The sequence below is a fragment of the Impatiens glandulifera genome, chromosome 9, assembly GCF_907164915.1.
Source record: "Impatiens glandulifera chromosome 9, dImpGla2.1, whole genome shotgun sequence".
Lineage (NCBI taxonomy): Eukaryota > Viridiplantae > Streptophyta > Magnoliopsida > Ericales > Balsaminaceae > Impatiens > Impatiens glandulifera.
Window position 1 is genome coordinate 6,910,771 of NC_061870.1, and position 72,089 is coordinate 6,982,859.

At 32.0% G+C, this 72,089-nt stretch overlaps 2 protein-coding genes, 1 long non-coding RNA gene and 1 pseudogene across 4 annotated transcripts; 2 read left to right on the plus strand and 2 right to left on the minus strand.

The window, feature by feature from the left end:
- Window positions 1-24,891: 24,891 nt before the first annotated feature.
- LOC124915783 lies at window positions 24,892-27,834 on the plus strand (annotated as a pseudogene).
- Window positions 27,835-37,575: 9,741 nt separating this feature from the next.
- LOC124916764 (pentatricopeptide repeat-containing protein At3g04760, chloroplastic-like) lies at window positions 37,576-42,613 on the minus strand. 2 transcript variants are annotated; one of them, XM_047457527.1, is made up of 4 exons: window positions 42,433-42,613; window positions 38,503-40,139; window positions 38,309-38,419; window positions 37,576-37,895 (listed from the first exon to the last, which is right to left on the minus strand). In XM_047457527.1, exon 2 carries the CDS (start codon window positions 39,995-39,997, stop codon window positions 38,513-38,515), a length of 1,485 nt encoding a protein of 494 aa, XP_047313483.1. In that variant the 5' UTR covers window positions 39,998-40,139; window positions 42,433-42,613; the 3' UTR covers window positions 37,576-37,895; window positions 38,309-38,419; window positions 38,503-38,512. The 2 variants fall into 2 exon arrangements, with proteins under 2 accessions (XP_047313483.1, XP_047313484.1); XM_047457528.1 differs by lacking the exon at window positions 42,433-42,613 and having other exon boundaries at window positions 38,503-40,242.
- A 21,158-nt stretch (window positions 42,614-63,771) lies between these two features.
- On the plus strand, window positions 63,772-64,799 carry LOC124913670. Its single transcript, XR_007096762.1, has 3 exons — window positions 63,772-63,827; window positions 64,181-64,262; window positions 64,617-64,799. It is a non-coding gene; the product is annotated as an uncharacterized LOC124913670 (long non-coding RNA).
- A 6,039-nt stretch (window positions 64,800-70,838) lies between these two features.
- LOC124916593 (transmembrane protein 230-like) lies at window positions 70,839-71,635 on the minus strand. Its single transcript, XM_047457327.1, has 2 exons — window positions 71,221-71,635; window positions 70,839-71,146 (listed from the first exon to the last, which is right to left on the minus strand). Exons 1-2 carry the CDS (start codon window positions 71,408-71,410, stop codon window positions 71,025-71,027), a joined length of 312 nt encoding a protein of 103 aa, XP_047313283.1. The 5' UTR covers window positions 71,411-71,635; the 3' UTR covers window positions 70,839-71,024.
- Between the last annotated feature and the right edge of the window lie 454 nt (window positions 71,636-72,089).

Sequence of the window (72,089 nt, forward strand, 5' to 3'; positions counted from 1 at the left end):
GAGCTCGATCAAATTTTTAATATTAAGCTCGAATTTGGCTCAATCATATAACAATAGGCTCGAGTTCGGCTCGAAATGCTCGAATCAATCACCATTCATCATTCACCAGTTCACCACACAAATATTTTCAAATCCTTAGTTTCATATTAATAAAAACAAACAAACATAAATCAAAACATAGCTCATGGTCAAAAATGTGAAAAACGTGTTAAATATGTCAAAACATGTTAAACATGTCAAAAACGTGTTAAACGTGCCAAAAACATGAAAAATGTGTTAAACGTGTTAAACATATCAATAATGTGTTAAACGTGCCAAAAACGTGAAAACATGTTAAAAACGTGTCAAATGTTTTTAAAGCGTGAGAAACATATTAAACGTGTTAAAAACGTGTTAAACATGTCAAAAACGTGAAAAACGTGTTAAACATGCCAAAATGTGTCAAACATGTTAAAACGTGTTAAACGTACAAAAATCGCGTTAAACATGCAAACGTGTTAAATGTGCCAAAATTTTGTTAAACGTGTTAAAATTTGTCAAAACGTGTTAAACGTGCAAAAAAGGTGTTAAAAATATAAATGTTAAATGTGCAAAAAAACGTGTTAAATGTGTTAATTGTGGAAAACGTGTTAAACATGCCAAAAACGTGAAAAACATGAAAAACATGTTAAGCATAACAAAATGTGTTAAATGTGCTAAAAATGTGTAAATGTGCCAAAAACGTGTTAAACGTGTAAAAAACGTGTAAAATGTGTAAAAAAACATGTTGAACACGTCAAAAACGTGTTAAACATGCCAAAAACGTGAAAAACGTATTAAATGTGTGAAAAATATGTAAAACGTGTGAAAAACATGTTGAACATAGTGTTTAACATGTCAAATACATGAAAACATGTTAACCGTATGATAAATGTGTTAAACGAGTGAAAAACATGTTAAATATTTCAAAAACGTGTTAAATGTGTCAAAAATATGAAAAATGTGTTAAACTTGTCAAAAACGTGTTAAGCGTTTGAAAAACGTGCTAAACGTGCCAAAAACGTGTTAAACGTATGAAAAACGTGTTATAAGTGTGAAAACATGTTATAAGTGTGAAAACGTGTTAAATATGTCAAAAATGTGTTAAACGTGAAAAACGTATTTAATGTGTGAAAAACGTGTTAAATGTGTAAAACCTGTGAAAAACGTGTTAAACGTGTGAAAAACGTGTTAAACGTGTTCGACTATAATGAAGATGAACGTAGTAAAAATCAAGAGAATATATTAACGTTGAGAGATTGTTAGTTTATATTTGATTAATAAGAGAGAATTAAATTAAATTTATATAATTTGAGTAATTTGGATAACCCTAATCCAACCCAAATTAAACCTAACCCAACCCAAATTAACTTATCCAAATTAATATTTTGGGTTTGGGTTAAGGTTAAAGTTGAGGTTTGGGTCATCTCTAGTTATGCTCATCCCTATTTTCTAGCATTTCTTTCAAAATTATGTATAAATAGCCTAATATACAACAAGATAACAATAATTCTTAAGTTCCATAATACATAATTAAGGAATACAAAATACTAAAATTACACTAACTTTTTCAAGTCTCATAGTACATAATTAATGAACTCAAAAAAGTTATCAAAACACTAATTTCAAAAAGACTAAAACAACAATTCTTTCATTCTTCATTGTAATCATACAAAATTAAGGATCTAAAAATTAATCAAATTACTAATTTAAAAAACTAATACATTAGTTAGGGGAAGTTCACGACAAGAGACATTCATCTTCTTTGGTTGAAGAAGATGAATGGACTGTAGTTTTGATTTTAAGAAATAACATAAAAGTAGGATAAAGAAGTCCGGTTAATGTTTTTGTTTATGAAGATTACAAGATTAATTTATATAAATAAAGTATAAAAAATTATATATAAAATAATGTAAATCATATAATAATATTATTTATTTTAAAATTATATTTATATAATAATTATACATTATTTTTTATTTATTTCAATATAATTAATAATTCAAATTACTTATAGGGGGTAAAATATAAAAATTAAAATAATAATAGTATTTTATATTTCTTAATTTTAAACTATTTCAAAATTTTATAAGAAAATATAAATTAATATTAATAAACAAGTTAAAATAGTTATATGGTTCTGCATTTAAATAAAGAATTTAATATATTATTTTTATATGTATTAATATTTAATCTCGAGTGTCTATTCACTTAATAATATGTGTTTATCACGTTTTTGTATTTTTGTTCTTATTTATATTTTTTTATTTTTTTATATTCTCATAAAACTAAGCTGAAATTTATTAAATTAGATTTTCATATTTTTTTTATATAGTTAGTTTTTTATGAAGTTGTTTTTGTGTTGCATTTGATGAAAAATTTATTGGGAATTACAAGTGAGTTGTCACTTTGCCTACAAAAAGGAGATAAAAATATAGTTCAAGCCATGTCATTGATTGCGAGTTCGAAAAATAAATTACAAAAATTTAGAGAAGATGGATGACATGATATTTTGGACCAAGTTAACAGCTTTTGTCAATTACACTCGATCTCAATACTTGAGCTTATGATAATTGATAACAATGGTAGGCAGAGAGGAAAAGGGGAACTCATCACTAATCTTCATCATTATCGTGTGGAAATCTTTTGTCAAGTATAATAAAAATTATTTCTTATCTATTAATAGTTATTATTTATTATTTAATGCTAGGTTGTTGACTTGATTATGCAAGAAATGAATAATCGTTTTTCAGAAGTTAATACAGAATTACTTGGTTGCATATCATGTCTTCATCCCATAAATTTATTCTCCCAATTTGATAGTCGTAAACTCATTCGTCTTGCCAAACTTTATCCCGAAGATTTCACAGGTAGTGATTATTTATTTTTGGAATAACAACTTCAGGCTTACTTATTTAATTTGCGGGATGATCCTCAATTTTCTTCGATTGAAGACTTGGGAATTCTTGCTCAGAAATTGGTTGCAACAGAAAAACATATAGTCTTTCCATTGGTTTATCGATTGATAGAGTTGACTTTAGTTTTACCAGTTGCAACTACATCCGTTGAAAGAGTTTTTTCTGCAATGAAGACCGTGAAGACTGATTTGCGTAATCGAAGGGGAGATGAATGGATGAATGATAGTTTAGTTGTATATGTTGAGAAAAATATTTTCTCAACAATTGAAAATGAGCCAATATTGCAATATTTTCAACAAATGGAATCTCGTAGAATAAATTTATTTTCTTTTGTACCGACTCATGGACAAGAATAATTTAGTAATTGTGCTTATTAGTATTTTATAATTGTGTTTGTTAGTATTTTTATGTAATTACCAAGTACAATTTTAATTAAAAAATATATTAATTTGATCGCTAAAAAAATGTTACGTTATTATGTATTTGGCCCCCCGAGAAAACATTTCTGAGTCCGCCACTGATGTAGAGAGAGAAAGGAGGAAGATGGAAAAAATGAATGTATATGTTTTAACATAAAAGAAATTTTTTAATAAAAAAATGTTGTAACTAAAAAATAATTATAATGATAAAGGAGTAAAATTAAATAAAAAAAAATGTATAGTTTTTTATTCAGGAAACAAATTACTTACTACCCAAATGATAAATAAGTTAAAATGGAATGGAAGAACGTTCAAAAACACCAAAAGAAAGTGTTGCATTACTCTACTAAGCAAAAAGAGGTGCATGTTGAACCTGTCTTATTAGAGGTGCATCATATAAATTACATGTCTAGAGTTGCTTCCTTTGATGTAATATTTTATTTGTGGTAGATAAAGAGGTTATTTGTATTAGGAAGTTGATGATAATTTGAGTTGAAATCGATCAGTCCCCCAATCTCATTTGCATATGCCTCACACACATCTTGAAAAATGGTTTGTACGTTGTATTTTTGTTTTTGCAAAAATAATACCTCCTATTAGAGGGTGTTCGGTTATGAATTTTTTAAAAAACCAAGAGAGATGGGTAATGATTTTGAGGAAGTAATGATTATTTTTTATAAAAATTTTAAAGGGTATTGATATATATAAATAAAATAAAAAATAATAATTTAAAATAAAAAGTATTTTAATATTTTGGTTAATGATTTGAGTGATATGATTGATAAAAAAAGAGTGAAATGATGCTTGATTTTGTATAATTTTTTTTAAAAACACATACCGATCAAGGCTTTAAATTGAAAAAAAATAATTGCATATATTGAATTGTATTAGAGAACGTTCCATCTGTAATGAAAACGAAATAAAACATTCTGCGAGATTAAAGTTGAACACTGGATTGAAAAGACCCAACTTTCAATGCCCCAATTTGTAAACATATAAGTATTAGTTATATATTATCAATCTTGTCTATTCATTTTCTTTCTATATATACTTTTTTTCATATAATAATAATATTAATGCTTAATTATGAAATTGCTCTAAACGTTAGGTCGAGTGTTGTGGTTAAGGATGACAGTTTGAAACTACTCCGAGGTAACCAAACCCAAGTAAATCTAGAATAGTCGTTTATTATGACAAAAGTATATTTTATCCCACTTAGACCAGTTACTAGAATTGGACCAAAAAAATCCATGTGCAATAATTCCAGGCACTTGTCGCATTAAATATTACTTTTATTTTTAAATGTCGATCTGACCCGTTTGCCCATCTGGCAAGTATGGCAGATCTTATCTTTGGAAAACTTTAACTTGGTATACCATTTACCAATTCTTTTGAATACATATTATTTATGGTTTTGAAATTTAGATGGTTTAGTCTCTTATGACATACCTAGTTTTGATTATTCTTTGCAATCATGCATATTGGTTCAGAAATTTTGTTTTTCCAATTCATCCTATAGGGTCGGATCAAAAAACTATATTTAGGGTGGACTTAAAATTTATTTTTAAAATTAAATCGTAAAAAATGAAGAGAAAAACAATACATAAGATGATGTGTACAAAAATTATCATACTAACCAGTAAAAAATATTATTATTATTATAATTTTTTAAATGTTGGAACGGTGATATCATGATGTTAATTATTTTAAACAAATAGTTATTTATTATAAAATATTATTTAGAGATAAAATAAATAAATAAATACAATTTGAGAAATAAAAATACCAATAAATTAAAAAAATATTCAAATATTCGTATCAAACACATCCTAAAAAATAACTATCATCTAAATAATCATAAAAAACAAACTTTAACAAAAAGAAAAAATAATAATAATGTAATATCCTAGAGCTTGTTTGATAATAGTTTTTTAGAAACTTTTACTTAAATTTAATATTTTCTCATATTTTACTTCATATATTTCATTATTCCTTTGTTCAGAAAATAATAAACTACATTTTATTTAATATATATTCTCTCGTAAAATATATTTAAATGGTAGAATGATTAAGCAATTTTAAAAGGATATTTTTTTTACAATTAAATCATATAATTATTTTATCAAACCCAATTAAAAATAAATAAATAAATCAAACAAGCCCTCTCTTTCTAATCCCATCTCACTCAAATATGGATTATTTCTCTCTCTCCCTCATACATTACTCTATGCCGAAATTGATTATTGATAAGCTCAGATGATTTCTCTTTTTGAGATATTGGTTAGAATCTGGGGGTGGGATTAAGCCCACCTCAGCCCATAAGTCCATCCGTCCCTGATCCTAGTAGAATTTCTGCCTGTCAACAAGATATTCCCTTACTGATTCTTAACTAGACATGCATGCTTTTGGAAATCAACCGTGTAACCATTGTCACACATTTGAATAATACTTATTAAATTATAACAAAGATTTTCTAATTAAAGTACATTATTAATAGTTAAGTTACCGTGGATAATCTTACCCTTACCCACGGTTTTACCTTTGCTGTTGTTGCCAAAGGTTATCTTTGGCCCTGTGCATTTGACTATATCAGTTAATAGTTGTCTGTTGCCGGTCATATGTCTGGAGCATCCACTGTCCAGGTACCAGACCGATTCCTCCAAGAAGCTTTCCTGTTCAACCTGCAAATAATATTTTACGTCTTTGGTACCCAAAATTAATTGTGTCTGTGGTTCATCAGTCCCTTGGGAATCTAGATTTGTGTTATCTTTATGGATTTCCCATTGTGGGTTGTTAATAAGGCATAGTTGTTGGAAGATGCCTTTTTGACTGCTAATGACTTCTTAGCTTTATGAGATGGTTTTTGGTAAAATTTCCTTGACTTTCTGTCAATTTTTTCTTTGCCAGACCGGATGGTTGTTAACCTCTTATGTTTCAGCCAGCTATCAGTTGGCTTTACATATGTTATCACATCTCTTGAAGCTAATACATCACAGCTGTGATTAGTTCCTGTATCAGCTAAATTTCACTTGATAAAGCTTATAGTCTTAATCTTTCATTTTACTGGGTTCAGCTTTTGATTGAACTTGTCTGGACAGCCATAGTCAAATCCCAAACCATATTTGCGCCCGGCAGGTCTTTGTTGAGCAATTAGTGGTTTGACGGATTCCCCAAACTTTATCCATGAACTAACCACATAAGTAAGTCTTTGGTTTTCTAAAGATATATTTTTGATAATTTCTTTGAGTTTCCCATTCTCAGATGAGAGCTCACTCATGTTGTTTACTAAATATTCTAGTTGAATGATATTATCAGACGTCTATTTCACCTTTTTTTTCATCAAAGACGTCTGATAGCTTATTGTATTCAATGAACATATCATTGAGTGAATTTATCAACTAATCTCTCGAAAACTCTTCAAAAGAGAAATCAAATACCACATCAGTGTCAGCCATGAGGCACTAAACTCCTTCATCATCTTCATTTTCGGACGAGGAGTTTCCTCTGAGCTGTCAGCCCACTGGCTCTTTCTTTCCTTAGCTACTAGAGACTTCTTCTCCTTCTTCTTTTTATCGAAGGACCTTTTGTTGTCTCTCATTGGCTTCCTGTAGACTACTTTGAAGTGTCCTGGTTTATCTCAATTAAAACACTTCAAATTAGATTTAGATTCGTTTCTATAGTTATAATTTTTTGAAGTTAAGCTTGAGTTAGGAGAATATTGACTTTTCTTCATAAATTTGTCAATTTTTTTCACGAAAAAGTGACATGACGTCTTTGTTGATCTGCTCAGCCATCTTTGTGATAGCGGCAACATGTGACTCTTCAGTGATCACTAACGCTTTAGTGATGGATGGAATTGACTACTCAATACCTTAAAAGCTAGCTGATAAGGTGGGAGAGCCCAAAAGCTATTAAACCACATTTAGAATCGTTACAATCCTCCACGTTTAGCCGCCTGACGTCCACACAGGAAAGGTCCTGGAAATCTCCCAAATATCCCACTCTAACCTCCCCGCGCTTAGATGCCTGACATTCACATGCTGAGTCCCCGGAAACCAACAAGGTTCCAGGCAACTCCCCGCACAACCCGACACAAATGGTTCAACGCAGAGGCCTAGTCTGATACCAATGTAACAACTCCTATGAGAACCACACATTAAAAGATAACTGATAAGGTGTCGTTACAATCATCCGCGTTTAACCGCCCGACGATCACATGGGCAAGGTCCCGACAATCTCCCAGAGATGCCATGTTAACCTCCCCGCGCTTAGCCGCCTAGGGTTCACATGCTGAGTCCTTGAAAACCAACAAGGTTCTAGGCAACTCCCCGCACAACCCGACACAAACGGTCTAACGCAAAGGCCTGTATTGATACCAATGCAACAACTCCTAAGAGAACGACACCTTGCTTAACTAAATGTCCTGACTATAAGTCGGCAGGCTGCTGATAGTCCGGATGTTGCAGGACCAGCTTATCAGACATCTAACCTTCTTGGACCTAACTTCAGATGGAACAAGAACCACCCGCTGAATCTATTATTAGTAACCCGCCTGCTCCTATTAAAACAAGACACCAACTAATGGATGAGATGGTTAATTCAGCGTTTATTTCAAAATTAGAATCTAAGAAAACAGACGAAGCATTGCTTGATCCCGATTGGATCAATGCAATGCAAGAAGAACTAAACCAGTTTGAATGGAATAGAGTATGACATTTAATTCCAAGACCTAAAAATCCATCGGTCATTGGAACTAGATGGGTATTTCGTAACAAATTAAGCGAAGATGGCCTAATTGTGAGGAACAAGGCCAGACTAGTAGCTCAAGGATATATACAGGAGAAGGGAATTGATTTTGAGGAGTCTTTCGCCCCTGTAGCAACACTTGAAACTATAAGGATATTCCTAGCCTACGCCGCTTTCAACAATTTCAAAGTTTATCAAATGGACGTCAATAGTGCTTTTCTAAATGGATTTATTAATACAGATGTGTATGTCGAACAACCTCTATGTTTTAAAGATCATTCGTTTCCTAAGCATGTGTTTAAGTTAGAAAAAGAACTTTAAGGTCTCAAGAAAGCTCTTAGAGCTTGGTATGACACCATAACAAAGTTTTTATTTGATCACGATTTCAAAATAGGTACAATGGATAAAACTCTGTTTATATTTGTTAAAGATTCACATATTTTACTTGTTTAGATATATGTTGATGACATTATTTTTAGGTCAACTAACCCCAAACTCTAGTGCAGAGGAACTAGAATTATTTGATGGTTATGAGGTGCGGGGACCTTGTACTAAGGAGCAATATTGTATTCCAAGACAAAACTGAGAGCGTATTCATGCATTGTTGGAAATCACCTCTGCTGACAAGATATCATCAAATATCTTCTCCCCAAAGTCTGAAGGTAATGAGAAAGAGGATGAACAAGATAAAGCTCATTCGAACTCATCATCCGAAGTCAACAAGGGTCCTAAACTTCCTCCTCCAGAACAGGCAGCTAAACAAAATGAGGCTGAAGTTCATAGATATAAGCAGCCGACTCCCACTCACTCCACTTTGGGTACGTCCAATAAAACTAAAGAAGCATTGGACTGTACTTGTAGAACCAGGGATGATAATCTTGAAGAACCGGTCGGTCGAAATGATCAAACAGGGTCGGAAATGTCTCTCCAGGTTAGTTCCCATCATGTTAGACCTCTACGATGTGCTCCGATTGGCTCTCATATTTCTACTCCTTATCACTCTAAGGAAGAGCCTCTCCAAACTGAGACTATCCGACGCATAGTCAAGGAGGCCATGGCTCCATGGTGTGAAACTTTTCAAACTATCAGTTCAAGGTTGGATCAGATAGAAAGTTCGTCTGCAACATCAGACAACAACCTGAAAAAATCAAGAAATGTATCGGATGAGACAAGTGTTAAACAAGGTGGAACCCTTCTTCAGAAAAACCCTCAGTCGCCAGAATGAAACCAAGTTTTCAATTGAGGTTTTCACGTCTCAAATAATAGAAATGGCTAAGTCCTACAATGTTGTCGATGCTGAAAGACTGAAGGAAGTCGAGGCAATTACTCAACGTTTTCAAGATGAGGAAAATGCAGCTACTAAGGCAGCTAAATAAAATGAGGCTGATGAAGACAATATGACCATAGCTCAAATGACGATTCAACAAGAAAACTAAAGCTCCCGATCAAGACGAAGATTATGTCGAAGTGATGGTTCTGCTCTTGATGATGTCCCTGTTTCTTCAAGAGGAAAGGGTCATGGACGTAACACTGGCGGTCGAACCATAGCAGTTTTATGACTGGGTTAAGAGAGGATATCAAAAAGAGAACTTCAAGGGAGGACGCTAATTTTTTTTTAATTTATGTCTTTCTCTGTTTTTTCAACTATGAACTCATTAAAATGTTTTTGACTAACTGCATTCCTTGTTTTGCTTATCAAACAAGGAAGTCAAATGATGCATGTTAACAATGTTTTGATCAAGTTGTTGGGTTTTGATAGTTTTAAGTTAAAACAATCAAAAAGGGAGAAATTGTTAGACTAAAATATCTAATTAACTTAGGATAATTATCCAACGATTATAAAAATACCAGGTTTTGAATATTTAATTTAAATAATCAAAAAGAGAGAAATTGTTATATTAAATAATTAATCAATTCTTAGTATAAATAAGAACTGAATTGTGTTAAATTAATCTTGTACAGATTGAAGAAAAATGAAAAGAAAAGATGTTCGGTAGTTGATCAAATCTGGAATTTGATCAAACTTCGGTTTTATAAAAGAGGCGCTTCCAGCTTTATCTCCAAATCGGTATTTTATACTTCCGTATATTATCTTTGATATTATTGGAAGTGTTAAGATCTAGGTCGCGGCTAGGGAACCGGGGTCCGGTCGGTTAGCGCTTTCACTCAACGGTTGGTGTTTAATCCGGTTAAAGATTAATACCGGAGTTTCAATATTACACAAACTGTCACAAACCCTTGAACCGAGTTCAAGGGACGAAGTGGTTTGTTTCAGGTTGAAGCAGCACATACACAGGATAGACAGAACCAAATTTGGATAAGGTCGGTTTGGAGTTTGCTGGATCGGTTTTTGGATTTAGTAAGCCGGTTTAGGCAGGGTCGGTTAGTATGTAAAGCCGACAGAAAGTAAATAACAAGACAGATTTTTATGGATGTTCGGAGATGAAAGTCTTACGTCACTCTTTCCTCTCGAAACTGCGAGAAGGATATTCACTAAGGAATACACAAACACAATCCGATCGAGACTTATTTTCTGCTCGATAAACACTCGTACAATTCTCACCAAAATTGTAACTTTACTTCAAATGAACACTTGAGCTCTAAATCTTGTAGAGAGATGAACTTGTAATTGGTAATTCTTAGAGCTTGTGGTTGGTAAAACTGGTATTCCTTTTTGTAACTGCATTTACTCCTCTTCAGCTCCTTCTTTTATAGGTGAAATGTGCCAACGATCACATTTCATCTCCTTGAATCTAATTGGTTGAGCACAGGTTCAGTGTTTCAGACCTGGCGGTCTAGACTTCCAGTGTATAGGTCAAACCGACTAGGTTTGTCTTTTACTCAATATGGCAACTATCGGTTGGACAGTTGCCTGCACCTGGAGAATTGCGCCTCTGATTTATCCCGGAGTGGAAAGATCTTGTCGGACGGTCTTCTGCAGCCTGCAGATTGTCCTCAGACTTGTATGAATATGGCAATACTAAGGTCTGTCCTTTTGGTATCATATTCAACAGATACTCAAAGTATCTATTTGCACCGGTCGGTTGTTTAGGTTAGCCGGATGACTTCCGGTTTTTCATAGTTTCAGGTTAACCGAATGTCCAACGATTTTGGCCTTCTTATCTGACCAGTCTTGTCTTCTTGATCGGTTAGGTTCTTGGCCGGTTGTATTGCTTGACCGGTTGAATTACTTGACCGAACCTAATTCTTTAACCGTTCTCCTGCACAGGAAGTTTGTTTTGTTAGGTTCTTATTTTTATCCGGTCTAATTTATCTAACAATTTCTCCCTTTTTGATTATTTTATTTAAAATATTCAAAACCATATAAGAATGAAAATGTAGGCCGGTTTCTTTAAAAGTTCATTTGGCCGGATTTTTGGAAAATAACTTTAGAAGAATTTTTCGAAAAGTTTGAGAAAAATATTGTCTTAAAAAAAATTTTATCTTATCAATTTCTCCATTTTTGATTATTTTATTTAAAATATTCAAAACCATGTAAGAATGAAAATGTAGGCCGGTTTCCAAAAATACTTGATATATATATGAAATTATACTAAGGTAAACATAGGTAATTAAATAAAGCCTCTATTTCTTCTTCTTGGGCAGGTATTTGTCCAGCATTTCTGCAGTCATCTTTCCCTTGTCCGGATTGTAAGGATCGGTGCGAGGTCTGGAGGAGGATCCTTGACCGCCTGAAGTACCGGTGAAAGGTGAAACCGGTGGAGCAAACGATCTAAGTGGAATCGCTTCAAAGCCTCGAGGTCTTTTGGTCAGCGGTACAGTTTCTTCCTCGAGATCGTCATCTTCTTGCGAAACCGGGTTGATTGGAGGATCGACAACCGCTTCAGAAACGTTGTCCAATAGCGTTGAAATTGCCGCCCTCTTGGAAGAAGCCTTTCTTTTTCTGGTAGTTGGTCCGGATGGAGAGGCAATCGCTTTCGATTTCTTATGGGCCTCGGCAAACTCATCGTATGCTGACTGTTGGCCGATTAGTCGAGCCGCATCTTCATTTTGATGAATTGCCACGGTCGGTGCAATGTTTTCTAATGTTTACATATGTCCGGCCAGGTTCGCATCCGCTAGTGCCGTTTCTTTTTGAAGCCGGACTTGCTCGTCTAGGGCATCCTGAATCTTCTGAGCCGCGAGCTCATTTGCTTCCTCAAGTGCTTTGTCGGCTGCCAATTTTGCCGCTACCATCTTTGCTAGTTGTTCGGTGATCGCCTTTAAATCGGCTTCGGTCTTGGCTTGCTTCTCTTTAAGCGTCGTTATTTCTTCAAGTGTGGATCCGGCCTGGATACCGGATTGAGACAGGTCCCCTTCAATTTTGTTCAACCTTTGATCGGTTGTTATTTGGTTTAGTTCTGCCAAACCGACCTTTTGGCTGGTAAGAGCGAGATCGGTCTCCAACTTCTTAGTTGCGGTCTCCAATACCTTGGTTATGTCAGTTGTGTCGCTGAACAAAAGATCGGTAAGACCGTATTTGTCTTCAACAACCGTAATTTGTCCAACCGCGGTTTCCAGCTGTTTATTGGTGGACTCAATCATCTCGATGGATTTTGTCGCGGTTTCTTTTATCTTCTTTTGCCAAGGTAGTATGGCGGAATTGACAAATTCCTCGATTAGATCCTTTACCCTTTCTTCTGTTACAGCCGATACCGATTCATTATCGGTTTGAAGAGATACGTGCTGATCAGTGGGAGGTGTACCCGTCCCGAGTTCGGTGTCATTGATTACGGGTTCCTGTTCAGGGGAGATATGCTCGGTTTCAGCCGGATTCGGATCGCCATCATCCTCAAGTGGAGATTTAGAGAAGTGCGACGCCTCCTAGTGCTCGGATTCCGCTTCCAACCGTGCCATCTCATCGGTCAGTTCCCGTTCTTTGACCGCTAGCATATCCAGCACTAGGATTTCGAACTGGGATTCCTCCGTCCCAAGAATGTGCTTTTCTCGAAGAAGTTGGATATGTTCGGTGAGCCCCAGTAACCGGGCGTGCGGTTCGACCATCCTACTTCTTCGAAGAGCGGTCAAGACGCTCTGAGCCTTTGTGAGGTTGATGACCTCCGCTTCCATCTCAACCAGTTTTGCGTATCTTCGGTTAGCGGGATGTTCCGGTAGCATGTTGGTGTAAAAGATTTCCTGCCGGTTCAGAGCCCATTGAAAGTAGACGTCGCTTGCAGCGTGAGCCTGATCGTGGATTTAGTTCATGATTTGTTTGACAAGGTCCTCGCCCATTTTCCGAATGCTTTCATCCGCGGTTTCATTTTCTTCCTGTTGTCTGTCCGATCCGGCATCAACGTTATCAGTTCGACCATCGGTTCTTTCCCTTTGCCAGTCCGATCCTGTCCTGTGTGGTGTGAAACGGTTCGGCCAGAGCTGGATGCCGAATTTTCTGTATTGAGGGTGTCGGACCGAGGGTTAGCCGACCCGGTTGGTTGCTGATCTGCCTTGATTCCGGATTTTTCTTTTGCCGGAGCCTTTCGCTTTTTAGCTGGTGTCTTTCTTCGGCCGCTTGTATTGCCGGAGACCTTTGTTTTTCCTTGTTTCTCCTCCGGTCTAATAAAGTTATGGGCTTTTACGAATTTTGTTGGGGGAGAGGAAAACACTAGGGCCAGTGTCAGCGTTGAAATGACGCATCAGCTTGCTGAGTGGAACGACGTATCCCCATGACCGTTTAGATGAAGGATCCACCATCTCACATAGGTTGGTGAAGACTACCTTCGCCCAGTTAATTTTAGTGTCGTTGACTAAACCGGAAATCATATCGATCTTCATTCGGGTGAGGCTATCATAGTTGCCTCCCCGTGCTTGAACCATTTAGACAGGATCTCGCATAGCGGTCTAAGTTCCGGTTTGAGTGAGGTTTTCTTACCGGACACTGCTATTAGTACCACAGTATCCGAGACATCCCGGCAAACTGCTTGGAATGTATCCTCGTCTGTAAACACCGAGAAGTCGCTCCCCTCGGTTAGCAGATGGAGGACCTCAGCAACCGACTTCATGGTGAGGTTGAACGGTTTTCCGCATATTGTTGTGGTTATCGTCCATTCGCTGAGAGCGGCGGTTTGAAAGAACTCGGTAACCGCTTCATGATACAAGATGAACGGTCCGTTCAAGAAGTGTTCAAGACCGGACTCAGATTTGGGTTAACACTCGTTTTGCTTCCGCCGATCCATTTGCTCAAATTTCATCGAAATCGACCTGGACAATGTGGGTGAAAAGCACAGAATCGCGACCCATTGTGAGTTGAAGAGACCGGGAGATCGAGAGCGTGAGAGATTTTAGAGATTTGAAAGCTAGAGAGAGAAAGCCGTTTCGCGTAAGAATGAAATAAAATGGCTAGGGACCATATTTATAGTCGCGGGTTGGAATTTCAACCGCCGCGAACTGTCACGTCAAGTTTGGGCGGAAATTTTCTCTCCAAAAAGACTTTGGGCGGCAAGCGATGGGCGAGAAGTTTGAGCGGACTTTTAATGTGGTTATTTAACCGGTGATTGACTCGGTTTACGATTAACCACTTGAGCTTTTAGACCGACTTTTAATTTTGCGAATCTGAACCGAATTTTGATTTTACCGAATTTTTAACTCATTAATTTAAATGATCATTTGATTAAGAAGGAAGGACATAATAGACACCGACAAATTATGATAGACACCGATACAAGGGTTGGTTTAAAGTACACAAGATAACATAATTATAAATTATGTAACGATTAATTTAGAGAGTCTGTCCTCCACCATTTCCTCGTGGAGTACACTTGAGAAGCACACTAGGGTACCCAGTCCAAGATTTGGATGGTGTGTAAGAAGTAACTGCCTAATATGAGGGGCATAGCCGAAACCTTTCTTTGTCTCGACCATGGTCTTCAAATTGTTGAAGATGACCGATGACCAGTTGATGGGGGTGTTGCTGATGATGTAGGTCATCATGTCGAAGATTTCTTAGAATAGTGTTGGTTCGGAGATTGGCAGATAATAGATCGGTTGACGATCTCATGAAGGAGTTGAATGTGACGTGCGAGGCGGGTTTTCAGACCGTAGTTCTCCACCGGCACTTGGGTTCCGGAGAACAGTTCTGCATAGTCGACCGCTGCACTCCCCACCCGGGATGGGAAATCGGAGAACCCTTTAGTGGGCAGGAAGAACATTCAGGAGAATTCGCTTTCGCGAAGAACAAAGATGTGGTTCTTCACGATAGAAGTAATGGCGTCGCCAGATATGGCTGCATTATTGAAGAATTCCATTACTTCTGGAATGAAGACGGGTCCGGATTCTTCGAGAAAGACACGAAGGCCGGTGTCGATGAGGGATTCAAAGAGAAGTTCCTTTACTTCAATATCCTCAATCTAGAGGACGGAGTTGAAATCGATGCATAGATAATTTCTTAGAGTACGGTTAGACATTCTTTCAAATTTTTGCTAAGAGAGTTTTATAATTTGTTTGGAGATATGCTGAATTGATAAAGAGGGTTCTTTATATAGATTTGAGATTGGAGGGAAAATAGGAGCATTTAATGCTGATATTCCGTTTTGTCTTATTAGTGTTGGGAATATTTATGTTTCCAAAACTCCTTGGGAAGGAGTTACTTTTGACCGGTTGCGGAGCTCGAGGTGGAGAATCTAGTTAGGAAGTAACTAAGTTTGTGTGATTTCCCATGTAGTTGGAATTTGAAAGTTACTTTTCATTAAAGGAAGTGGAGTTACAGCAAGCCGAAAGAAAAACACATAGATTAGCCGAAAAGATCATAATGGAGTAGGATGACAGTGCAACCGGTTCGTACAGCAAAATGACCGGTTGTAGAAAGGAGTGATTTAATTGCCGGAGGAGTTGAGATGACGGTTCTTCCTTTTCCAGGCCTTCTCGAACCGCTCATAGAACGAGTCGGCAATTTCCTTAGTGATGACCTGGGCCTGGTTCAGCCCTTCGCCCGGACAGAGCGGAACCCCGAGTTCCATGAGTAGGCAGCTGATCTGGGGAATGAGGCCGATATGGCGAGTGGTGATCATCCAGATCAAGACATCGAACAGCACCCTGGACCAGTTGACCGGCGTATCTGTTGTGATAGCGGCCATCATGTTGAAAACTGTAGCACAGTAGGTGTTGGTCACATCCTTACCTAGGATACCCCAACCGATGATATCATTGAGAAGCTGGTATTCAGCTCTCAATGATGACCTAGCACCGTGGTCACTGACCGGACAGTTCGACCTAGAGAAGTTCAAGGAAATTTCGGCCTTTAGTTCGGACAGAATGTTTAGATCGGTAAGCCCTTGCTTCGGAAGGTCGAGGCATCGGGCAAAGTCACTCTTCGAAAAGTCAAGCACGGTTCCCCCAACCCTTGATTGAATAAGGGTGTCGAAATGATGGGTACCTCGGAAAACCCTGGCGTTATAGAAGAACTCCAGGACGGTTTCGGGGAAGATGACATGTTTGTCATCTAGAAAGGATTTTAGACCAGTGTCTTCAAGAGACTTGATCATTTTGAATATTTCATAATGCTCTGTACTTTGAGCTGAGTCGAAATCAACTTGGAGAATGTTTGGAAACTGAGACATTTTTGTCTTAGTGAGAGGATGAATTGATGCTTGTGAATATTTTGTCTGATGTTTGCCTAACTTATATATTAGTGGAGGGATGATAGTATTATCCAGTATATAGCAGGTGATTTAATCTATTAACCATGGGGTAAAACAAATTGCATGAAATAGGTATGTCTACAACCTAGGATGTGAGTCATAGGCCTGGACGGTGAAAGATATCATATCTTCACGTCTTTTAAGGTATGACCATTTTGCTTTGAAAAGGTATCTTTTCAGAGCAGATACATTCAAACACGGCTAATTGTTCAAATTCTGTTCGGAGGCCAAATAATCCAGAGTACATTATTTCCAAACCGGTCGGTTTTCAGTCATTAGTCTCGATGCGGTTAGTTATTGTCAGCACTAAGTAACCGGTCGGTTTACTGTGACTGATAGACAAGGCGGTTTTTCAATAAGTATCTTGGTGAATTCGATTTCCGACAATTTAGGAAGAATTGCCGGTTTTGTCTGTCCGAACCGATTTTCCTTTTAGAGAATGAGAGTTTAAGAAATGAGCTGATTAATATCGGTTAAGCCGAGTATGTTTCTAAAGTGAGAAAACTTAGCTTCTTTTAGGGGTTTTGTGAATATATCGGCTACTTGTTGTTCTGTTGATACGTATTCCAGCCGGATATGCTTCAACATATAATGTTCCCGGATAAAGTGATGCCTTATGTCGATGTGCTTGGTTCTAGAGTATAAGACCGGATTGTATGTGATTGCTATGGCACTTGTGTTATCACAGAATATCGGAGACTCTTCAGCGGTGATACCGAAGTCCTTCAGTTGTTGTTGGATCCATAATAGTTGTGAACAGCAACTTCCGGCTGCCAGATATTCAGCTTCTGCGGTTGATGTGGCAACCGATGTTTACTTATTGTTGTGCCATGAAACAAGTCGATCACCTAGGAATTGGCATTTTCCACTAGTACTTTTTCTATCAACTTTACAACCTGCATAGTCTGCATCTGAATAACTTGTGAGGTTGAAAGATGAGTCATTTGGATACCATAGACCGACTTCAGGGGTTCCCTTTAAGTATTTCAAGATTCGTTTTGCGGCTGTGTAGTGAGACTGTTTTGGATTAGCCTGGAATCTTCCACACACTCCGACCGCAAATAGTATATCCGATATACTTGCTGTCAGGTATAGGAGTGAACCAATGATTCCGCGATAGGCCGTTAGGTCTACTGCCTGACCGTCATCATCCTTGTCCAATTTGATTGATGAACTCATTGGAGTAGCCGCGGAGGAGCATGTGTCCATTCCAAATTTCTTTAGAAGTTCCTTTGTGTATTTGGGTTGACTTATGAAAGTTCCCCCCTCGAGCTGTTTAACCTGAAGGCCTAGGAAGAAGCTTAATTCTCCTATCATACTCATCTCAAATTTGTTAGTCATCAAGGTTGAGAATTTATCACATATCTTAGGATCGGTTGATCCAAAAATGATGTCATCCACATATATTTGAACAAGTAGGATATGCTCCTTTTTCTCAAATATAAATAGAGTTTTATCCACCGAACCTATGGTGAAGTCATGTTTTAACAGAAACGCGGTTAGTGTATCATACCAAGCTCTAGGAGCTTGCTTTAGACCGTACAATGCTTTGTTTAAGCGGTATATATGATTAGGTAAGTCAGCATTTTTAAAACCGGGTGGTTGCTCAACATATACTTCCTCACGTAGGTCACCGTTCAAAAATGCACTTTTAACATCCATTTGAAAAGCCTTAAAATTTTTGAAAGCAACAAAGGCCAGAAAAATCCTGATGGCTTCAATTCTAGCTACAGGGGCAAATGATTCTTCAAAATCAAAGCCTTCTTCCTGTTTGTATCCTTGTGCCACTAATCTGGCTTTGTTCCTCGTGACCAAACCGTCTTCATTGAGTTTATTTCTGAATACTCATCTTGTTCCTATGACCGGTTGATCTTTTGGTCTAGGGACTAGGTACCAGACTTTGTTACTCTCAAACTAGTTTAACTCTTCTCGCATTCCCAAGATCCAATCCGGATCTGACAATGCTTCATCCACCCTTTTCGGCTCAATCTGGGATATGAAAGCGGAATTAAAGTATTCCTCCAGGATTTGTTGCCTAGTTTGGACAGGTTTTGAAGGATCACCTATAATAAGCTCAGGAGGATAATTTGTGTTCCTTTTGAGATTCGGTTCAGGAGTGTCTACCAAATCACCGTTTATTTGATCAAGGCTAGACATATCGGTAGGCTGAACAAAATTGTCAGACCGACTGATTTCCTCAGTTTGAACCGAGGTGTCAGCTTCCTACTATTTGACAGCTTGATCCGGCTGGGTTTCATCATCACCCATTTGGTCATGAACAAACCGTCTGAAAACCGGAAACTCATCTTCAATATCAGAATGGATATTGTTATTTTCCAATCTGTTGTGTAGGTCAAAGGATGATGTAGTGTTACTTTCAACCGATTCATCGAAAACGGCATGAAGAGATTCCTTCACGGTTAAAGTTCTAGTGTTGTATACTCTATATGCTTTACTAACTGCTGAGTAACCTAGCATGATCCTAATATCGGATTTTGCATCAAAAGCAGATAGGTAATTTTTTCCATTTATGTGAATGTAACATTTACAACCGAAAATTTTAAGATACCTAAGGTTAGGAATCCTATCAAAGTATACTTCATACGGTGTTTTGTTGTGAAACTTGTTAATCAGAGACCGGTTTTGTGTGTGACATGCAGTATTGATAGCCTCAGCCCAGAATTTCTAGGCAACACCCGAATTGGCTATCATGGACCTTGCGGCTTCTTTGAGAGTTCGGTTTCTTCTCTCGGCCAGGCCGTTCTCTTGAGGAGTCCTAGCAGTAGACAACTCGTGTCTAATACCGGATTCATCAAGAAATGCATTCAAAGTGTTATTTGTAAATTCGGTTCCTTTATCACTCCTAATGCTATTTATGCGTGTTGATTTTTCATTTTGCAAACGTTTAAGCAATGTAATTAAATTTGATGCGGTTTCACGTTTGGATGCTAAAAATATTCCCCATGTATACCTAGAATAATCATCAACAACTACCATAGTATAGAGCATGCCACCTAGGCTGACGACCCTAATCGGTCCAAATAAATCCATGTGAAGGAGATCTAAGCATCGGTTAGACTGAATGTGTCCTTTACTCTTAAAGGTTGATTTAGTTTGTTTACCAATTTGACATGCTGAATAGACCTTATCATTATTGAATACTATATCAGGAAATCCTTCAACCAGCTTTTTACTGCGAATATAGTTTAAGGTTTTCAGGTTTAAGTGGTTTAACCTTTTATGCCACAGGCAGGTTTGATCGGTTTTAGCTACCATGCAAACAGGATGTTCTACTTTATTTTTCCAATCTACCTTGTATATGTTTCCTAACCTATTTCCGGTTAGTAGTATGTTACCTTGAGAGTTTTTAACTAGGCATGCATGTTTAAGGAATTCTACAGTGTATCCAGCATCACACATCTGACTAATGCTTAGCAAGTTAAAATGTAGGTTCTCAACTAGAAGTACATTATCGATTGTTAAATTACCATGGACAATCTTACCCTTGCCCACAATTCTACCTCTTGAGTTATCACCGAAGGTGATCATTGCACCGGTTTCTATTCTGATGTCGGTTAGAAGATTGTTGTTCCCAGTCATGTGTCTGGAGCAGCCGCTATCCAGGTACCACTCGGAGTTTCCTAGCTATTTCTTCATATCCTGCAAAATATACATATTTACAACTATTTAGTACCCACATTTACTTGGGTCCACAAGTGATTAGTCCCTTAGGTATCCAGACTTTAATAAGTCGGACAACTTTCCAGTTATGGTTCTAACTAGTTTTCCTGCACTCGGTTTGGCGTCTTTTTGTTTTCCTAAGAGTGCCTTATTCGGAGGTGACCTTTGGTTTATCCTATGTGGATCGACTTTCTTACCTTTGGGCCGGTTGGCTTTCCTTTTCTCAGGATGAAACCATTTTTCGGAGTCAGTTGGACTTACATAGGTTATTTCGTCGTCCGGTTTTGAGGTACTTTGTTCCTCATCATCGGTTGAAGAACTCTTGACAAATCTTACAAAGGGAAGGTTGCCTTTTGTAAGCTTCATTTTGTCCGAATGGTTCTGGTTGGTGGATTTTTTGTCTTTGTACCCAAGACCAAATTTGCATTTGGGATGTCTCTTGTACCTAGACATCTGGTTCACCATTTCACTGGATCTTTTCTATGCGGCTATTCGATACTGGGTTCGGGCATCATCCTCTTTGATCAATTCTTGAACTGACTCCTCGAGCTGTTCGGTCTTAGAGGATAGTTCAGGTGCTGTCTCGGTTTCTAGGATTTTATCAGGTTGGATGGTCTTTGGTTCGGTCAAGGTTGGTGCTATGGGGTCGGTTCTAAAGTTGAGTTGGGTTGGTATTAGTGTTAGTAGGTTCTTATACTCAGCTACCATGTCATTTGGTGCATTAAATAACTCATCTTTAGTAAATTCTTCACAAGGAGAGTCAAATACTTGTTCCTCATTTTCCATGAGACATGTGAGTTCATCATCATTGTCACTGTGAGCCCATAAACTTCCTCCATCATCGGCTATCAGTGCTTTCTGAACTTCACTCCCTTCACCGGTTTGTTGATAGTTATTTCGGTGATTTTGATCATCCGGTTTCCAGTCATCCCGTCTTGGTTTCTGCATTCCCACCTGAAATGTCCCAAACAATTGCAGTTATAACATCTAACATTAGATTTATCACCGTAGTTATAGTTGTTGTTGTTTGTCGGTTGGCTTCTCTTCATGAATCTGCCAAATTTCTGTGCAAGCATTGTCATGGAATCCTCGGTGAACTGTTCAGCGGTTCTGATCGGTGCAGGAGCAACCGGTTCTATGGATGTGACTAAGGCTTTAGTAGATGTTGAGGCTAAAACTTCATCTTCAGTCCTAGATCTCATTTCAAACTCATATGCCTTAAGATTTTCGAATACATCGTGTAGCTTCATCTTACTTAGGTAGTTGGATTCCCTCATCACCATTGTCTTTATGTGTCATGCACTTGGAAGAGACCTTAACGCTTTCATGATGATTTCCTTATTGTCATACTTCTTTCCAAGAGTTGATAGCTCGTCTATCACATCTATGAACCGGTCATTGTACTCTCTCATTGTTTCTCCCGGTTTCATCTTGATATTTTCAAACTTCTGGGTGGCCACCATTATCTTGTTTTCCTTGATTCTTTCATTTCCCTTATGAATTTGAATCACCGCTTCCCATATTTCCTTTGCGGTTTTGCAATCTCTGACCTTACAAAACGTATTCCTGTCCAAACCGTTAGTGATGTGGTTTCTAGCATGGTTATCCAGATTGTTTCTTCTCCTGTCTTCTTTTGTCCATTCCTCCCTTTATCAATCTTTACCGGTCCTTCAGTCAGGATGAACTGCATCTCGTGATCCATGGTGATTAAGTGCAGGTGCATGCGTGCCTTCCAGTTGGCAAAATCATCACCTTCTAGCATTGAAGGCTTATTGAAAGACATGCTTGCTTGAGTATTGAAACTAACTGCTCTAATACCAATTGTTAGGATCTAGGTCGCGTCTGGGGAACCGGGGTCCGGCCGGTTAGCGCTTTCACTCAACGGTTGGTGTTTAATCCGGTTAAATATTAACACCGGAGTTTCAATACTACATAAACTGTCACAAACCCTTGAACCGAGTTCAAGTGCGGAAGTGGTTTGTTTCAGGTTGAAGCAACACATACACAGGATAGACATAACCGGATTTGGATAAGGTCGGTTTGGAGTTTGCTGGATCGGTTTTTGGATTCAGTAAGCCGGTTTAGGCTGGGTCGGTTAGTATGTAAAGCCGGCAGAAAGTAAATAACAAGACAGGTTTTTATGGATGTTCAGAGATGAAACTCCTACGTCACCCCTTCCTCTCGAAACCGTGAGAAGGATATTCACTAAGGAATACACAAACACAATCCGATCGAGACTTATTTTCTTCTCGAGAAACACTCGTACAATTCTCACCGAAATTGTAACTTTACTTCAAATGAATACTTGAGCTCTAAATCTTGTAGAGAGATGAACTTGTAATTGATAATTCTTAGAGCTTGTGGTTGGTAAAACTGGTAATCCTTTTTGTAATTGCATTTACTCCTCTTCATCTCCTTCTTTTATAGGTGAAATGTGTCAACGGTCACATTTCATCTCCTTGAATCTGATTGGTTGAGCAGAGGTTCAGTGTTTCAGACCTGGCGGTCTAGACTTCCAGTGTATAGGTCAAACCGGCTAGGTTTGTCTTTTACTTAATATGGCAACTGTCGGTTGGACAGTTGCCTACACCTAGAGGATTGCGCCTCTGATATATCCCGGAGTGGAAAGATCTTGTCGGACGGTCTTCTACAGCCTGCAGATTGTCCTCAGACTTGTATGAATATGGTAATACTAAGGTCTGTCCTTTTGGTATCATCTTCAACAGATACTCAAAGTATCTATTTGCACCGGTCGGTTGTTTAGGTTAGCCGGATGACTTCCGGTTTTTCATAGCTTCAGGTTAACCGAATGTCCAACAATTTTGGCCTTCTTATCTGACCAGTCTTGTCTTCTTGATCGGTTAGGTTCTTGGCCGGTTGTATTGCTTGACCGGTTGAATTACTTGACCGAACCTAATTCTTTAACCGTTCTCCTACACAGGAAGTTTGTTTTGTTAGGTTCTTATTTTTATCCGGTCTAATTTATCTAACAGGAAGCACGCGTCCGATAGTTTGTGAGTTTCCGGTTTTATATTAAGATCGGTATTTTATAAAAGCACAACCGGTAGTGTATACCTCGGTAATTTAAGAAGCGTATCTGGTATTATATGCTCCCGGTAGTTTACAAGATCTGTTTCTTATAAACACGTATCCGATAGTTTGTGAATTATGTATTCTACAAACACGCGTCTAGTATTTTACATCGGTTTTATGAAGAAGTGTATCAGGTATTATATTGAAGTCTGGCTTTTTACACTTTTGTATTTTATGAAGCGCCTCCGGTAGTTTGTAATTTCGATATTTTACAAATGCGTATCTGGTAGTTTGTGAGTTCAGTTTTAATAAACGGACGCGTCCGGTATTTTGTGAATTCAGTTTTATAAAGAGACGCGTCCGGTTTTCTATACTCCAGTATTTTATTGAATGCGTCCGGTATTTTACAGTTCGGTATTCTACAAAGAACGCGTCCAATATTCTGTGAGCTTCCGATATATTATTTAAATCGGTTTTTGGATAAACGTAACCGGTATTTTATCAATTCGGCATTATGTTAAATATAACCGGTATTTTATCAACTTGGCTCTACATAAGGTGCGTCCGGTATTTACTAAGTTCGACATTCTAGATAAGTGCTTTCCTGAACCTGGTCAATCTTAATTCTAGTTTAAGCATTCATTATGGGTAGTCCGATACGGTAGCAAGATCAGACTTACAAAAGATTGTTATGAACCAAGTTAAGTCAAATCCTCTAAGTTGTACGTTCCTCGTACATCGTAATCCCATTAATAAGAATTTGTCTTACTATCATACAAGTACAGACAAAATCAAAGAAGATCATTCTAAAGGTTGAGAAGAAGGAGTGACGTAGGAGCTTTGTACTCCGAACATCCATAAAATCTCTTGTCTCTTGTGTTCATTTCCTTCAATTCCATTCACATATTAATTCAAGTCTAAATAAATTATTCCGCACTTGAACTTGGTTCAAGAGTTCGTGATGACTTGTGAAGAATAAAAACGGATATTAACTTGTAATAGAGTTAATATCAAATGAAGTGTGTGTAAACGTTCAACATAGTTAGACCACCGTCTCTATCGTTGATCCCGATCCTAACACAACTAAAACTACTAGTAAAAAAAGGGTAATCGCGAGCAAATTCAGCGATTGGTCTAAAGACAATCGTTATTATTCAAATAATAACGATTGGTTTAGAAACCAATCGTTATTATTCAAATAATAGTGATTGGCCTAAAAACCAATATATCCCATAAAACCAAAAATAAAAGGCGCCAACTTTTAGCGCGCATCAGTAGTGGCGATTGGTAAGGTTACCAATCGCGAAACTTTTTAATTAACACTTCCATTATTTCCTCTTAGAAACCCGCTCCCCTTTCTCACTCATCTCTCAATTTCCTCTTAGAAACCCTTATATTATTTATCTGTAAAGATGAAGATGCCATCCTTGTACAATCCATGAAATGGAGAAAACCCTAGCCGAGCTCCGTCTACTTCATCGCTATCAGCTCCATCATATCGGCCCTTCTGCTCGTATCCTAGCCCTAGGTCTTTCCTCTCGCAAGAAGAATCTCTGCATCAACCCTAACATAGTTTCTACGGAGAAGCGAGACTCTGTTGACGCCGACTGCCACAAGATTACAAAGGACAGTCAACGAAGAAGAAGAAAAGGCTGCAGTCCTGTGGCTAGACGACGAAAAGCAACATACGGATTCATTCACGGGAGTCCTCGAAGACTAAACTCGTTTTTCGCATGGAGGAATCCGGATACAGCGTGCAAAGAAAGAAAGAACTCACATCGGCAAAGAAAATCGCAAAGAAGCAGGGAGAATCCGACGAAACCGTCTGCATTGTTCAATCGTTGATCTCGTTTCGTTTTCCTTCGCTATTCAGGTAATGTTCCTCTCTAATGTGATACTTGTGTGATGATTAAGGCATCGGTTTTGTATACCGATGCCATTTGATGATTGAAATCTGCTTACAGTTTTTGTCTTGGCGTTTGTTTATTTTCTTTTAGTCATTCTTGATGTGATTTGGTTCAATCTTGGCTGGTAGATCTTTGATTAGGAATAACTAGGGTTGTGGATATGATTAGAATAAAGTCTGTCCAAAATCACAGTTTCATTTTGATGAAACTGTGAAGGTTTTGTCGATCGAAAAGAAGAACACGCGAAATACTTTCTTTTAGGCTTCTCTTAAATTTATGTGCACATATTGAAACAAGGACAGATCTTGTTAAGATTTTGATGGATTTATTGATGCTTGATACAAAGAAGTCTGTCAACTACATGGCTCATTCTGAACCATCTTACAAGCTTTATGCTTGCCAGAGTCATGTGATGTATTCTCGTCTCAGTCCTTCGATGGTATATTACTTTATTAAATACTCTCATCTTTTATTCAATTATACATCAATGTTTGTACTAGTTTTCTGGTACCTCCTATCCCATTTTCTAGTACATTCTTCAGTCTTGTCTCTAGTCAGTTAGGCAGGCACAATTCAATTTTGTTATGTGATCACAAATGCATAAACTTAAGAATGCACCAGTTTGATTTGTGCTTTTCCCACTTCATAGGTGTACCTCCTTTGGTATCTCGGCGTGTTCTAGAGACTCTAACGTATTTGGCTCGCAATCACCCTTATGTTGCCAACATTTTGCTTCAGTTCAAGCTACCCGCACCACTTTCGCTAGACTCCGAAAAATCATGTGGCAAGGCTGTCATGATTACTGAAGATGATAATGTGGAACGTCCAAGCCATCAACTTGGATCTTATGCAATTGCTCTGTGAGACACAATGAAACAAACCATTTGATCAAGAAGGATGTTCCATGTGAGACTGACCAACTATCCCATGTGTATACATTCATCCTAAGACCAGATGCTAGCTACAGCATCCTCATTGACAATGTGGAAAAGCAATCCGGAAGCTTGTACTCTGATTGGGACCTTCTCCCAGCAAAACAAATCAAGGATCCTGAAGCAAAGAAGGTTTGTTAAGGATTAAATTGTTTTAATTTTTCCTGTATTATTGATAATAAAATGTCTGCTCATTGATGAGAGCCTGAGGATTGGGATGACAAGGAGTTCATTCCTGATCCAGAAGATGTTAAACCAGATGTAGATAGCATTTCTAGTATCCAATGCTAGCATTAGTAGTTCCTAACGGTAAAAGTTTTGAATTGAGATTATTATTTTGCTTACATTGACAGGGTTATGATGATATACCAAAGGAGATTGCAGACCAAGACGCAGTAAAGGTATGCATCCTACTCCTTTGTGGGTTTCTTTCAATTAAACTAGTCACTAATTGAGTTTGGTTTCCAAATTCAGCCTGAAGATTGGGATGATGAAGAAGATGGTGAGTGGGATAACCCCAACTATTGCTAACCCTGAGTACAAGGGTCCCTAGGAGCAGAAAGTGTGTGGGATTTCTTTTATCAGAAGTATTTTCGTACCAAATCCTTGAAAATTTGATAAAATGATTATGACTTCTTATTTGCAAAAAATTAAGAATCCTAACTACAAGGGAAAATGGAAGGCACCCTTGATTGACAACTCAGGTTCTTTTCATCCTCTTTTGAGCTACATATAATTTTAGTTTTATTCCTTAAATGTAATTTATGTCTGCTGTTCTTGACATATTTCAAGGATGACCCAAATCTCTATGTTTTCCCTAAGTTGAGCCATGTTGGAATTGAACTATGACAGGTAGTATTCTTTGACTAATTTTGAATAAGTTTTCCTTTTTATAATTGAGTTCTAGACTTTTAAGTACTTTCCTGCTTGACCAGGTGAAATCGGGAACCCTCTTTGATAATGTCTTGGTGTGCGACGATCCTGAATATGCAAAGAAATTGGTGGAAGAAACATGGAGCAAACATAAAGAGGTATGATGGGTTTCGGTTCTGATCCCGGTTTGTTACAATTGATTTGTGTTAAAAATGTTTGAGATATTGTGTGTCGGTTTACTGCAGGCTGAGAAGACTGCATTTGAAGAGGCAGAGAAGAAGAAAGAAGAGGAGGTAAATTCTACATAAGATGTTTGATTTCTATTTGGTCATTCCCACCAATCCACTTTCACAAGATGCTTCTGCTAGATTTGAGTCTATATAGGCTTTTTTTATATGATCTTGTGTGTTCTTCTTCGTTTACAATACTTTTTTTATTTGTTTTTTTTATTCCCACCAATTCATTATGGAAGTGAATTTGGGGAACCAAGTGGTCAAGCCACACAGTTGAGGCCATTAGGTGACAGTGATACTTACATATATTGGTGTTGAGCTTTCTTACACTCTTATGTATCAGATATCATATGTTATTGTTTTATGATATAAAGTCTTAATAGATGACTGTGGATGATTATTTAGTTTTGTATTAAAGCAGTTGATGAAATTTTTTTTTTAGTAAAAAAAAGGTCTATCGCGATTGGTAAAATTACCAATCGCCAAACTTAATGAGAATCACCAATGGTCATTAACCAATCGCCACAGCCTTCGCCTGGTAGTAGCGATTGGTTATTTAATCAATCGCCATATGTCTATAATGATTGGTCATCCACCAATCGTCGTTGCCAATTATGGCAATAGCTAGAAGACTTTTGTCGATTGAGAGCGATTGGTATATGACCAATCACTATATACCTATAACGACCGGTTTGAAGGATAATAGCGATTGGTTTACCAATCGTTATAGAGTGTTTTTTTACTAGTGAACCTTATTTATTGATAAGTGCATTAATCGTTCGTACACAATCCTATTTTAAACCCTAGTTGTAATTAGGTACCAAAACCCTATTTGTCAATAGGTACAAAAAATCGTTCGTACACGATTCCGTTGTAAGCCGTGTTTGTTAACAAACATAGATCATTTGTAAGATGATCTGTTAACAATGATATCTGTCGACAAAGACCTAAGATCATACATACATGATCTAGTGAAAACCCTACATGTCGATAGGTCGAGACATCATTTGTATATGATTCCATCTAAAACCCTATATGTCGATATGTATGAGAAATTGTTCGTACACGATTCCATTGTAAGCCTTGTTTGTTAACAAGCATAGAGATCATTTGTAAGATGATTTATTAACAATCTTGTCTGTCGACAAGGACTTGAGATCATACGTAGATCATCCAGTCAAAACCCTATATGTCGATAGGTCGATACATCATTTGAATATAATTCCTTCTAAAACCCTATATGATGATATGTACAAGAAATTGTTCGTACACGATTCTGTTGTAAGCTTTGTTTGTTAACAAGCATATAGATCATTTATAAGATGATCCATTAACAATCTTGTCTGTCGATAAGGACTTGAGATCATACGTACATGATCCATTCAAAATCATATTTATCAATATGTCGAGACATCATTTGTATATAATTCAGTCCAAAACCTAATTTGTCGATAAGTACGAGAAATCGTTTGTACACGATTCTGTTGTAATCCTGGTTTGTTAACAAGCATAAATATTATTTATAAAATGATTTGTTAACAATCTTGTTTGTCGACGTACATGATCCAGTTAGAAAACCCTATTTGTTGATAGGTCGAGACATCGTTTGTATGCGATTCCACTAAAAAAATATCTTTTGATAGGTTCACTAATCGTTCGTACACGATTCCGTCTGAAAACCCTATATGTCGATAGGTCGAGACATCATTTATATGCGATTCCGATTAAACCCTATATGTCGATAGGTATCCCCTCTTGCAACGACACTACGACCAACCAAATATCCTAAAGACAAACTCTATCTCTCGATAGGTAATCAAAACCATATCGCTTGATAGGTACGCCAACTAAAACCCAATCTCTTAATAGATATCTGATCAAAAGTCATATTCCTCAATAGGTATATCGCCCAATTCACAAAATGTCAAGTCTTGTTTGTCAACAAGCAAAACAATCATTCGTACATGATCCTGCCCAAACCCTATCTCTTGATAGGTAATTTAAACCCTATCATCCTCATAGGTATCTAAACCTTATCGTTCGAATAGGTAAATAAAACCCTATCGCTCGATAGGTACTCAAATAGAAACCCTATCATCCGAATAGGTATCCAAACACTATTGTTCGAATAGGTAAACAAAACATTATCGCTCGATATGTACTCAAACAAAAACAATATCATCCTAATTGGTATCCAAATCCTATCATTCGAATAGGTAAACAAAACCTTATCGCTCGATAGGTACTCAAATAAAAACCCTATCATTTAAATATATATCCAAATTCGATCGTTGAAATGGGAAAACAAAACTCTATCGCTCGATAGGTAATTAAACAAAAACCTATCATCCGAATAGTTAACCAAACCCTATTGTTTGAATAGATAAACAAAACTCTATTGCTCTATAGGTACTCAAACAACTATATCTCTAGATAGGTGTCCAAGCCTTGTTTATCAATGAGCACAACTATCATTCGTACATGATCCTAACAAATCCCTATCGCTCTAATAGGTAAACAAAACCCTATCGCTCGATAAGTACTTAAACAACCCTATCTCTCGATAAGTATCCAAGCCTTGTTTATCAACAAGCACAATGAACATTCGTAGATGATACTGACAAAACCCTATTGTTTGAATAGGTATCTCAAATCCTATTACTCGAATAGGTATCTGAAACCCTATCATATGAATATGTATCCCAAACCCTATCACTCAAATAGGTATTCTAAGCTCTATCTCTCCATAAGTACTCAAAGTCAATCCCTATCTCTCGATTGGTATAGAAAAATCCTATTTTCCAAAAAGAAATCATATTTCTTAATAGTTATTCTCCTTCTAATTTATAAAAAAAACATGAAAACATATATGTTGATAGTACCACGATCATTTATACATGATCGTCATCAACCTCACTTGTGAGTGACTTTCATGGCAAGTTCGTCAGCTCCTGCAATAAATCTATTTGTTGATAGTACCCTGATCATTTGTATATGATCGCATTAAGCGTTACTTGTTAGTATGCCCTATAAGCAAGTTTGTCAGCTTTCATTGAGACTTGTATGTTGATAAATCTCGTGATCATACACATATGATCATCCTGAGTGTTACTCTTTAGTGACCTACATGAACATTATTAAAGCTTTCATGTTCCTTGGAATGTCTCATTACATTAACCATTATCCATTTATACATGACTATTTTGAATAATTTATTGATATACATGCTAGATAGGAATTGATATTTCAAAACCTATGATTATCACTATCCCATAGATTTTACAAGTACTTTGTTAGGATCTATAAAACAGGATTCCCAAGAATTATCCTTGTTTTGATAATCGTCAATGAAAGATTCCTAAAGCAACGCTTAGAAACACATCGACGAAATGATATACACAGCATCATTAGATCACTCCAATATCAGCACGTTACAGGTTCTATCATTCTAAACACCCTCATTATAAATTAGACAATATAACTTAGTGTTAGATGTCATACTCAAATTAGCATTTTCAAAACTAGTTTGTTATATTCAAACTCGATTCGAGAGGGACACTTGGTAAACACTAAAAATCTACATACCTAATTTATAAAATTAAAATTATTATTTTGATTTTGATTTAATTTTGAATAAATAAAATCAAAATAATTAATCGCAAGGCCAAAACCTAATTAAAATAATTAATTAGACTAATTACTGTGATAATTAAAATCTAATTAATTAAGGAAATGGCCAAAACAAATAAATAAAATTATTTGGGATAAATGTTGTACTCATTTTATCGTAAAATAAATAATTTATGAGGAAATGAGGTACCCATTTCATCCCAAAAAATTATTTATTTAACTCAAAAATATACAAAAAAATAAAAAAATAAATTGGCGAAATATTTTTCATATTTATTTTTAATATTTGTATATTTTAAAAATTAAAATTAAATCTAAAAAGGTGAAAGAAAAATTAATTTCAAACAAACCCTTAAGATTTTAAATAAAAAATAAAAATTGTAATCGGGTGTAGCTGAAATTATATAAAATAGCTAATGTCAAAACCGCGACCATCGGATGAGCATTGGATTTTCATACAACGCCCATCAGCAGCCCGCTGCGACAAAGGAAGGCGTCGTACAGGACCAGCCAACAGAATGCCAAAACGCAAAAGAGCCGTGACGGAACGTCAATGGACCCGTTCAACGTCTGCGTTCTCGCCCGAAACAACGTCGTTTTATGCCCCGATCATCTTCTTCGTCGCGATCGTTGAAGGGATAATATCAAATCCCATCTTTAATTTTTCAAAGATGGAACTCAACTGATAGTCCACATTTTCGGCTGATTCAAAAGGTTAAATAATCACCCTTTTCGGTGATCATTTCACATAAACATTTAGGCGTAATCACTACTTATTTAAGCAAGTTAATTCAAGAACATCCAAAATGCCATTAATGGCATTAATGGCATTTGGCTGATTCAATCCACTTGGATAGATCAACCGACTTCAAGAGGCTAAATAGTATCCCTCAACAATTCTGAAGCCAAGAGATCCAATCTTCTGCTTCACATGAAAGAAAATCAAAAAGCCACTAGTAAAGCTTAAAGCTTTTGTATTTTTTGAAATCTTTGCATAAAACTATAACGCTTGGATCCAAGCATTCCAAAATATTCCCTAAGGCCTAATGAGTGTTCTCCAATACTTTATATGCTTCTAGTCACCCTTTAATTTATAGTTCCATTTTGAATTTAAAATTTTTATATTTCAACTTTCATAAGTTTGTATACTTCCTGGTTGTCGGATATTAGGATTAGAAATCGATCCTAGGATCATTTCCAAGCTTTCTGTTTAGGTTAGAATAAATCAATCAACCTTAAACAGAAATACCCAAATTTGAATTTTAAAAATCTAAAAAAATGTGTTTGTTGTTCTTGGGATAATCCTCAAGAACAGTTGCCCAAAAATCACCCCTAAATGTTTCTAATGATGTTGGGAAACTATTTGGATTATGTTTGTTCGATCCCGATCATGTTTGATCAAAATTAATTTTTTTCAAAATATTTGAAAATTTTATGTTATTGAATTGATCCAAACGAATAGTCAGTGTTCTTGTTTTGGTATCAATCAAATATATCAAGCATAAGGAATCTATTGGCTAGCTCATTACACTTCAAAACAACTTTAAAACCAAAAACCCCAAATTATTTAAATTGTAATTCGATTAACGCAAATCCCCAAATTATTTAAATTTGAATCCAAAATAATTATTTTCATAATTAATTTCAAAAGTTATCATGAATTTTTAAATTTTTTTTAAATAATATTTTATTTTAAAAAGATTCCTGACACGTAAATCAAAGTTGAAATTCACGAACCTCGAGCTTTCACAGAACAAAAGAGGGGTTTTTTGGAGGTTATAACTCCATTATTTTAACTCTATTTTTAATTTAATATAATTATATATAATATTTTAAAAATATTTTTACCTTATTCTTTAACTAAAATTTCTAAATAATTTATTAAAAAAATAATTATATACCATATATAATTAATTACTTTTCTTTTATTTATTATATCTTGTATCCAAAAAATATGGTCACGATGGGTTAAACATATAACCTATAAATACACATCACCATTTAACTTATCTTGAACGTATGACCTCTCAAGGAGGCTGGAGATATGTATATGTTGTAGTCGTTAGACTAGAAGAGGGGATTATATCTTGTATCTATTATACCATTATTTTAATTTTTTTTGATTAATTTAATATAATTATATATTAGATTTTAAAAATATTTTTATTTTTATTTTTAAATAAAATATTTCCAAATAATTTTATTAAAAAATTATTTTTATACCTCCTCTTCGTATTTATTATTTATACAATTAATTAATTTTTTTAATTCATTGTATATTTTATCTATTATTCATAAACGGTGATTAGAGATATATACATGCATTACTCCAAATTTATTATATTCAACCACTATTTTAACTCTTTTTTTTAATTTAATATAATTATATATTAGATTTTAAAAATATTTTTATCTCAGTTTTAATTAAAATTTATAAATAATTTATTTAAAAATAAGTGTATACATTCTCTATTAATTATTTATATAAGTAATTTACTTTTATTTATTATATCTAGGGTAGAAAAAATTACCGATGTTATAGGTATATTGAAAATATTGTACCAAAATATATCGAAAATATCGATTTTTAAGATATACCGAAAAAAAGGTAAGGTATGGTACCGATACCAAAATTATTGGTACGGTAAAGGTATAAGATTTATAAAACTTTGGTATATCGAGATATACCAAAATAGTATTTATAAATTAATATATATATATATATAATATAATACTTATAAGGAAATAATTAAAGAGATTTGATATTAATTTAATTATAAAAATATAATTTTTGAATAATATCAAAATATAATTGTATTGAAATATTTTTCAATATATGCAATCTCTGTCTTATCGATGAGATTGAAAAAAAATCTAATCAAACTTTCAATCTCTTCGAGTGGTGGAAAGGAAGTGAAATTTGGTATCCAATATTTCAATTGTTGTTAAAGATATTTTTGCAATTTTATCATTAATAGTTGTTAGTGAGTCTGCTTTCAGCTTGGGTAAAAGGATAAAAAAATATTTTTAAGAGCAGTTTGAGTCCTAAAATGGTGGAAACATTGGTTTGCACTAGTAGTTTGAGTCCTAAAATGGTGGAAACATTGGTTTGCACAAATGATTGACTAAAATGAAAAGAATTGAACTTATCGAAATATCCTACATATGATGATGAACTTGAATAGTTTAAGATAATTGAAAAAAAATGAAAAGAGTGATTTTTTTATTAATTAAGTCTAAATTAACTAATATTTATTATTAATATTATTATCTAACTTGGATTGTATTATCAATTTATAAAACAAATTTGCAAATACAAATATAATTAAAGATCGTTCTGAATTTACATTCTCACATCTACTTTAGTCTAACTTGAAGATTATATTTATGTTTATTTTGTTAACTCCAATTTTTTAAACTAAATTTAATTTTTAATGTTTGTTAGTTTTTACAAATGTTGGATTTTAAAACGAATATTTTAATTTATGATAAACATATTTTTTTTAGTTTTGTGTAACATTTTATGTAGTAACTATATTAAATTGTTTTTTTTTAAATTAATATGTTTTTTAGGTATCAAAAGTATAATATCAATACTTTACCAAAAATTAAGGTATACCGAAATTAAGATAAGGTAAATATATGAATTTTTTGTATACCAAAATCAAGGTATACCGAAATCAAGATAAGAGTAAATGTATGAATTTTTTGTATACCGAAATTTTAGGTAAGATATAAGGTATGGATAAAACATTAAGGTATACCGTATCGACATACCCTAATTAAATCTTTTATCTATTATTTCATTATTATAACTTTTTAATTAATTTAATATAATTATATATTAAATTTAAAAATATTTTTACTTTAATCTTTAATTCAAATTTACAAAAAAAAAAATTAAAAATTATTTTTATACCTTGTCTGCATATTTATTATTTATATAATTATTTAATTTTCTTTCATTTATTATATATTTTATCTATTATTCATTAACAATGAATAAAATTTTAAATTAAATTCAACAATCACAAGTGTAAGTAAGGATAAGATCGGTACAAATTACTCGAAAGAAGGTCTATAATGAAAGATCAATTAGAGGATGTTTAAAATGAGTAACAATATTAGTAAGTCGAAGTTTATTTTGGTGGAATATTAGTTGTTTTAAAATTAAAATTTTAATTATATTTTATTTATGGTTAGTCACGAGAAATTTGGGTGACAAAAAATGATAAATTAATTTGTAAATACGAATTAATATTAGATTGTTTTTTAAATAGGAATTTAATTGTTTTTTATTTAAGCATTATTAATATTTATTTTTTATCAAATTATATTATATTTTATAATAAAAATCTAATAAGAAAAATGATATTTTAAAGTATCGGAGATTATTAATAAACGGTAATAAGAGTTCACTACTATAAAATGAGAGTGGTCGATTGATTATAGGAGATTATTAATAAACTGTAATAAGAGTTCACTATAAAATATTATTATAATGAGAGGTCAGTCGGAGATTGATTATTTTGGTAAAAAAAATAAAAGATTAATATTAATATTTTTTTTAAAATATTAGTTTTTAATAAGATTTTTCAAAAATTAAAATTTAATTAATTTTTTTATTTAAATATTATTTCTTTTAATTTTTTCTAACAAAATCTAATAAGATATTTTATATAAAAAAATTATAACTAAAATTTGTTTTTAATTAATAATATTAATATTTTAATTATATATATAATTTATACACAAAATGTAATAAATACAAAATGTAATAAATATATATATTCAAATAATAAAAATTAAATTTAACTCTATATTTTGACATGTTTTAAATAATTGATAAATATTATTATTTTAATTTTTAATATTATTATAAATATAAATATTTGACACAAAATATTATAAAATTAAATTATTATTATAAAATTAATAATTAATGTTATTTTTTAACAAAATATATATATATAATAAAATTTATGTATATGTAGATTCGAAACAAGAATTTTATGGCATTATATAAAAGATGAATCAGTATTATTTTTTTAGTGGTCATTGAACATATATTTTAGTTAAATTTTGACGGTTTAAAATAAATGGTTTTTACAATTTTGAAAGAATAAAGTAAAAGCTGAAACAATTTTGTAAATCAATTGTTTGTTGTTTCGTTTGATATGTAATTTAGTTGTTTGAAACTCATTTGATTTTTTTAACAAAGTTAGAGTCTATATATATTTGTTTTTTGAAACTCATTTTCCCTCTTTTAGGGTTTTTAATGAAATGACATTAACCGTTTTTTCTAAAAAAAAAACACAAACGTATATTTCGTTCAAATATTATTTTTACCAATTTGAGATGATTCATATTAAAAAATAAAAATAATAAATTAAATCAATAAAATGAAAAAAACTAAAATTTTGAACAAAATGACCCTATTTACAAGATTTATTTCGATTGTCTCAATCTCAAAAGTATTTTCATAAAAGAAAATTTATAATAGATGTGAGATTAGATAATTTCACACCATACTAAAAAAGAAAAATGAAACAAGTAAAAGAATAATATATGCACAATACTAAAACAAAAATTAATTTATATATTTTATATATAATGTCTAACAATTATGATATTATGAAATTAATGTCAAACATAAAAAATTTATGTAATAAAATTTAAATTATTTTTTATATTTATAATTCAGGTATAAAATTGTAAATAAAAAAATTAAATTTAAATGTGTCATTTTTTTATATAATAAAATTTATTTAAAGTGAAAATTTATTATATATATATATATATATATATATATTTATTTATTTTGATTCAATTTTTTTTTATAAAATTTTTAATTTTTTAATTATGTGTATTAATTATTTTGTTTATATATTTTATCGTTTGCATCACACAATAATCTTCATATTATTTTATGAAAACTCATATTTATTGCTATAAAGTTAATTAGATAAAAAATCAATAATTTAATCTTTAATATGTAGTTGAGATCAATTATATAATTAAATTAAGTAACTTTATTTAGTTTCATTTGAAATAAACAGATCATATTTTGATTTAAATATTTAAATGTTATTATTGTAAATGTTATTATTTTAAATTTATACCTTTAAATTTTTTAATTATTTTAATTTTTACGGTTTTTCATAAATAAATTAAATTTATATTTAAAATTTTAAGAAAAAATATTATTTATTTAAATAAATAAACTGATATAATTAATTTTGTAACTATGACTTTTTTTAATTTTGTTTATTTATTATTTTTTATATTTATATATATAATATAAATAATATTCTTTTAAAATAAACTCACACTTTTACAAGTTTGTGAAAGGCCAACAATTTGATAAGATTTTGAATATCTTAATTTAGATAATGCAATTACAAAACTGAAATCCAAAAAATCATATGATTGTGTAACTGCATATTTTTTTATGAAAAACATGTTGAATATAAAGAGCAATACAATTTCCGTGAGTTACATAAACACCATCAAAAGATACACTACCAAACAATAAAAAGCTTTATCAAAGGCCATCAAAATACTTCATCACAAATTTATTAGAACCAAAGACAATAATTTCCACTCAAGTGAAGTTTACAACAAATATGTAAAATTTGGAAGGAAATGAATATAAGAATAAAGATGGCCAATTCATTGAACAGTTGGCTATATACAAGGTTCTTGGGAAGTCTCCATGTGAAATCGGGGGTTTCAAGAATGCTGGCACTGAAAAATCCCTCCTAGTGGATATGCTTAAACTCTGGTTGAGTTTCATGTAGGAATTCGACACCTCCTAGTATAACCTTTTCACCATTTGATCCACCTTTTCTCTCGCATGAGCTAGATTTCAGCTGAAAAGGAAACCAAAACAATATGAAGGTATAATCAATATATTATTGTATTTAATCACTAAACCGAGAAAACAACTATTGACAGTAGAGCTTTTATGTTTTCATTGTTTTCCTATTTAGCACCAAAATACATGTCAGAATGGAACTGGGGCAAAAGACTTGGAGCTTGTTTATGTTTGGGTCATTTGGGATAATTTTCAAATAATCCAGTCATTATTCAAATTATTAAGGTTAAAATACATTTTATTTAACGAAAAAGTTATTTATTATATACTTACCCCAAATAACCTGAGTACCTGACTTTCTATAAACTACATCAAAACAAAGTTATTTTGAAATAACACTTGGTTATTCAAATAACCCCAGATCAAACAAGACCTTATTAGCATCTTCCTTTCTTTCTTGGAACCTACCTGTGCAATTTACCAGGGTCTTGGGTTTGCTAAAATGTCAAACTTTGCAAGCACAATAGCTTATTTCTTTTTCAGCAGCTCCTCCAGTTGCTCAATCAAATAAAACAAATCCTGCATTGAGAAGGAAAAAGAAGAATTTACAAACATATAAAAAAAATCTAAATCTAAAAATAGAGTGGGTAACAGGATCTTACATTCAAATTTCTATGTTGTTATAGCAGTAACAGCAACACAAGACTCCAGTGTGAAACTAGAGAACCTATTCTTCAGATCTCTTGCCAATTCTTCATGGCCATCATTCTTGAGCTGATTAAACACTCTCCTATAGACTGATAAGTTAGGTCTTAGACTCTTGTCCATCATTTTAATAAGAATGATTCTGGCCCTGAGAATGTCCCCTTTCTGTTGATGAAAGCAAGCTAGTAAACAGTAAATCATATTCCTATGTCTTTGATGATACTCAACAACTTCAGAATCAATACCATATTCTTTAGATTCCTCAAGTCTCCCTGAATGGAGAAACCCTTTAATTATGACTGCATGCGTTGAAAACCTAGGTTCAAGCCCCATATTTATCATCTCATTCAGAAACTCAGTTGCTGCGTGCAACATACCCTCTCGTGCTGTGAAATGAATGAAGATATCAAAAGTTAACGAATTAGGATGATTACCATTGTTTTTCATCTCTTCACACACACTAAGAGCTTCAGCTAATTTACGATTCTTGCATAAAGAGCTAAGCAGATAATTGTAAATGTTCACATCTGGCTCGCAAAGAAAATGTCTCATGTCTTCAAGGGTCTTCCGTGCATCTTGAAAATGGCATTTCTTACATTTTTCACGAATCACAACCTTGTAGTATTGAGGCTTTCGTTCAGTTATGTTCATCACGAAATCTGCCATTTCAAATGCCTCTGATTTGCAAAGCATTTCAATCATCCCTATAATCCCTGAACTACGAGAAGATCCTCCAACTTTGTCTAATACTTGTATCAGTTTTGCTATTGATTCCATCAGTAGAGAATTAGTCGAATTTAAAACAGGCAAAAAACTAAATGCTTTACTAGTAAGACAAAGGTTTTTGGATTTCAAGTCATTCAAGATGCTAGACATTGTCTCATAGTCACCTAACCATCCGCAGTTGTCAATGATTAAGCTACAGAAGTTTGAATTACGATACAAGTCACGCTTCATGTTCAAAACCCAGATAAACATAGGTAACCCTGATACTCTTTGGCCATTCAAAACGCTGAAAATCTGGCTTAAACAGTCAACTGAAAGACGTTCAGCCACCTTGTTCAACTGCCAATCTAAGCTACTACCACCATCATCGTGTTTAATGGCTTCAACAATTAAAGCTCTCTCTTTTACAGTTAACTTAGAGCTGAACTGCTTACCCTTAACATTATGCCTTTTATTAATCTTTTCTGGTGGGGGTAATTTTGAAGCTGATGTAATAGAAAATAATCGACGTTGAGGTCTTAGAAACCTAATATCAATCATTTGGTGGGCAAAGCTGGTGATACATCCAGAAGCAGATGGACATACACAAATCTGAAGAACTGGGGATGTAATTTGGTAATCGGGAGAAAGAGACCCAGTAGAGGATATGGAATAATGGAGAGGCTTTTGAACAGAAGAGGGTCGATCTAGAATATGCTTCTTGATGAAGTGTTTGGAGATTTGCATCTTCTTTGAAGCAATCTCAGTTTGTCTAACACCTGCTTCCACAAACAAGTTAACCCAAAAATTTGCAGTACGGCAAAGAGAAATTATTCCAAAGTAGCAACGTCTTCCAAAGAGCACCGGTATCTTCTATTCACTTGAATTCCTGAAAAATACACACAGAACAACAACTATTCTTTCAATCAATACATACATAAAAATGGACAAAGAATCAAGTGCTACACTTATTGGTCAATAGTCATCTATTTGATTCATTGTCTGCAGTAACTTAGACCTTGTTTAATGTAGTTTTTTTATAAAACAAAATCTGATATTTGGAAGACTAAAGAAAAATAATTGTTCAATGAAAAAGTAGATTAGTATGGGTTATTTGGATTAAATGACTAAAAATAATCTTTATATTTAATATTTTAAAATGTTCTAAAAAAAAAATAAAGTAAGGGTTTTGAATTGATGATGGTATAAGGCCTTAAAACTTATTATTAGCATGAATTATGAACTTTTATAAAGTCAAAATCTGAACCAAAACAGGATCCCATAAGCATTATTTATCCATTTTCACCAACAGTTTCTCTGTTAATGACTTAAAGGTAATTTGCAGAAATATTATTCCACGAGATTTTGGATCAACAATAATTGTACAAATTTGAAAGTAACAATCTTCGAAATGAACAAATGCTAGGACAACTACAACTAAAAATCATAATCTTTCATGCTTATCAAAATATAAACAAGATGACACGTTAGACATAATGAGGATGTAACGACTTTTTTATAACGCTCCCTCGACTCAAACTAGGAAAGAAGAAATCACAATAAAAAGGGTAGAAGCGTTGAATGGACAACTTAGTTTGGTTAGCCGCCACCAAGTTTACTCCTTAAGAAACCAGGAAGAAGAAAGTGAAGGCACAGGTCTTGCTAACCAGAGAATATTGGGTACGGTGTTTGATTACCCATAAGAAAGGGCATCGGTGCAATGTCCTTTGTGCCACTCCGAGACGGTCTCTACTTTTGCCTAGTTTTAATGTTTAATCGACTTTTCTAACTTTTAAGGATTGAGAGTTTTTGAAAAGAAATGGATGGAAAGAGATGGAAAGGATTTGAATTGGGCCAAATGGGCTTTGAAATCAAGAATGGGGAGATGAAAGGTTATTGGACTTTCAGGACAAACCCCAACTTCAACTCTAATTGAGTGATGACTTTCATGGACTTCCCTAAGTGATGGTGAATCCCTTCAAGCTTCAATGAAGATGTCTTTGATGAGCATTTCCCCGTAGCATTGATCTTCAAGTCTTGCTTTATTTGGAAGAGGTTCTCCCGAGCATTTAAGAAAGGCTAGACAGACTTAGGGCTCATCTCATGGTCTCTAGGTTTAGGAGATCCTAACCTGTCAATTATTCATCATCAATCCCTAAGTCTAGCCATGAACTCCAACTCTCAAGGATAAACATCATCATAAATATCAAAACATGTAAATAGAATAGCTATAATGTCAAGACTTAAGAATGGCTATCATATCCAAATTATCTCAAGCAAGCATATCTCATACCAAGATTAAAGCTCAGTCCAACCTCATCATAGCTGTGACGTTCAATCGAACTCAAATTACCAATTTGAAACATCATTTCGCAATCAATTCGTTCAAGGTCATTCATCCCATTCATCATTTGCAATGAAGTCGATTCAAGATGTTAAAGTCAACACAACACTATGATGCAATCAAGTTCATCAATCATCATCATGCTTCATTCTCAATTTGAATCCCCAATTGCAATTACATTTCAAATTTGAATTTATGATTAAGTTAGCACAAGTTGTTGTCAGCTATGATTTTTGTCAAAGTATCTCATAACTCAAATTCTAAGTTCAAATGATATTTTAAAAAAAGTGTCAAACGAATTTCAACACATTCTCAAGTTTATTTCAAAAACAAATCTTTCATTCCATTTCAAATCTATATTCAATCATATGCCCTGAGTATAAAGACAAACTTTAGGTTTACTTCACATTTTCCAATGTGTTTTAATTTAGTTTTTAATTCGAAACACCAACACAAGTGGATACAATTTGATTTCAAGTTAATTCAAATGGTTTCAATCAAGGCCACATTACCCAAAGGGCAGTCTACAATATCAGACCCAAACACCAATTATCCTATCAAGTCAAAATCCCTTTAGTTCATTAAAAAATGCATCAAACAAGAACAATGTAGACTACTCAATCTATCAACTGAAGAAAATCACAATAACAACTCAAACTGAATCAAATAGATTTTAGAGGATTAAACTAGAGCCTAATTTCAGATAATAAAATCAGACTTTCATTCCTTCAGAAACTTGCTATTTCTTCCAGTCATTCTGGGTTTTACTTACAATTTACTTTGGATAAGGATTACAATAAAAAAACCCTAGAACTATGAATCTAAAATAGGCCCTTACAGTGATCGGAATATTAAACAAACTTCCGGCACCGATCTTTAGCTGGTCCATCTGCCTTCTGCTGCAGCTAATCTTGAGTTCCCTTGCTCCGGCCGCCTAGAGCCCAAATGGAGAACTGAATTCGAATAGAGAGTATGAATCAGATAGATCAAATTTATTTTCGTTCGGCTAGGGTTCCTTTTTATAGGGGCTTCGATTAAGGAAGTTATTTGTAGATCAAGATCGTAAAATTAATTAAAAAGTAATAATAAGTAAAGAGATATAACACATGAACATACATTTTTCCATGGTCATTTTATTTTAATTTATTGTATACTTTTTTAGTATAAATTTTTTTTTTTATTTCTCAATAATGCACAAGTTATAGGTATGGTCAGTGGCAGACCCAGAAATGTTTTCTCGGGGCTAAATACATAGTAATGTAGCATTTTTTTGCGATAAAATAAATGCATTTTCTAATTAAAATTTTACTCGGTAATTACATAAAAATACTAACAAACACAATTACTAAATTATTCTTGTCCATGAGTCGGTACAAAAGAAGACAAATTTATTCTACGAGATTCCATTTGTTGAAAATATTGCAATATTGGCTCATTTTCAATTGTTGAGAAAATATCTTTCTCAACATATACAACTAAACTATCATTCATTCATTCATCTCCCATTCGATTACGCAAATCAGTCTTTACGGTCTTCATTGCAGAAAAAGCTCTTTCAACGGATGCAGTTACAACTGGTATAACTAAAGTCAACTCTATCAATCGATAAACCAATAAAAAGACTATATGTTTTTCTGTTACAACCAATTTCTGAGCAAGAATTCCCAAGTCTTCAATTGAAGAAAATTGAGGATCATCCCACAAATTAAATAAGTAAGCCCGAAGTTGTTGTTCCAAAAATAAATAATCACTGCTTGTGAAATCTTCGGGATAAAATTTAGCAAGACGAATGAGTTTACGAATATTAAATTGGGAGAATGAATTTCTGGAATAAAGACATGATATGCAGCCAAGTAATTTTGTATTAACTTCTGAAAAACGATTATTCATTTCTTGCATAATCAAGTTAACAACCTAGCATTAAATAATAAATAATAACTATTAATAGATAAGAAATAATTTTTATTATACTTGACAAAAGATTTCCACACGATAACGATGAAGATTAGTGATGAGTTCCCCTTTTCCTCTCCGCCTACCATTGCTATCAATTATCATATGCTCATTCATATAAAGTATCGAGATCGAGTGTAATTGACAAAAACTGTTAACTTGGTCCAAAATATCATGCCATCCATCTTCTCTAAATTTTTGTAATTGATTTTTCGAACTCGCAATCAATGACATGGCTTGAACTATATTTTGATCTCCTCTTTGTAGGCAAAGTGACAACTCACTTGTAATTCCCAATAAATTTTTCATCAAATGCAACACAAAAACAAATTTATAAAACACTACTATATAAAAAAATATGAAAATCTAACTTAATAGATTTTAGTTTAGTTTTATGAGAGTATAAAAAAATAAAAAATATAAATAAGAACAAAAATACAAAAACGTGAATAAACACTCGAGATACCGAACCAAACCAATGGAACTATTTTAACTTGTTTATTAATATTAATTTATATTTTCTTATAAATTTTTGAAATAGTTTAAAATTAAGAAATATAAAACACTATTATTATTATTTTAATTTTAATTTTTTATCTTTATAAGTAATTTGTATTATTAATTATATTAAAATAAATAAAAAATAAAGTATAATTATTATATAATTTTAAATTAAATAATATTATTATATGATTTATATTATTTTATATATAATTTTTTATACTTTATTTATATAAATAAATCTTATTTATATATTAATTAAAATTTATGTATTATTAATATTTGTATATTAGAAAATATTGTTAATATATAATAAAATATTAATAATAATTATTTTAATAAAATTATATTTAAAATTAAAATAATATAATTATGAATTAGTTTTTAAAATATAATAAAACAAAGCCAACTGGATTAAGAGTTACATATCAAATAAATATATATATATATATATATATGATTTTTTATTTTGAGGTTGGGGAGGCCCGGGTCTCCCAAGGTCCCCTTGTAGGTCCGCCACTGGGTATGGTTCAACTTGTAACCTAACAAAAACAAGTACAACTCTTTAACCAATTAAGTTAATAACACTTTATATTTTAAATTCAACACCAAATTTGTTGAACGTGGTAGTTCATCAATATGTTTTAATCGTTCATAATTCTCTTTTGACTCTGCGCTATAGATTTCACTATTATTAGTGAGTAATAATGGAAGAAATACATCATATTTATAGATATATAGGGGACATAATTTATATGGATATAATAAGTCTCGTCTAGGCTACTTTAATGGTAGTTTTTACATTTTTCCTTTCACTCGTAGTATGGGAAAGAAGTGGACTCTAGAGGTGAAACTAAGTGAGTTGAGGAATCAAACTATATCAATTGTTTTAGAGATCGTTTTGTAATGTGAGAGTAAATGGATATTTGAGTCGGATTGTGGGTTGATCGACCCATAAACTTAAAACGGTTAAAAATAAAAATGATATCACATTTTTACTGTAATATTTTTTCACGGTTTTTTATATTATTACTCGTGCAAATGCACGGGATAAATACTAGTTTCTTTAGTTCCCAACTTCGTTACTCATATGACGGCTGTATAAGTAAATAATTAGTATTGTTTAAAAATCCCAAGTTACCTATCTCGAACTAGGTTTAATTTTTTTTTTATTTAAAAATTATTTTTATTTTAAATATTTTATTGAGATATTAATTTAGGTGAAAAGATGTCTTATAATATATACTTTAATTATATATATTAACAAATTTAATTAATCATATTGATTGGTTAAACTAGCTTTAGGTGTTTGCAAACCGTCAATATTATACAAATTTATATTTGTAAAATTATATAAATTTATTAATTAATTTATTTAAATAAATAATTTTTTTATGAATATAAATTCAATTTTTTTAAAAAAAATTGTAAAAATTAAAATTATTTATAAATTCTTAAAATTATAAAATTTTATTAACGTAAAAGTTTATTTGTTAAAATTTATGGGTCACTAATATAATAAATAAATTTACAAAATGTCAATATTTAATATAACACAAAATAATGTGATGTAATGTGAAATCAAATTTATGACTTATAAATTTATTTGTCATTAATATAAAATGAAGATATCTAAATGTTATTCCTAATTTTATGAAATGTTATATTAAAAATAACCAAACTAAAATAACTTATATAATATTGATTAGTTGTAAAAGTAAATGTCCCCAAATTTATATTCTCACATAATGAAATTAGGACAGTTCTATACCAATTGTTAGAATTATTCGAATTATATCATCATTTAAATTTTGAGAAATTTAAATCTTAATAATTTGAAAGTACCTGACTTAATCTTCTTTCTCATTTAATCTCCCCTCTTCTTAGAATGGAATGATTCTTTCAATTGATAAGTACATCAATTATATTTCTCTCTCTTGATTTTTGTGGACATAGGGAGAAAATAAGCGTACCTCAATTGGGGAACATTACCATTACAAATAATAAGTAAGTTATTTTAGTTTGATTATTTCTAATTTAGTCATTCATAAAATTAAAAACATCACTTAGGTACCGTCACTTTATATTAATGATAAATACACGCATATGTCGTAAACTTGATTTCACATTAGATCTAACGAGACGTCGAGTTCCCTCTAGTTCCATTCGCGGTCAACTTGGTTGACTAACGGGGTTAGTCTGTCCCGTTAATTGATTCAACATGGGCGTGCGTACGTGGCTCCTTTACATCTAGGTACATGGGAGCGTCTGGGTTGTTGGATGAGATCTGGGCGCTCATCTGATGGTCTAGAATTCTACTACAGAGATAAAACATAATTTCAGCTATACATGATTATACAATTATAATTTTATTTAAAAGGTTATTAAAAACTGTTTTTAATCCCTTTTAAATCCATTTTTCCCCAAAAATTTCACAAAAAAAATATTTATGAAATCATAATAACAATTATGATCATTTTGTTTTGGGAATTTTATTCAATTGGTTTAAGTCATTAATTAAACATAAATCATGAATAAATCATAGTTAAATATTTCCAACCCCTTCCTTGGTCTACCTTGGATAAAATATATATAATATTTTATCCTCAAATTATTTTTGGAATTTTAGAAATTTTCCTTAATTAATGTATAATTATCACAATAATTAATTCTTAATTAGGTTTTAATTCCTTTTTTAAGTGATTTTGAATATAAAAATCTAAAATGATATTTTAATATTATTAAACATAATAAAATTATTTTAAAAATAGAGAAAGCCCAAATTTTTATTCTTAGAATTAATAGATCTTTAAATGATACTCTACCTTTAATAGGTTATTATTTGAATTTATATATTCTCCTAGGCATATGTAACCATGTAAATATTTGCATATTTAAATAAATTATAATTAATAATATTAAAATATAATATATTGTCTATATAATTCATTTTCCATCGTAACGAATATAAATAAAAGAGTCATTGAAATCATTATTTTTTAAAATTAAAATAAAATATTATGTGTCATATTTCATTTTTAAAGACTAAACAACTAAAAGTTCAAATTATGCTTAGAAAAAGCTCTCATATCAAATGATAAAACAAATTACAAGCCAAAAAATAAGATATTTAATCAAAATTTAAACGTAAATCGAAAATAATATTTAGGCCTAGAAAATTATACACTATTAAAAATCTATTAAATTTTATTATTTTATTTGAATAAATTTATATATTAAATAATTAATTAATAATGAAGATATAGTTAAAAACATACCAAAAGATTATTGAATATATACTTATAAAATTTCACAAATATATATAATTTGAAAAATTAAATCATGTAAATGGAATACATATATACATGAAAGTAAACATCAAGAGAAAAAACAAAGCCCCATAAAAAAGATCCAAAAAGTATCAAATTGTACTTTTATAACTTATTAGGTAATCTAGATTTAGATGTTTAATTTATATAGTAGTTATAATGTATACACAAACAAATCAATTAATAGAATATTATTATAATATTTTAAGGTAAAATTAATAAAAATATTTCTTCATTAAATATAGAGGAGTGAATTAAATATAGAGGAGTGATAAGGGAGAGAATTTGAGGGAGGAAATGGGGAGAGAATGACGTGTCACTACATCACTAATTGAAAAAAGGATAAAAGGTGAGGAAAGAGAGAAGATAGAGAAATTTTGTTATTTTTTTGGCTAATCAAACTGCGCCACATCATTCCCTCCTCATTCACTCCCTCAAATTCTTTCTCTCAATCATTTCTTTTAAATATATAACCGATAACAAAATATATTTATTTAGAGAAGATATTATGACAAAATATTATTAATAAATGTAATAATAAAAAACATAATTTCTCGTTTAAAAGATTATAACATAAATGATAACAAAAAAATAATATAATTATTTTAAAAAAACAAAATTTTTCATAATCTTTTATTAGTAAATTCAATAACAAGATATAATCTTTATTAATGTATTATTACCATTTTATTATGTTAATATTTTGAAATTAAATTTATTTTTATATTTAGTTGTCTAATTTAGAAAATAAAAAAATAAATTATTAAAATATTAATATAATATTTAAAATAACAAAATATAATAAAAGGAGATTTAGATATTTTTTTTAATGTATGATATAACATTATATAATAATTTATTAATATGATTTTTAATTTATTAAAATTATCATAAGAAATTATGTTAATGTTTTATAAATATATTTATTTATTATGTTTTTGTTTGAAGAAAATTAATATGGAAAAAACATTTCATTTCTTAACTTATACTATCACATTGATCAATTTTAATTTTTTTTTATTAATTTTAACAGTATTAAAAATTATGAATAATTAAACAATTTTTTCAAAATAATTATGGATGAAAAGTAATTTAATCAAATTCACTCATACAACAATATTTGAGAGAACTATTTCTAATTAAAGAAAGACAAACAATATAGTAAGAATATTTATTTAATTTTGAATTGTTATAATAAAAAAATAATTATGATCAAATTCATAAAATCTATAGAGTTGATAACGTTTATATTTTTTTTTTTATTTTGGAAAAAGATAACGTTATTTTATTAAAAATTCTCAAAAAGAAAAAAAAATAAATTTATGTATTTTCCTATACCATTCTAGAAAAATTTATGTTATATTAAGTTAAATAAAGAAAAAAATAAAATTAATTAAAAAATAAATAATTAATTAAGTTGAAATAGGAAAAATATTTTAATTGATTAAAATGAACTTAGGTGAATAAAAATAAGTTTAATTAATACAACATAGTTTTAATGATAAATTCATAAGTGAATAAAACTAAGTTATGCAAATGTTTAATGAGCAAGTACAGCTCAAGAAGCGCGAGTAGTCGTCTCACTTCAACAGCAGGTCTGAGGAAGTGTGAGCAGACGTCTCACTTCAACAACAAAGCTGAGGAAGCGCGAGCAGCCGCCTTGCTTCAGTAGTAGTCTAAAGAAGCGCGAGCAGACGCCTTGCTTCAGTAGCAGTCTGAAGAAGCGCGAGAAGATGTCTTGCTTCAGCAACCGTCTAAAGAAGTGCGAGCTTACACCTTGCTTCAGCAGCAGTCTGAAGAAGCGCTGGCAGTAGTCTTGCTTCAGTCGTCTGAAGAAGTGTTCGCTTATCTGCATAGCTCATCAGCATATAGAACAACAACGTTCGTTATTAGCAGACTTCTTAGTCATCTTAACTATCACCTAGTGTTAAACTACTAGAAAGTTGACAGGTATCTACGTATCAGATTCGACCGTTCCTAATCTCAACATCAAAGGACATCAAAGTAGAACGGCGAATCCCTGGATTTGTCAACGGCGGATCTACGGATTTCCGGTACAGCGAATCCTTCCGGTCAATTCACAATCCAAGAATCAGAGTCGACCGTTGCTACGCCTCAATATAAAAGAGCTTCAAAGTACAACGGCGAACTCTCTCGCTCTTACAGTTCTACAGATACTCGAACCTTCGAACATAAGAAAGAGAACACATACGAAGAACAAGCTTTAACTCTTGATTCTCATACTCTCTCTAACTGTAAAAGCATACACTGTAATATATGAGAGTATATTCAGTATTGTAAGTTGAACAGAACGTTGTATCTTCAATAGAGTGATAGTTAGGAGTTCAGAACAGACAGTTGTTAAGTCATGAGTTCTGACTGGGTTTGTATAGTCGCTATACGAATCAAAGTCTTCTAGTGGAATCCTTATGGAAACAGAAGAAGGGGTGATGTATGAGTTTTATCTTCGAATATCTATAAAACTCTTGTGTTATTTCCTTACCGCATCTTTCTTTCTTGCATCTGTCGTTTCAAATCTAGCAAGCATTTCCGCACTTGAAACCATTCAAGAACTTGCGACGATTTGTCGAAGAATATAAAAAGATTTTAATCTCTAACAGGATTAAAATCGAATTGAATGTAAAGTTTAGTACAAGAATATTCCACCCCCTTCTATTGTTGTAGTCGATCTTATCAATTTAGTTCGTAACAGTCTAATGAATTATACAACACACATAAAATTCAAATCATTTATCTAACTAAAAAGTTTTTTTGTTCTCGTGACTTCTTTGAATGTGATTTTCCAGTTCCAGCTTAGTGTCCAGTTTTACTCAGTTATAAGCACTCGTCTCAGCGTTTATAGATTTGTGATGATGTCGAATAATATGTCCAACAATGTCTCCTTTACACTTTTTCTTATTTTCGAGTGCACTTTTGCGTTTCTTTCTCGCCATATGTGGTAAACGATTGTTCCAAAGCCACTTTTGAAAACACTAGACTTGAAACTTTTTCTTTTTACTTTGAGTATGGCTTCTTTTTTTTAATCTTTTTCCATTCCGTAGGCAGGCTAACCATTTCCATGCTTCTGGAAAACTTCTTCCATAGCTCCGTTGAGTAAGGACAGCAACCGAATAAGTGATCTATTGTTACTTTATTCCCTTCACATAGTAGACAACTCGTATCCGGGATCTCCATATACTTCCTGACGCAATCACTCGTGTTTAGTCTTTCCCAAAATGCAAGCTATATGATGAGTTGGTGTCTTGGGATGACCTTTGACGACCAAACCAAATTAGCCCAATCTATCGTTTGCTCCATATCCCGGATGGTGTTCCACACTTTGCTTGAAATCATCTTCCTATTTTCCATAGTCTTCCATCGGTGTATGTCTGTTCTTTCATTGAATTGGATGTTGTTCATATGTTCGAGAATGCGCTGCCCCATCGATATTCACCTAAGGAGCAAATTTCATATCCCGTCTTTAATGTCTCTAACTTTGGTAGTTAGGGAGTCCCGTCTGATTCTCACGTTTCTGAATTCCTCATTATCAATTAGCGGTTTGTCCTCATACCAAGAAACATGCCAAAATAGTGTGTTTATGTCATCTTCCCAGCTAATTTCAAATAGTCATGCAATATTGTTTCTTAGCTTAAGGATTTTCTTTAACGACCATCACATACCTTCGCTTATTTTGTTTGTCCAAACGCTTGATTCGTGCTTCATAAACCGGGTATGGACCCACTTGATCCAAAGTGATTCTTGTTTGCTCTCGATGGCCCATAGGTTCTTATACGTCAACGCTTTATTCCATTCAAAATAGTTTTTGAGCTCTATGTCACCTTCTTCCTTTGGTTTGCAAAGTGAGGTTCACGTAACTTTCTTTCCTCCTCTCTCGTTGCTTCCCCAGATAAAGTTCATCATTAGCGCATCAAGTTTTTTCATTACCTTCTTTGAGAGAACGAGTTGTTGTGACCAGTAGCCAATGATTCTCATTAACACGTTTTGACCAGCTCAATTCTTTCCACGTAAGTAAGCTTCTTTACTGTCCATTCGGAAATTGAGTTCTTCACTTTCTCGATCAGTGGTCTGTAGTGTGAGATTTGGATCTTTTTTGTCGTGAGTGGTATGCCTAAGTATCTAACCGGAAAACCTCCTTTTGCGATGCCCATGATGTTGTAGATGTTTGCCTTTGTTTACTCTTCAACTCCTCCATAGAATGTCAAGCTCTTATTCTCGTTGATAGTGAAACTTGTAACCTCGGAAAAAAATGTTAGTGTAGATCTTACAATTTTATGGAATCTTCGTTAGCATGTGTGAGAATGAACAAATCGTTAACAAAACATAAATGAGTTATCTCCTCCTCCTCACAGAATGGATGAAAGATGTATGGTCGATTCATTCGAAACGTCGTAAAGACGCTCTCAAAGAGCTCCATGATGACGACGAAAATGTAAGATGATAGGGGACCCCCTACCTCACGTCGTTTTCACCCTTGAAGTAGCTTTTGTGGATCCCATTGACGCTAACTACAAAACGAGAGGTAGAAACGCATTGCATGATTCATTCTATAAAAATCATAAGAAAACTCGATAAACCCATATGTCCCGAATGGCTTCCCATCTAATAGAATCAAAAGCTTTTTATATCCATTCTATATTTTCTTTTCCCATAACCTTTAAGAAGGTTTTGCATGAGTAGAATGTTATGTGAGATAGTTCGACCGGTAATGAATACAGATTGATTTAAACTAACAATTTTACCAATTACATTTTTAAATCGTTTTAAAAGAATTTTTGAAATTATTTTATAAAGGATATTGCAGGATGAAATCGGTTTGAACTTGAACCTTTTCAGGAACTGAGGTTTTGAGTATCAGAGTCAGGACTGTAGTGTTTCACTACTTAAGAATCTTTCTGTTCTTGAAGAATTTCATAACCCCTTCTGCAATATCGTGACCCACAACCGGTCAGTTTTCTTTGAAGAATTGAACATTAAACATGTCTAGACCCGGACATTTATTCTCGTTAATGCTGAATAAAGCCTCTTTAACTTCATCCCTTGTGACTAACCTAATAAGATCTTGACTGTCTTCAACAAAAACACTTTTGTCGATGATCTGGTATGAGGTATTCAAATGACTTGGTTGCACTTTCTTTGTACCCATAAGTTTTTTTTTTTGTAGAAATTGATAGCGAGATCTTGTACCCCTTTTGCCCTGTACATATTCATTCTCATCATTCTTCAACATGTAAACGTTGTTCATCATTTTTCTAACCGTACATTTCCGATAAAAGAAATGAGTATTCTTGTCAAACGTTTATATTTAATGTAGACTAAATTGGGTTTTGGATATACATTTATATGTAATTTTTGTAATAAGGGTTATATATATATATATAAAATATAGATGAGTTTTTTTTATTTTGTACCAAAAGACTAATTAAGGAAACTTAATAAACATTAAGGTAATCAGTTTTTTTAATAAATATTTCTTCCTTTAAATAACTTAATTATTGAATCAACTAGAAGTTTAACTATAATCATAAATTAAGTAAGAATTAAAATACAACTCTTATTAATAAGAAAACATATCCATCTAAAATTGGAAATAGAACTAATTTAAAACCGGAATTGATATTAAATAGTGGTCAGGTGAAATAAAAATTAATTTTAAAATAATAATAAAATATGAATGCAAAACTAGACTTTCCAATATATAATCTTTAATTTAGGAAATTAAAAGAAAATATATAATCAAATAGAAATTTTATATTTCATCTTAAACTAAATTACTCTTTAAAATATTTATTTTATTATGTTATACAATTTATCTTAACTCAAAATCATTTCAGTTTGATTTAATTTGTCTCAATATTTTATAGTGTGTATTTATATTACATAATATTCTAAATTTATATTTACTTTCCTCTATTAATTTAATTTAAATCCAAATCATATATAAATAAAAAACAAATCTTAATAGTTCATATTTTCTATATTTTTAATAAATTTATATTATTAAATTGTCAATAAAAGATTCAAAAAAATTATCATAACTGTGTATAAAATATTATTATTATTATTATTATTATAGTCTCATTCTTTTAAAATTGTAAATTCTCTTACAATAAGTAATTATTAGCAATAAGCTACACACATTGCTATTGATCCAAAACATATTGATTCAAAACCCCTATAACAACGAAAACATGGATTTATAGTTGTACAACTTCTTCGTACATTACAAGTGTAAGATCAGCCTCCTAACCCGTTAGGTTGTATATTTATGTCTGTTACGTACACAAACAATAATAATTAAAATTAAATTAAATATATAAATCAATCATTTAACGTGATTATATATTAAGTGCAATCAATTTATATTTTTTAATAATATATAGTTATTTTCATAATTGATATATAAACAAGTTTATTTCATTTTTATACAAATATATAATATTGTACATTTAAAATTTGTATATAATAAATTAAATATGTTTTCTCCACAATATTATCTTTATTACTTCTTATTCATTCATAGATCTTAAAATGATTCTATTATTTCATTATTAAAATTAAGATAAATATAAATTTAAACCAATTTAAAAATTGTTTGGAAAATATTAATGAATAATTAAAAAAAATATTATACTCTACCTTGAAATGTGTTATTATTAAAATTTATATCATTCTTTTGGGCATGTGTAATCATGTAAATACCTACATGTTTAAATAAATTATAATTAAAAGATAATATATTGTCTATATAATTCATTTTTCATCTTAATGAATATATATAAAAGAGTAATTGAAACCATTATTTTTTAAAATTAAAACAAATTATTATGTGTCGTATGTCTTTTTTAAAGAGTAAACGAGTAAAAGTTAAATTATGCTTAGAAACAGCTTTTATATAAAATTATTAAACAAATTAAAAGTGTAGAAAATAAGATATTTAATCAAAATTTAAGGTTAAATCGAAACTAATATTTAGACCTACAGAAATATACACTATTAAAAATGTATTATGTTTTATTATTTTATTTAAATAAATTTATATATTAAATAATTAATTAACAAGAGAGAAATAATTAAAAACATACCAAAGAATATATACTTAAAAAATATCATAAATATATATAATTAGAAAAATTAAATCATGTAGAAAGATTATTAAGTATATACATGAAATAAGTAAACAACATAATAGAAACTGAATTGTTTTTTTGTCCATAGCTATCAAATTATATTTTTATAACTTATTATGCAATGTAGATTTAGATATTTGATTTATATAGTAGTTCTAATGTATATACAAACAAATCAATTAATAGAATATTAGTATAATATTTTAAGGTAATTTTAATAAAAATAGTGATAATCTCTGTATTAAATATATAATAGTTAAAAAAATATAATTCTTTATAGAAGATATTATGACAAAATATTATTAATAATTGTAATAACAAACACATAATTTCTCATTTAAAAGATTATAACATAAATGATAACAAAAAAAAATATAATTATTTTAAAAACAAACTTTATGATAATCTTTTATTAAAAAATTCAATAACAAAATATAATCCTTTATTAAAGTATTATTACCATTTTTATTAACGTTATCTTAAGCAATTATGTTAATGTTTTAAAATTTTAATTTATTTTTATATTTAGTTGTCTAATTTAAAAAGTAAAAAAATTAATTAAAAAATATTAATATAATTTTTAAAATAACAAAATATAATAAAAAAGAGATTATGATATTATTTTTTTGAAGGTATGAAATAACAATATAAAATAATTTATTAATAATATTTTAATTTATTAAAATTATCATAAAAAATTATGTTAATGTTATATAAATAAATTTATTTATATGTTATGTTTTTGTTTATAGAAAACTAATATGGAAAAAACATTTTATTTCTTAATATATATTATCACGTTGATCAATTTTGAAATTTATTTAGTAATTTTAATAGTATTGAAAAATTATAATAATTAAATGATTTTTTCAATATATATTTATTTAAGAAAAGTAATTTAATTAAATTCACTATTTACAACAATATTCAATACAACTATTTCTCATCGAAGAATACAAACATGATTTTATTTATTTTAAAAAAATAGTTTGGACCAAATCCATAAAATCTACGAAGTTGATAACGTTTATACTGACATCATTTTTTTACAATTCAACCAACAACTCTATGTCACGAAAGATACATGACATTATTTTTATACGATTCAAACATAAACCTTATCTATCCAAATGTACATGACATCATTTTTATACGATTCAACCAAAAACTCTATTTTTCAATAGGTATATGATATCGTTTTTATACAATTCAACAAAATTTTTAACTCTCGATGGGTACATGACATCGTTTTTATACGATTCAACCCAAACCCTATCTCTCAATAGTAAATGATATCGTTTTTATACGATTCAACCAAAACACTATCTCTAGATAGGTACATGATATTGTTTTTATACTATTCAACCAAAAATTCTATCTCTCGATAGGTAATGACATTATTTTTATACGATTCAACCAAAAACCCGATCTTTTGATAGGTACATGATATCATTTTCACTAAAAACTCAATCTCTCGATAAGTACATGACATCGTTTTTATACGATTCAACCAAAAACTCTATCTCTCGATAGTTACATGACATTGTTTTTATAAAATTCAACTAAAAACTCTATATCTATATATGTACATGACATCATTTTTATACAATTGAAACAAAAACCATATCTCTCGATAGATATATGACATCGTTTTTATACGAAAACATCATCTCTCAATATGTACATGATATTGTTTTATACTATTCAACCAAAAACTCTATCTCTCTATAGGTAATGACATAGTTTTTATACGATCAACCAAAAACTCTATCTTTCTGTAGGTACATGACATAATTTTTATACGATTCAACCAAAAACTTTATCTCTCGATATATACATGACATCGGTTTTATACGATTCAAAAGAAGAAAAATCACACGAACAAAGATAATAATAAATAAAAATAATAATAATAATATAAGAATATATATACCATAAAAAATGAAATTATATTTAACTAAAAATTATAAATATATACAACCAAAACAACATAAAAAATTAAATATAAATAGATAAAATAATAACTAATAATCATAAAATAATAATAACAAAAAATAAATAATAAAATTATAAGTAATAATAAATAAATAGAAAATGCAAGATATTATTAATATTGGTGATAATAATAATACTAATGAAAATCATATAAAAAAACAAATAAATAAATAATAATCATAAAATAAAATATTAGTAATAATAATGATAATTACAAAAATAAATCCAAAAACAATAATAAAACACTTATGATTGGGAACAAGTTGAGTTTCCGGTATTTCTCGTCTTTGTTAAAGGTCTAAAATCCAAAATACTCCAACACCCCTACACGTCCCTTTTTTTTAGGTTAAGCTCTTTATGGGACATTTGGACGAACTATTACCTACTTAATAATAGCCTAACCTAAACGGGCATAGTGCTAACGATTCTGCTGGTAAAATCATTTTTTTTATGACTTATGCGTGTTCCGAGTTTTTCGACTTTCTAACTTCGGTTTCTTTTATTTTTTACATATTTACTGTTTCAAGCATTTTCACTCGTATGTGAGTGATTTTTATATAAAAAAAATATTGATATTAGAAATAGTAGTGATATATTAATTAAAATAAAAAAAAGTGATAATAATAATAAATTACACGTGTGTGAAATTCATACAGAATAATATCATTCGATATGGTGTATCACACACTATGATATTAGAAAATAAGTGATACTTTCAAGGAGAAGTTACAAAAGTTCTTGAGGAGTTCAAAATTAAACATCAAATTGATCAGTTGAGGCCGTCAACAATAATATCATTACCATTATCTGAAAGATTGAAAGATGACCAGCACAAAATGAGATTGTCATGAGAAACTACTGTATACTTTGTGGAGTTATCGAACAATTACTGAAACACATACGGGGGAGACTTTATTTTTGTTTTTTTTTGAAAAACGACTTAGCTTCATTTCACTAAAAATCCCCAAAAATGGAAAAAAAAAATCACGAGTTTAAGAGATCATTCTAGACAGGCCTAGAATGATTTTGAAGTCGTAACATTCTGAGTAAAATCTAAAAAATTAAAAACGTAAATGAATTATCTGATTACAATGCTTTCAATTCTAGTGAGTTTAAAAAACGGTAAATTCTAGTTCCTACAGATATTCCAGTTCTGCTCCGTGCTTGGAATTCTTGTCCACGTTCCCGCGAGGGCGCTGCAATCCGATACAATATCTTTCCATAACTCTTCAACGCTCCTGCGGGTTCTGTCATACACCCTTGCATTCCGTTCTTGCCAAATGTTATACACCACTGCTCCAAAGCCGCACTTAAACACGCTTGTTGCAAATCTATTTCCCTTGGCTTTGAGTAGTGCTGCATCTTTGATTTCATTTCATTCGCTCGGGAAACTGATCAGCTCCAGGTTTTTATAGAATCTGTCACAAAGCTCTGAAGCAATACAGCAGCTCCCGAATAAGTGATTTATGGTTTCTTCATTTCCTCCACATAGAAGACAATTCGTGTCCGGGATGCTCATATACTTACTGATACGATCACGAGTGTTGAATCTTTCCCAGAAGGCGAGCCATAGGATGAATTGGTGTCAGGGGATAATCTTCGTTGACCATACAAGAGGAGCCCATTATACTTTCTGTGCTTTTTCCCGGGTTACCTCCCATATTTTCTTCGATACTAGCTTCCCATTGTCCTCAACTTTCCATTCATGAATATTCGGTCTGTCGTGTAGTTGTATGTTACTTATATGATCAAGTATCTTTTATCCTTCTGGATTTCTTCTTATGAGTGAGTCCCAATTTCCGTCTTTAATGTCTCTGATTTTCGCTTCTGTGTAGTCCCTTCTAATGCGGGTATTTTGAAACTCCTACTTGTGGATGATAGGCTGGTTTTCGAACTAGGGGTCGTGCCAGAATATAGTGCATTTTCCGTCCCCTAGCCGGATGTCATAAAGATCTTTAATATCGCTTCTTAGTTTAAGAATCTTTTTAAAAGACCAGCTCATACCTTCATGAATTTTGCAGGTCCAGATGCGGATGACTTTATTTTTGTTAGTTTATGGCATTTATGCGGTTCAACCGATTGAGATAGAATTATCACTTTAAGGGTGGTTTTGGAAATCCAAGTTATAGAGGAAGACTAAGTAAAGTCCCAATACAATCAACCAACTCTTATGGAGGACACAATATTAGATTTCTCATGTCACAAAAAAATGTATCATAACTAATGATCATTCAACAAGATAGTTAAGCCCCGGAATCTAAAGAAGACTAGGTAAGTGAGGTTGTCCAAGAGAATATTCTAGTTTTTAAGTTTTGAGTGTTCCTTGTAAATCTTTGTTTATCTTCCGGTAACTTCACTATTTTATCTGTGAATATCCTTGCTCAAGACTTTGCTCTGCCTTGTTATGTAGATGTAAGCATTTTAAACAACTCTAAAAATCTTACGTTATTCTATTATTATTATTTCTTTTGGTTCAATTCTTTTATTCTTAAAGTATTATCTATTTTAAGAGATTGTGTGTCCAAAGTCTGCAAGTTTAGTTGTTTGTTCATTGTTTAGTTATTTAAGTGTAGCAATATATTACATCTCTCCCTTAACATATTCTATTAAGAGTAAATCAAATATTTCTCTCAAATTACCAAGTTCAAAGTATTTGATGAAAATCAGTTAACAAGAAAATCAAACAAATATATACGGACTAGGGAGGTGAATATCGCAATCTTTCTCTTATAACAGATGAGGGTGGGATTCAACATCAATAATCATGTCCAAATACATGTGAAGAAAATGGTGTTGTTGAGAAAAAAAAAAATCAAAACATCACAAAAACTGGTTGTGACTTACTCAGTCAAACGCATTAGGAGAGATCTTCAACATATTCCATATCGTGGGTCCTAATTCTCCCATCATCATCTCTCACTCTCACTACCTACTCACTCATATGTTGATTGTGTCAGATGTCCTAATGATCGACGATCCACAACTATATTATATCATCTTTAGTGAAAACTTAATTTCTTGGAACTCGGAAAAATAAACTGTTTTCTCTCTCTCTACCAATATGTCCGAATTTCGAGCTCTAGTTCATCACTAGTAAAAAAAGCTTCAATAGCGACAAAAAAATGCCGACGGGAACAAAATTGTTGGTATATAATATATCAATGCCGACCGGGACAATAGTTGTAGGTATTTGGGGTTTAATAACGACCACTTAAAAAGCCCTAGGTATTTGGGCCTTTATAACGACCACTTCAACAGCCCTCGGTATTTGGGCCTTTATAACGACCACTTAAAAACCCTCGTTATTGTAACCACTATACCGGTATACCTTCTTAGTTTTAAATAAAATATAATTTATTTAAATACATTAAATTAAAATAATCTATATCAATTTGTTGAATTATCATAATATTTTAAATTGTTTATTGATCTCTTTAATACATATTTTTAATTTCATTAGTCACCATTTTATTTCACAATTTATGTTATATATAGTATAATTATTTATATTATTATAATTATTATTTAAAAAAAATATTTAAATAAAAGTACTTATAATTTAAATTAATTAATATATATCCAAATTACAATAATTAATCAGAGGTATTAGGAGTTAGATATAATACTTAGAATAATTAATTTATATTAGCTCATCCATTATTTATATCTCATTTTTGATAATACTTGTTATATTGAACACATTAATTATTTATATCTTTTGTAAAATATAAATAAAACGTTTTTAAATAAAACGTTTGAAAATTCAATACCCAAAGAATGACATAAATTCTTTTGAGAAATAAGAGAACTGAAGTTGAAAAATAAAATCACACTATATTAGTCAACATATTGAACAACAATTAGATAAATAAAATATGAATCATGATTGTGTTGTCATTAATCTAACTTGTTTCTTATTTATTTACTTTTGCTAAAGGAGCTTATATTACTTGTTCATAAGCTATTTAGTGTAACATTTTTCAAGATATGAGTAGTTGGATGAATTGAATTTTCAGTAAGTTTAAGAGAAAATTTAAACATTGATAAAAGATCATAGGCCTATTTAAATGGTTTATACTAAAATGAAAAACAAAACAATTTTAGGTCTTCAATTCAGATTCAGCTCCCTGCTCCCGCCTCCGGTTATTCTGTTCACCGTTCCCGCTCTCTGTTCCTCCCTATTCCGATTGTTCCTCGCCCTGGCTCCCCTCTCCCGGTTTCTCCCGCTCTTTGTTCCCGCGATCGATCTCAGAATGATTTCACCACTAGAAAACAAACTAGCCGTATGCACGATGAATTGACGCAAACAGTATACCGATTATTCCCAAAATTCGAACAACCTTCTTCCTCAACTCGCATTGGCTTTCTTCTACCTTCAGATTTTCCAATTCACGCCTCTTCGCTTCTTCTCCAGTACTCGGACAGTCAATTAGATGAGAGACGAGTAGTCAATAGACGAATAGACATAGTCTTCTTCTTCTACTTCAGTTCTTCGACAACACATCCCAATTTTCGTCCAACGGTCAAGCCTCCAGGTATCATTTTTGTCTATCACCTATCATTTTGATATATTTACCAATGAGTGAGTTTCTAGATGGAATTATACTGTAAAATAAAATGAAATTTCTAGAAATGCTTAGATAATGCGCACTTGCTTAGTTTATGTTATAGACAGTTACTTTAGAAATTATGTTAAATATATTTTCTAAAAAGTATCCTATGGTCAGGATTAAGAACAAAATTGATATGAGAGTAAATTTATATTGATGTTGTTAGTAGTTAGATTTTAGTATTGTTGAAGATGAACATACTTTATGTTTATGTCAAGAATAATACACCCCACAAATTACTCTTTAAGAAAATCGGTGTATAAAAATGACACACAAAACCACTTACATCCACTCAGCATGTCCAAACACTTAAAGAATCTGAAATTGAATTAGAACTCTACTTTCTCTATTCATCAACATTATCTTAATGATCATCATCAGAAAATCAATTAAATTACTATCATGGTTTGTAATTTTAGAGTTCTGTTTTTACCATTTCATTATTTTTGTCCAATGAATGGATTCTCATTAACCAAACTAATACAATCTAGTATATAAACTCTATTATGTATTGTTTTTCTTATTCCTCTCATGAGATTAATAATATTGTAACTAAAATATGGTTATATTTCAACATTTAGCTTTCTCAATTATTTTCACAAGTTGGTAGCACCTAAAATTTTAAAACTAACTCAATATTACTATAGGTTAATAACAATAACTTATATGATTGTCTTGTAGTGAAGTATCAGACTTTAAACTCAATTATATAACATGCTTTATGTGTAGGTTTGAATTAATTCCCTAGATATGTAAGATAGTGTCTACATGTTAGCATAATCATTTGAAAATATGATAAAATATGTATCCTGAATCCTGATTTTCATAACTCTTATAATATAATTTGCAATTATTAGTTAGTTTTAGTTAGTTGAATTCATCTTTGTGCATGAATAATGACATATTTTTTTTTCCAAATATACAAAAAGCTTCTTAAAGGCTCCTTCAATGGCATGGTTATTATGAATATGGTATATCAACTTCATTCTTTCAGCTGAATTTAGTTAATAAGAAAGAGATATATGGAAGTGTGAATTGTTTGGCTATCGCCTCTGTTTCAAAATGAAAAAAGAAATCAAGGTATTTATCATCATTTTTGTCACTTATAATTTTATTAATTAAACATTTCTTATTTGTTCTTCTCATGCCACTTTGTTTTGTCTTATAAGTGGTTTTTAATTATTTATATTTCTTAATGTCTTAATAGTATTTCAGGTATTCATCTCCATTCTTGTCGTTGAAAAAAGTTCAGAGTTCTCGCGTGTTGATCATTAATTCATCAAATATCAGGTATCAACTTTTATTGTGTTATCTTTCATTTGATAGATTTAGGAATAAATATGATAGACAAGTGTTGACCCACATGACAAAGCGTGCAAAATTTTGTGTTAGTTGTCTTTAACTCTTGAATTTGAATTGTCTTAAACAATTCAAATTTTTGTAAAGAGTCTTACGTGAAAATGATATTATAATTTATTTGTGGAATGCATACACCCGATAAAACATGGATGAATCATGCACGTCAACATCGAGATAGTCAAATATATATTCAAGGGGTTAATTCTTTTTTGGACTTTTCTGAGAGATCAGGTAGAACAAGTAACATTGCATGTCCGTGTGTTAAATGTGGGAATAGAAGTTACTTGGATAGAGACATCGTGAAAAGCCATTTGATTGTGTATGGAATAAGACAAAGTTATACATTTTGGTATTGTCATGGAGAAAAGCGATCTAGAAGTTATGAAGAGGGTGATAATGATGAATTAGAAGGTGATAATGATGAGTTAAAGGATGTTAATGATAAATTAGAGGGTGATAATGATGAATTATTTGTTTCATGTTTTTAAATCAATATATATTGTTGAAGGATGAAATGCGAGCGGTGAGATTAGAAAATCTGTCAATTTCAAATATTAATTTAGCTGACATGGTATTTGGGCATCAAAAGCATGGATCTGTGATTGGAATGGGAGGAGGAGTCCTTCCTTTACAATTGAGAAATAAAGAATCACAACAAAGCTTCCACCAAGAAAATATTGCCCTTAAGAATGAATTACAAAAGTTAGCTGATCATCAAAAGGCATATGAAGCTAGAACTGAAGCCAAACTAAAAGCAGTTCACGATGAAAGATTGGCTGATAAAGCTGAATTTGAGAAAAGGTTGGAAATTATAATGTCATTTATGTCACCCAATGCATCAATGCCTCCCACTTCATCAATGCCACCAAGTGTATCGCTTCATGATATAGGTCAGACTATTATGTCATTACATATTTTATTGTTTATATTCCTATGAAATATTATTTTGGTTATTTTAACTTGTTAACTATTTCATAGATGGTTTCATTTTGGATGATATTAAGAAGAGAATGAATAATTTTCATTGTTCAATGGATAAACAGGTATTTGTTTTTGTAATTTTTGTTATTTTAACTTGTTATATAAATTTTAGTGATGTTTTCACTATTATGTTGGTTGATTGCAATTAATTTTTCATATTATTTATAGGTACTTCAAATTCATAAAGATGGAAATTTTCAAAAAAATATTGAAGACTTTTGTTTTTGTAAGTTGTAGAGTAATTTTTTATAACAATTTATATAAGAGCACAGTTATAATAGAAATCTCAATTGACTCAAAATGTAAGGTACATGATGCTTTTCTAGGTGTCAACGGTGTATTGCTCTCTTTGCTCAAGTTTTCTCACATCCCTTTTTTCTCCTTTGACGTATATTTAATATAGTTAATCTTTATGGTTCAGAATCGATAAAGTATAATTATCATTAATGTTATATTGATATAAGATTTGAGATAACTTATGTATCAATATTTGTAAAATGAATATTATATAGTTGATTTTTATGGTTTAAAATCAAATAAATAGAGTGATCATGAAGGATATACTGATATTAGGATTTGATATTATTTATGTATCAATATGTTTAAAAGGAATATTATATAGTTGATATTTGTGGTTCAGAATCGATTAAATAAAATGATCTAATAGTTGTGTAAGATTTGTGCATAATTCTCTTTTGTTTTTGGTTCAGGTGGATGAAGTAGATCCAATTTGTGTGTTGTAAGGAGGATTCATTTTCTAGGTGTCAACGGTGTATTGCTCTCTTTGCTCAGGTTTTCTCACATCCCTTTTCTCTCCTTTGATATATATTTAATATAGTTGATCTTTATGGTTCAGAATCAATCAAGTATAATTATCATTAATGCTATATTGATATTAAGATTTGAGATAATTTATGTATCAATATTTGTAAAATGAATATTATATAGTTGATTTTTATGGTTCAAAATCAAATAAATAGAGTGATCATGAAGGATATACGGATATTAGGATTTGATATTATTTATGTATCAATATGTTTAAAAGGAATATTATATAGTTGACATTTGTGGTTCAGAATCGATTAAATAGAATGATCTAATAGTTGTGTAAGATTTGTGCATAATTCTCTTTTGTTTTTGGTTCAGGTTAATGAAGTAGATCCAATTTGTGTGCTATAAGGAGGATTCATTTTGAAGTGTAGAGTGGAATGGATGAATTTTCTTCTAAAACTTTCTCAATTGTCTTTCTTGAAATTGGTCATTTGGTTAAAACTATAAAGTAATTTCGATTTTCTTTTTATAGTAAGGAAATAGTTGTGATATAATTACTGTTCAATAGTAAGTTAGGAAATGGTTTATTAATACCTTAAAACTAAATATTTTATAATATTCTATGTTTGGTTTAGGTTTTAAAAATATTATTTAGTTTGTTTTAATATTTTAAAAATTGACATTACAAATAGGTTACTCAATGGTGAGGGTAAGAGTTGTCATGACAAAACATTCTATGACGACGGTAAGAGTGGTCGTCATAGAGTCTTTAATGGCGACGGTAAGAGTGGTCGTGATAAAGTTCTTTATGGCGACGACAAAAGTGGTCGTCATAGAGTCTTCTATGGCGACAGTAAGAGTGGTCGTGATAGAGTCCTATATGGCGACGGTAAGAGTGGTCGTGATAGAGTCCTATATGGCGACGGTAAGAGTGGTCGTGATAGAGTCCTATATGGTGACGGTAAGAGTGGTCGTGATAGAGTCCTATATGGCGACGGTAAGAGTGGTCGTTATAGACTATTCTATGGCGACGGTGAAAGTCGTCGGCATAGAGGGCTTTATGGCGACGGTACTAAATTGGTCGCTGTATGTGTATTTGGGCAATAACGACAAGGGCAATGCCGACGACTGACGACTTCTTTTTCACTGTCCCAAATTATTTATAACGACGACTTATATCATAATACCGACGACTCCTACCGTCGTTATTGAGCCCTTTTTTACTAGTGCATGTCACAGTCGAACTCTATTGGTTGTAATTTCTTCTCGGTGAACTTCGGGTAATCATGCATCAAGCCCCTATGTTATGTCGTGACAACATTGGGGCATCGGTCCTATCTGTCAATCTAGTTTTTCATGCCCGAATTATAATATTGAAATTGACTTTCACTTTGTTTGCGAACGAGTTGCTAGAAAAACTCTCACCATTCACTAAATATCTACATATGATTGGATTGCAAATATTATCACCAAATGACTATCCTCGAAACAATTTTCCCTTACATATGACCAATTCACGTTGTGTGACACCCCGTTTGTTTGCGGGATGTTAAAGAGACAATAATCTCAATACTTATGACTTATTAAAAATCAAATAATCAAGATAGTTTTTATTTTTACTAAAATACTCTTGAGAATGTCAAACATTACGATTGTAACCATAGTGTATAACACTACATGAAATGTATTTATTGTATACATAAAAAATATAATCTCATCCCCTCTTCTAGCCTAGCGACAACAAGAGGTGGATATCCCCAACCTCCATGAGGTCTTGGGTTCGAGCCCATCAAGCGGCAAGTTCTGTGCCTAGTTAAATGGTTAAGTGTGTTTGTGGGCTATATACTTAACCCTTAGGGATTAGTCGCACTTCATAGGAGAAACAGAACCCAACGTTCTAAAAAAATATATACTCTCAATATGATTGATTGGTTGAAATTGATTAAATTTATTTAAAACTAGATAATGATAAAGAGCGAGAATTTGGTGTCATGAATAATGTCGGGATTGATGTGATAACACATGATTGGACTTAAAAAATAGAATTTCTCTTAATAGTAAAAATCTTGATCTCAAATGTTTTATGATAAATAAATTTTAATAGTTGATTAAATATATTAAATGGTTGAAAAGTATGTAGGGTTTACAATGATAGTTTTATGTTTTAATGTGTGAAAATATAATTAATTATAAACTACAATAGAGTTAGGCGAAAAGTTTTGTGCCTCGTTAAATGGTAACGTGTGTTTACGAGTTATGTGCTTAACCAGCGGGGATTAGTCGCACTCCATAGGAGAAACGGAACCCAACGTTCTAAAAAAATATACTTTCAATACGATTAACATATTGTTAGGATCTAGGTAGCCGCTAGAGGACCGGGGATTGGACCGGTTAGCGGTTCTTACTCGTAAGGTGGTGGTTAATCCGGTTAGAGATTAACACCGGGGTTTCAATACTACACAACCTATCACAAACCCTTGAACTAGGTTCAAGCGCGGAAGAGATTTGCTTTCAGGTTGAAGCGGCACACTTGTATGATAGGCAGAATCGGTTTTAGATGATGGAGGTTTGAGATTTGATGGGTCGGCTTCGGTAATCTGGAGATTCGGCTTGGATAGAGTTAAGTCGGTTATAGCGGTACGGATCGGTTAGATAATGAAACCGGCAGACAGTAAATAACAAGACAGATTTTATGGATGTTCGGAGATAAAACTCCTACGTCACCCCTTCCTCTCGAAACCGCGAGAAGGATATTCACTAAGGAATACAAGTACAATCCGATCGAGACTTATTTTCTGCTCGATAACACTCTTACAATTTACAACGAAATTGTAAAACACACACTTTAACTTTAGCACTTAGGCTTTCTAAAACAACACAGTCTTATCACTTGTAGAGTAAATGCTCTTAGAATTTCTCACTTGCTTCACTGTATCTCTCTTGTCCCACATTTACTCTTCTCCAACTGCCCCTTTTATAGGTGAAATATGCCAACGGTCATATTTCACTGCCTTGAATCTGATTGGCTGAGCAGAGGTGCAGTGATTCAGTGTTTCAGAGATTCAGACCTGCGGTCGTTTCCTCAGACCTGATGGTCAACCTCAGACCTGGCATTCTGTTCTTCCGGTATGTAAGACAAACCTGCTAGGTTTGTCTTTTACTCAATGTAGACACTGTCTGTCAGACAGTTGTCTGTACTTGGAAGATTTCCTTTCTGACCTATCCTGAAGTGGAAAGATCTGTTAGGACTGTCTTCTGCAGCCTGCAGACTTTCTTCAGACTTGTATGGATATGGAAGTGTTCAGTCTGTTCCTTTGATATCATTCTCAACAGATATCCGAATTGTCTTCTTGTACTGGTCGGTCATTTGACTTAACCGGATGGCTTCCGGTATGGTTGATATAACCGGACTTCTTCCGGTTATTCCTCTGCCTTGTGACTGATCGGCTGTTTGATGATTCCGGTTTTAAGCTTTGGCCGATCCTTTCTTTGTGCGGTCATGTTCCAAGTATTCTTGGTCGGTTTACTCACTTGACCGGCTGGTTTTCTTTAGCCGGTTCTTTTGTTTGTCCGGTCTGGTTCCTTGTTCCTGCATGGAAAGTTTATTTAAGTTAGGTTTATTTGAACCGATCTGATTTTATCTAACACATATCTCTCAATTATATTGATTGGTTGGAATCGTTTAAATTTATTTAAAACTAGAGTAATGATAAAGAGCGAGAATTTGGTGTAATAAATGATGTCGGGAATGATGTGGTAACACATGATTGGACTTAGGGATGGCAACAGATACCTTACCCATTGGGTAGTGAAGTACCCATCCCCGAACCCGACTTTTATTATATTATTCGGCCCCGACCCTAAACCCAATGGGTATCTATACTTCTATCCCCATCCTCGATTCATTAGGTACCCGATCCTGAACATCGGGTACCCCACTACCCGATTAAAAAACTTATTCGATTATAAAGATTAAAGAAAACAGCATAACTTTAATAATTTTAAAATTAGTAATATAGAAATGTTAAAAATACAAATAAAATCATTACTTACCTACATACATATTTTGTAAATCTTGAGAAAAATAAACTAGAATAAAGAAAAAATAAAATATAAATGAAAAATGTTAGAGAATGAATATGAAAAATATGAGAGATAAGCAATATTTTGTCAATAAAATAAAAGTTAAAGTTGAAGATTTATGTAGAGAAATATAATAAATTTAAAGTTAGTGTGTAGTGTATTTATGATGATGTTTGGAATGGAAGGTGGATAATATCAAATTAAATGATGTATATTTAATGATATTTGTAATGATGACGAAATTGAAGAATCACACGTTAAACTAATAAAATAAATTAATATTAATAATGTTTGGTATCGAATATCCGGTTTGGGTTTCACATACTCCTCATCCCCAATCCCGTACCCGGTCGGGTATCTTCTTCCCCTCCCCATGCTCGACCCTGAACCCAAATTCGATTTAAAATACCCGAACTCGACCATTGGGTACCCATGGATATCGGGCATACGGATACCCATTGTCATCTCTAATTGAACTTGAAAAATAGAATTTCTTTTAAAACTAATAGTAAAAATATCGATGTCAGATGTTTCATGATAAATAAATTTTGATAGTAAATTAAAAATATTAAATGGTTCAAAAGTATGTAGGGTTTAAAGTGGTAGTTTTAGGTTTTAATTTGAGAAAATATAATTAATTATAAACTCCAATAGAGTTTTGCGACAAGTTCTGTGTCTCGTTAAATAGTTAAATGTGTTTGCGAAAAATGTGGGATTAGTCGCACTCCATAGGAGAAACGGAACCCAACATTCTAAAAAAATATACTCTCAGTACGATAACATAATCTCCTAGTTTTATTGGTTGTATGGAATCGTTTAAATTTATTTAAAACTAATAGTAAAAATCTCGATCTCAAATATTTTATGATAAATAAATTTAAATATTTGATTAAAAATATTTAATGGTTCAAAAGTATGCAGTGGTAGTTTTAAGTTTTAATTTGTGAAAATATAATTAATTATAAACTCAATAGAGTCAGGTCGGATATAGGTAAAATTAGAATCGATTCATTAGTTACAAGGTACTGTTCAGACCCGAAATGATTCAGATTACCTGAACCCGCATTTTAGCTATATATTAATTATGAACGTTTGGAAATAGATTAATTAGAAAGATGACAAATATTTTTTTTTAGACTTTTATATTTATTCTCAAAAAATAATCTCTACTACATTTATAACTTAAAAAAAAGGTTATGTATAATGAATTAAGTGATAATTATAAGATATTTATATGACTAAATTCAAAGCCAGAATTGTTACATTTTTAAAACAAGATTTTTTTTTTATCAACCTAAATTCAGAAAGTTTTCAAATGTTTTTCATTTCAATTTTTGTTAGTATTAGAAATCTCATATAATTTCAACCCCAATATATCAAAAATCTCATAAATCTACATTCTACTTTTTTTTTTTTTTTTTTTGAAAATGATGGAATTTGTAATAATTTGATCTCTTAATTTAATACATAAATTAGGATGTATCAATGCCATTAAGTTTTTTCTATTTCATTTAAAAACCTCATATTCTGTCTTGTCTTGTGTTTGATTGAGCTTATTCTCTAAGAATAAACTCTACTCTTACTAAATAAATCATTACAAATAAATTGAACCAAACAAAAACATATCAAATTGTTTTTCTCTCTATACTGGGAATTGGTTGGATGATATAAAATGTACCTACACATACACAATTACATAAATAAATCAGTTGCTAATTGGTTGGATGCTATCGAATGTGCATTTATGGAAATAAGTTAGAACACTGTTAATAAATAAGAATTAGACTAAACCCTTGACCAGTTTGCTGCTTTGACTTTTTGTTAAGAGAGATTTTATAAAATAAAACTCTCAACTTTTCCCATTAAAAAAAGTGGCATTTGTTAGTGCAGTTGATATCCTTCATTTATTTTTATTACTTAGAAAGTTGCGCCCACATATACACTAATTACAGGAAGGCTAACACAAAAGCTTACCAACATCAATCAACCTTCACTTCAATCCACGTTTTTCAATAAGAATCAAATTTAAATCCTAAACATAGGTAAGCCATATATATAGTTCAAGAGAAACAATAAAACATTACAAATCTAGGCTGTAAAGATGCATTGATATATATATACAGTACTTGCTAAAGGAAGTCATATTCATAATCCCACCACAGTTTTTACTTTGCTACAAGTTTCATGTTAAATCAGAATCATAATTAACCCTTAGCTGATTCTCATTCCAATGTGAATCCAAATGTGATTACATTTAGAAACTGAAGTTCTCTGTCACATATGCAATTCAGAAGTGCTTTCAAATAGGCCTGCCTCATTGGGTTTGATTCAGATGGGCTGGCATTGAAATACCGATTCAGCAATAAATGGTGAGATTTCAAGTGAATCATTGATTGTCAACACTGAACAAATATATTATTACTATTGCTAGACTGCTAGTGGTGGTTTTTAGAATGAAGAACTCTTTTGGAACAAGGGAGATTCAGATAAGATGCAGGAATTAATTGAAAAAAAAAACAAGAAGAGATAAAGAGACTGTTAAGGAAGGAAAGAAATTGTTTTCATTCAATTCAATGGAAGTAAGAAAGATATATGTACAGGATCCAGAAAGAAAGAAAGAAAGAGTAAGAAAAGAAACCTAGTGTGTGTGTGTGTGTGTGTTTTGTCATTGAAGAAGAGAAGAGAAGAGAAGAGAAGTAATTAAACAGGGGGAATGTTGGAGAAAGAGAAGCCTTTGTAACCCTTGTAAGCATAGTAAGCAATACGAGTATAGTAGAACCCTGGAAGGAACAAGACAGCCCCAAGTATTGCGAAGAAGATTCCTAATTCATTCATTATATATAAGACACATTTATTTGTTAGAAACAACATGTATTTGTAGAGAAAGTAGTGGTACCGTGAGTGCGGTCGCCGCCGACGCGATTAATGGACATGAAGATCCCCAAGGCAATGGCTAGGGTTCCGAAGATGAGGAGAGAGATGGCGAGGGAGATTTCCTTGGAAGGAGGGCGATTGTTGATGTTGTGGGAATAGTCCATCATGATATCCTCGTCGGATATTGAGAATGCGTGATCTACATACGCCATGATTATGTTGTTTGTTGTGCTCCGATCGATCTATATGCAGTTTTCCTCTCTACTATATCTATATCTATATGCAGAGTTGGGAATTGGAAACGGAGGAGAGGAGAGGAAGATACTTTCTTCTGCAATCTGCACTAAAACCCTTTCTCAAGTAAGGCACTTTTCACTAGTTTTCACAAAGTGGAATGAATGATAGGGTCGAATGACTTTGCACCGAAAGAAAGCCAGTCCGACCGATGTGAGAGAGAGAAAATAAAAATAAAAATAAAAAATTTAATAAATATGATTTTTGCTCGACAAATAAATCATTGAAAAAATGGTTTCCTTGAAAAATGCGTCTCTTTTATTTTTTTTCATTATCTTTTATTTATTTATTCTTTCTTCTGAGAGCACCTCATGTCAAATCATTCGAAAACTGATGTTTATTTATTCTTTCTCATTTTAGATTCGGTGTAATGATTGGTGATGAATTTTGAGGAGGTGATAATTATTTTTGGTAAAAAAATTTAAAGATATTGATATATATGAATAAAATAAAAAATAATAATTTAAAATAGAGGGTATTTTAGTATTTTGGTTAATGAAATGAGTAATGTGATTGTTGAGAAGTGATTGATTGGAAAATTGATTTGAGAGGGTTTTTTAAATTAGTGTTCTTAGTGTTCTTTTTAATTTATATATT

Bases quoted from the DNA above. Each gene is read 5' to 3' on its own strand.
- LOC124916593 (XM_047457327.1), bottom strand. From the start codon at position 71,410: ATGGCGTATGTAGATCACGCATTCTCAATATCCGACGAGGATATCATG. The intron at 71,147-71,220 runs GTACCACTACTT...TGAATGAATTAG, and splicing joins CGGCGGCGACCGCACTCACG to GAATCTTCTTCGCAATACTT.
- LOC124916764 (XM_047457527.1), bottom strand. From the start codon at position 39,997: ATGCAAATCTCCAAACACTTCATCAAGAAGCATATTCTAGATCGACCC.